The 72089-nt window shown below is 45.2% G+C and overlaps 1 protein-coding gene and 1 long non-coding RNA gene across 4 annotated transcripts; both read right to left on the bottom strand.

Annotated features, from left to right (window-relative positions):
• Positions 1 to 51137: 51137 nt before the first annotated feature.
• Positions 51138 to 54041, bottom strand: LOC108394319 (uncharacterized). Its single transcript, XR_001852415.3, has 3 exons — positions 53509 to 54041; positions 52619 to 52738; positions 51138 to 52513 (listed from the first exon to the last, which is right to left on the bottom strand). It is a non-coding gene; the product is annotated as an uncharacterized lncRNA (long non-coding RNA).
• Positions 54042 to 58921: 4880 nt separating this feature from the next.
• On the bottom strand, positions 58922 to 70780 carry RBX1 (ring-box 1). Of its 3 annotated transcripts, XM_017655799.3 has the most exons (5): positions 70419 to 70576; positions 68426 to 68504; positions 63874 to 63944; positions 60748 to 60833; positions 58922 to 59102 (listed from the first exon to the last, which is right to left on the bottom strand). In XM_017655799.3, the coding sequence occupies exons 1-5, from the start codon at positions 70494 to 70496 to the stop codon at positions 59090 to 59092; spliced, it is 327 nt and encodes a 108-aa protein (XP_017511288.1). In that variant the 5' UTR covers positions 70497 to 70576; the 3' UTR covers positions 58922 to 59089. The 3 variants fall into 3 exon arrangements, with proteins under 3 accessions (XP_017511288.1, XP_036862786.1, XP_017511289.1); XM_037006891.2 differs by lacking the exon at positions 63874 to 63944 and having other exon boundaries at positions 70419 to 70780; XM_017655800.3 differs by lacking the exon at positions 60748 to 60833 and having other exon boundaries at positions 70419 to 70593.
• Positions 70781 to 72089: the final 1309 nt, after the last annotated feature.

Here is a 72089-nt window from a genome sequence, read left to right as displayed (position 1 = left end):
CCTGGCAGTAGAATTACTTCCTGAGTGCACCTGTCTGAGGGCAGAGGAAAAAAATTTTTCTTTTCTGTTATCCACCATGGATGCAAGAGAGCTGACCCATTGGGTCTGCCCAGTTTTCAGTGCCTGCTTCTTGCTGGTGCAGGTTTCAGAGCCTGGGAATGGCTTCAAGGGTTGAGTAGTCACAGATTTTCACAGGCCAAACTGGTGGTTTCTTCGGTAATGTATTTCAAACACTTAGCAGGCTTCCAGACTATCTGCTTCACATGCAAATGACCACAGCCGTACCATTGTTAAGCCTGGATGCTTTGCTCTTCTGCAGATGAGTCCCTGTGCTGAGCCTGATGGCGGCCACCTTCAATCCCTCTGAAGCGCAGGAGGAAAGCAACCTCTTTAATCCAATTTTTTGCCTTCAGGCTCATGGTCTCTGGGGAAAAGCCAATCTTACCTCTTGCTACTGCTTCCCAGCCACTCCTTATAATTGCTTACGTTTGAAATACTGAAGCAGATGGCTTCTTTCAGCCTCAAAAATCTCCAAGAGAGCAATATGGATTGTGGACGACCAGCAGGGTGTATTCCTTTCATTCTCTGCTGAACACTGGGCGCTTCAGCCTGCACCCTGCTCTCCCAGGACACTGGAAAGCCACACCCAATACCCAACACACAGGAAGACTGAACTTTCCCTATCAGTTCTCCAATATTCCTGCCTTCGAAGGGCTGCTGACACTTGTAGAGTGTATTGTGGAGTCCAGTAGGTCACAGCCAAACTTTTTTTTTCTCAAATAGGGGTAAAATAGAAAATATCAGATGCATGCTGTCCGGGGCAGGAATAGAGGTTCTGTTCCACTAAATTCCCTGCGCAGGCTGCTTCCAGCAACCTGGCCCACACTCCATAGGTGGCCTTCACCCTCAAGCACCAAGACTGTATCTATAGCCCAGACAGAAGATTGGGGAAAGATGAAGGAGGGGGCAAAGGGTACATCAACAGTCTCTCATTTCTGTTCCTAGAAGCAACTATGCAACACTTTACAAATATCCCACCAGTAAGAGCATAGATACATGGCCACATCTAGTGCAAGGAGGGTGAGGGATGTACTTTTTATTCTGGGTAACAGTTTGCCCATCTAAAATTATATTACAGTGGGAAAAATGGAAAGAGGATGTTTATTATAAAGTAGTTAACATGATGTGTGTGTATGTTTGTGTGTGCATGCTTAAAATATCTCAAATTCAAGGCATCATGGGTGCTAACCAATTATTTCTTTCAAAACTCTCAGAGTTATTCTCAGGAAGGAGGAGACACTGTGTTCTTGGTCTACCTCCGACTCAGTAGTCTCTCCGGATTCCCACCTCTTTAACAACCCACCAGAGGTATTGCTTAATCTTAAAAGTGGAGTCAAGATTCCCAGGTTCCAATCCAGACAATTTACGAGACATGTGACTTTTGTTGGCAAGTTATTTTAACCTAGTCTCAGTTTCTTTGGCTGAAAAATGATGGACACCAGGAGTATATAGCAGAACATTTTTATGAGGATGAGGTAGGAATTTGCATGTAAGGAGGTACAAAGCCAGGAACATGATAAGCTCTTATTAAATGATAATTCTGTAGCTCCTTGCTACCCCAAAGCTCAACTTCCCAGTACATGAGACTCTTCTAGAATGTATCTGTGGTGCACCTTAGTCAGTCCCATTCTCCATCTCATGGTCCCTTGTTAATTTATCTTTTCAATAACATTGTTTCCAATTAAAAAGTAATAGAACCAACAATTCTACCTCTAGGAATCTGTCACAAAGCGAGACTCCAGTGGGAGCACAAAGAGGCACCTGTGTGCTGGCGCTGTTGGTAACAGTAACAAATGGGAAAACAACCATCAATAAGACATTTAAAACTCTGGAATCCCATGAAGCCATTTAAAAGAGCCAGACCGACTTTCTCTTGTGCCACCCTCCCCTGTCCCCATCTCCAGCCTGCCTGAAGGTCTCAAACAGTCCACTCCCGTTCCTATTCGGGGACCTCCAGAATAGGAGGTCCTGGTCTGTCAGCTTGGCACGTTCTGTCAGATTTCATTTAGATACGGCTTTCCATACCCCTTCCTCTCCCAAGCTAAAGGGGCCCTCAGCCCATCTCTAACACATCACCTTGTTTTATTTCTCAATATAGCACTTTCCTTTTATTTATTTATTTTCAGCCTCTCTGTCTGTCCATCTGTCTCCCACAATTGGAACATAAATGGGAGGAGAGTAGTGCCCGACTTTTGTTTATCATTCGGTCATTGACAAAAACCTCGCCTGCCATACAGTGAAGAACTCAACAAATATTCAATAAGTAAATAATATTAGCTACACTTGTGGAGTGTTTTCTAGTCTCTGGACATTGTTCTACATTCTTTATGTATATTAATATATAGAGAATCCTTACAACAATTCTGTGAGTGTTTACTTTATTCGAGGTTATCATCAATCATTTTACAGACAAGGCACTTGCCTAAGGCCAAGCAGCTAATAAGTAGCAGAGCTGAATTTCAACCCAGGGAGTGAGTTACAGAGGCTCTTAAATGTTAAGGACCAAAATGTGTAAAATGTAGCTAAGCCAGGCTCAGAGCAAAATCTACAACTGTAAATGCCTATTTTAAAAAAGAATGTTCTCAAGCCAATAACCTAGACTTCCACCTTAAGAAACTAAAACTTTAAAAAAAATAAAAAAAAGAGCAAGCTAAACCTAAAACAAGAAGGAATAAAATATAAGGGGTAGAGCAGAAATAAATTAACCAAAGAATAGAAAAACAATAGAGAATATCAACAGAACCGAAAGCTGGTTCTCTGAAAAGATCAACAAAAGCAATAAACTTTTAGTTATATTGACCAAGTAAAAAAGCGATTGAAATAACTAAAATGAGAAATAAAACAGGGGACAAACTTACAGAAATAAAAAAGATTGTAAGGGGACACTATACAGGGAGATGCTGGTTAAAAGGTACAAGCCTTCAGTTACAGGAAAATAAGCTCTGGAATCTTATGTACAGTAGGCTGAATAGTTAATACCATGTTGTGCACTTGAGATTTGTAAAAGACAATAGAACTTGTGAGTCCTCACCACACACACACACACACACAAGTCACTATCTGAGGTGACAGACGTGTTAATTAAGCTGAGTGTGGTAATCATTTCACAAAGTATACATATGTCAAATCATTATGTTGTACACCTTAAATATACACAATTTAACCTGTCAGTTATACCTCAATAAAGCTGAAGAAAAAAGCAGGATACTATGAATAACTGTATTCCAAAAAATTAGATAATTTAGATGAAATGGACAATTCTCAAAAAACAAAAATACCAAAACTTACTCAAGAAATTGAAAATGTGAATTAGGCCAATAGCAAGTAAAGACATCAAATTAATAATTTAAAACTTTCCACAAAGAAAAGTCCAGTCCTGGAAAACTTCACTGGTGAATTCTACTAAACATTCAAAGAAGAATTAAACCAATTGTGTTAGGCTGAATAATGGCTCCCCAGAGATAGCCATGTCTTATTTGGAAGAACCTATGAATGTCAATTTATATGGTAAAAGTGATTTTGCAGATGTGATTTAGTTAAGAATCTCCTGATGAGGTGATCATCCTGGATTAGGCCTGATGTAATTACAAAGGTCCTTATAAGAAGGATGATAGAAGAGTCCGAGTAGAATGCCAGCCAGCAAAGAAGGAAACAGAGGCAAGCAGAGGCTGAAAGAGAAGCTACCACTCATCTTGGCTTTGAGGTTGGAGCAAAAAGCCCAGAGCAGCTTCTAGAAGCTGGAAGAGGCAAAGAAGAGATTGTTGGGGCCTCCAGAACGAACCAGCCTCACTGTTACCAGCTGAATTTAGTCCTTTAGGTACATTTTGGATTTTCAATCTCCAGAATCACAAAAGAATAAATTTCTGGTAATTTGTCACAGTAGCAGTAGGAAACCAATACACCAATCTTCCACAAACCCTTCCAAAAAGCAGAGGAGGAAACAGTTACCAGTCATAGGCTGAGGCCAGTATTACTCTGATACCAAAACCACACAAAGACATCACAAGAAAACTACAGACCGATATCCCTTATAAATTTAGATATAAAAATGCTGACAAAAATACAATGAAACTGAATACAACCACATATCAAAAGGATTATACACCATGGTCAAGTGGGATTTATCCCAGGAATACATGGTTGGCTTCACATCTTGTGCAGAAAAGAGTTAACATGTCAAGCATGAGGCTGCTATCCTGAGAAACGCCTGCATGTGAGGTTGGCCTTTGGCTGGCATCTGGGAACATGGATTTCAGGACTGCTAAGAGTGGCTCACTGTGCCTAGACTGTTTGTGCAAACAATGCAGTTTATACTAAATACCTGCTTTCCTTCTGGAATTTTGATACATGCTAGGCAGAGGGTGCCTACATGACTAGCCCCTATTAAAGACCTGGTGTGCTGAGTCTCAAATGAGATTCTCTGGTAGACAACATTTTATACATGTTGTCACAACTTGTCGGAGAATTGGGCGTGTCCTACGTGACTCCAGGAGAGCACTCTGGAAGCTTGTGCCTCATTTCCTCTGGACTTTGCCCCAGGTACTGTTTCCCTTTGCTGATTTTGCTCTGTATTCCTTTGCTATAAAAAAACAGCTGTGAATACAACTACATGCCGAGTCCTGAGTCCTCCTGGTGAATCACTGATCAGGAAGGTGGTCCTGGGGCCCCCAAGATTTTTGTGCCTTTGAGTCAACACATTCACAAATCAATTAATGTAATACATCACATTAATAGAATAAAGGACAAAAACTGTATGATCATTTCAATGAGTGCAGAAAAAAAAATGTGACAAAAATCTAATACCCTTTCGTGATAAAAATACTCAACAGACTAAGAATAGAAGGGAACTTCTGCAACCTGATAAAGGGAATTTATAAAAAACCCATACCTAACATCAAACTTACTAGTCAAACACTGAATGACGTCCTCCTAAGATCAAGAACGAGACAAGGTTGTCCACTGTCATGACCTCTATGCAGCATTGTTTTGGAGGTTCTGGTTAGTGTAATCAGGCAACAAAAAGAAAAACAAAGGCATTCCATATTAGAATGGAGTATATAAATCTCTATTTAAGATAATATGAAAATTCTAAGGAACCTACCAAAAAACTATTAGTTATTAGAACTAATAAATGAGTTCAACAAGGTTGCAGGATATAAGATCAGTATATGAAAATTAATTATATTTCCATATGCTAGCAATGAACATTACAAAAAAAGAAAACAATTCAAGTTACAATAGCAAAAAAAAGAAGAAAATACTTAGCTACACATTGAACAAAAGATGTGTAAGACTTGTACAATGAAAAGTACAAAACACTGTTGAACGACATAAGATACAAATAAATGGAAAGACATTTTATGGTTATGGATCAGAGACTTAACATTTGAAGACTGCAATACACCCCAAATTGATCTACTGATTCAATATAATCTCTATCAAAACCCCAGCTGACTTTTCAAAAAGAAATAAGTAAACTGAGCTTAATGTTTAAATGAAAGTGCAAGGGACCCAGAATAGCCAAGATAATAAAAAAAAGAAGAGAATAGTTGGAGGACTCAAACTTGCTGATTTCAAAACTTGTAAGCATGGGCATAAAGATAATTGTAATCGAATTGATAGTTCAGAAATAAATGGAACCATTTAGCGTTAACTGATTTTCAACAAGCATGCCAAGACAATTCAGTGAGGGGAAGAAAAATCTTTTAAGAAATGGTGCTGGGGACAACTGGATATATACATGAAAAATATTGATGTTGGACCCCTACCTCATACTACACACAAAAATTAACTCAAAATGAATCAGAAACTTAAGTGTAAGAGCTAAAACTATAAAAACTCTCAGAAGAAAACAGTATTAAATCTTCATGATCTTGAGTTTGGAAACAGTTCTTAAATGTGACAACAAAAGTACAAGCAATCAAAGAAAAGTAGATAAAGTAGACCCCATCAAAATTTAAAACTTGAGTTTCAAAGGACACTATCAAGAAAGTGAAAAGATACCCCACAGAATGGAAGAAAATATTTGCAAATCATGTATCCAGAATATATAAAGAATACTTACAACTCCATAATAAAAAGACAACTCAATTTTAAAATGATCAAAGAATTTTCATAGATATTTCTCTAAAGAAGATGTACAAATTGACAATGAGCACACGAAGACATTCTCAACATCACTGCCATTAGGGAAATGCAAATCAAAGCCATGCTGAGGTACCACTTCACACCCACTAGGATGGCTACAATCAAATAGAGACAAACCAAGCATTGGTGAGGATGTGGAGAAACTAAAACCCTCATACACTGATGGTAGAAATGTAAAATGGTGTAGTGCTACAAAAGACTGTTGGTGGCCCTCTAAAAGTTAAGCATTGAGTTATCATATGACCCAGCGATTCCACTCCTTAGGTATATATCTAAGAGAAATGAAGACATCAGTCCCCACAAAAGCTCATACATGAATATTCATAGCAGTATTATTTATAATAGCTAAAAAGTGGAAACAACATGGCTGCCCATCAATGGATGAATGGATAAACAAAATGTGGTACAGCCATACAATGGAATTTTATTTGGCTGTGAAAAGGAATGAAGTACTGGTGCATGCTACAACATGGATGATCCTTGAACACATAATGCTAAATGAAAGAAGCCAGTCACAAACGGTGATGTACTGTTTGATCCCATTTATATGAAATGTCCAGAATAGGCAAATGCATAGACACAGAAATCAGATTAGTGGTTGCCAGGGCCTGGGGAAGTGGGGGGAAAGTGGGAAGTGATTGCTAATGGGTACAGGGTTTCTTTTAGAGATAACAAAATGTTCTAAAATTGATTGTGGTGATGGTTGCACAACTCTGAATATACTGAAAGCCATTTCATTGTACATTCTAAGTGGGTGAATTGTGTGCTGTGTGAATTACATCTCAATAAAGTTGTTCAAAATGTCAAGGGTCAGTGAAATAAGCCAGGCAGAGAAAGACAAGCATCAAATGATTTCACTCATCTGTGGAGCATAAGAACAAAGCAGAAACTGAAGGAACAGAACAGCAGCAGACTCACAGGACCCAAGAATGGACTAACAGTTACCAAGGGAAAGGGACTGGGGAGGATGGGTGGGAAGGGAGGGATAAGGGGGAAAAAGGGGCATTATGATTAGCACACATAATGTAGTTGTGGGGGGAACATGGGGAAGGCAGTATAACACAGAGAAGACAAGTAGTGACTCTATAACATCTTACTATGCTGATGGACAGTAACTGTAATGGGGTATGTGGTGGGGACTTGATAATAGGGGGAGTCTAGAAACCATATGTTGCTCATGTAATTGCACATTAATAATACAAAACAAACAAAACAAAACAAAAGAATGCTACTCCAAGTTTGTTGGCAACAAATTCTCTTAGTTCTCCTTGATTTGAAAATGCTTTTATTTCACTCTTAGGATATTTTTGCCAAATACAGAATTCTGGATTGACAAAACAAAACAAAACAAAAAAATGTCAAGGGGACAATTGGGTGCGCCCCCTTGTAGAGGAGAGGGTGGCACAGGAAAAGTAAGCTGGAAGGCATTGGGCCACAAAGGGGATGGTGAGAAATTACCAGAAAGATGAGAAGAAGGTTCAGAAGATTTGGGACCAAGTTCTGAGTCCCTTCCTCATTGGACGGTGGGAAAGGATGGGGAATCAGGAAAGGGGGCCAAATAGGAGCAGACAATGGGGTAGGAGGCCCCGTAATGTTCACAAGCTGAGGCTGAGAGGGGACAGTGTTTGGAAGGGGGATCACGTGTGTCAAAGACAGCGGAGTGGGCAGGAAGGCGCAGGCAAGAAAAGCCAACCCCAGGCTGTCTGAACCTTTGGATCTGATGAAACCGCCTGGAATCAGCAGGGGGTGTAGTGAGGTTGAAGGAGAAGGAAAAGGAGCATAGAGTTTGGTGTCCAGCACATCAGGGACAATCAGCTTTGCCGCTCATTGCCTAAGCGACCTTTGGAAAGATTCTGAGCCTGCTTCCTCAACTCCCAAATGGAGGAGCACTGCTGGCCTTCCAGGGTGGAGAAGGAGACTGGATACTGTAGCCTGTGCAATATTCTTGGTTGCCAGTCTAGTTATTAAAAGCTCTGGTTCCAGAGATAGGCAGCCAGCGGTGTGCTGGTCAGTTTCCTTAATCTCTGTGAACCTCTGGATGTTCAGGGGGAATATTAGTAAAAACCTCACCAGCTTGTTGCAAGAGTTAGATCAGAAAATGCAAGTAAATCATCTGGCATAGGGCCTGGGCACAGTGAGGGCTCCAGGGAGAGCTGGGTGTTCCCTTCTGCTCTCAGCCCCTGCCCTGGTGCATGCCCTTGCTGGGTGACAATTAGGTGGTAGCACAAGCAGTGGGGAGCAGCTCCCGCGAAGCAGTGTTTCTGTGGGGCTGGGCCAGGGCTCCTAAACAATCGCTCAGCTCAGCCAGCCTGGCATCAGCAGGCTACCAAGAGGATTCAGACTGAGAGGAGAGAGTTGGGCCATAGCTGGCGAGGGGAGTGCGTGTGGGAGGGGTGAGCCTGCCACCTCGCTTAGCTTGTATTGGTTCCCAGATTGGCAACATGATCACCCCCTTGACCCCGAGAGGGAACAACTGCACTGGGGCCATCCATGACGTGCATCCCTCATATAAGGCCCGCTTAACCTTGAGCAGCTGCCCGGTCCAGCCAACAGCTGGGCCTCACCGGTCATAAATCTCTGGGGACGCAAGTCAGTCAGCCCGGTTGGCCGCAGCTCCTGGCAGTGGGGGTGGGGCAGGGGAGCAGGCAGGGGCTCAGAAACACTCCTCCTTGTCCCCAAACCCCACCCATTCCATTCAAGCCAAGGGTGGCAGCTTTGTATCCTCGCTGGGCAAACTTTTCTTAAATAACCAGAGGGCTTTGGACACTACATAGCAGAAGCAATGTGGACTGACTGGGGCAGGCTACATGCATAAGCTGAGCTGGAAACCGGAAAGTCTGACATCAAAGTCACTGATTTACACATGGGGAGGGCCAGCAGGGACCAGCAAGCCCAAGTCTCCAGCCTGAGGCTCTGCAGGCATCTTGTCTCTCCCCTCCTGCTTAAACTGGAGTGAATAGGAAGCCAACTAATCCGACAGACTCCGTTAATGCGCGACACATGCTGGAGCTGCGCCCACGGCCACGGAAGGCGAGGGAGCCAGCACCCAGGAGACAAGGGCACACGCCTGCCTGCGGAATGTTAGTGCAGGACACCAGCAGGCAGCCTAGATTTTTCCCTTATCTGATGAGAGTGAATTCCAGCCAGTTCACCCACGTGTTTACTTTGCTTCCGTGTGATTTATCTAGAAATGTCTGTAATGGCATTTTTCTTTAAATATTGTAATAGATCCGAGAATAGTATTAATGATTATTTGCCATTTGATTTGTAAAGGCAGAGTTGGCAGGGGGTGGAGACAACTGTGGGTGTTAACTATATTATTGAAAAGGCCAATAGGTGTTTACATCTTGGAAAGAAATGTGCAGACATAAAAGCAGTTGTATTAGGGTGCTGGGGTGATTTGCTTGTAACTGTCCTTGTCAAAATGAACCTATGGGGTCAGGATAATGGTTGTCCTGGAGCATGATAGTGGCTGAGAAGTGCTTCTGGGGGTGTGGATCATTACATGGGTGTGTGCACTGTATTCACCAAGCTGTACACTTACGATTGGGGCACTTTTCTGTGTTATGCCTCAATAAAACATTTAATTTAGCAAATGTCTGTGAATGATATCTTTTTGGTAAACTACAAAATATTTTCAAAAGTACTCACAGGTATTAACCTAGGTATTAACCACAGGTAACCCTATGAATTCTCAGCCTAGAGTCCACTGAGAAAGGAAGCCTCAGAAAGAAACGGCTCCCTGTGGCCCACTGAGTCAGAGCGGCAGGACCAGAACTGACACCTCAAAGCCTCACTTCCATTCCACTGATCCACATGTCCCTGAAATGCTAACTTAAGAACCTTTACAGGGCCATGATTTTACTGATTTTTATAAGAAGAGTGATAACCTTTTTGCATCTTTTTAAATTAGAATGTTATTTTATTTAATTTTCGAATCTGTTATATGTGCAAAGCTGCAAAATTCAAAGGTACAAAAAAAGGTATACAATGCATCCTCCTTCTCATTGTTTCTTAAGGACCCCCATCTCCACTGCCCCCCACCTCCCAACCCTCCCACACCTACCTGGTACCATTGCAGAGACTTTTGTGCACCTTTCCAGAGATAGTTTGTGCATGATAAACATCTTTCTAATTCACACAAAGAGGAACATACTGAACACACCATTCTACACCTTGCTCCTATCGCCTAATAATACACATTGAACTCTCTTCATTTTAATATGCTTAGCTCCTATCCCCATCCTTTTGAAAAGCTATAGAATGTTCCTTCATATAGACTATTTAAACAAATCCCCTATTAGTGGACATCTCTCTTGTTTACAGTTATTTGGTATCATATCAACACTATACAGACTTTTTCATGTTATTTTGCATGAATGTAAGTAGGCTATAGGATCAGTTCCCAGAAGTAGAGTTAATAGATCAAGGCCATGTACATTTTAAAGTTTAGTAAATATTGTCAGATTGCTAGCCACAAATTGTACTATCTTACAGTCTCATAAGCAACTATGAGAGCACCTGTTTCTCTACACTTTTGCAATACAGTGTTATCAAACTCTGGACTTTGCCAAGCCAGTAGATTTAAAAGGATACGTCAGGCTAATCATGACGTACGTTTCTCTTTTTATGAGGGAGGCTGAACATTTTTTCACTTGTTTGACTCATTTATTTTTTCACTATGAGAAGAAACATATCCTCTATCAATTCTTCTATTCTATTTTTGTATTGGGTTGTTGGTTTTTGTCTTATCAACTTTTTATTTAGAGAATATAATATTTTTTTAAATAGAGTACAATTTATAGAGTGAAAAAAAATCCCACACTGTCAAGCACCAAAGTCAGTTATTTTTAGAGTGGTCTCTTGACAGTCTTTTCCACAGGGATACATATTTTTACATTGTTACTAGTTAATAATAATATCTATCACTTGTTGAATACTTCCTGGGTTCCAGGCATTGTGTTAAATAATTGTAAGTGAAATTTCTAGTTCTGCTTTTTCACATAACTGAAGCAGGAGTGGTTTTTCATGTTGCAACATTGTCTTCATGATTCTCATTTGTAATGGCTGCTGTCAAGATAGTGCATATACTACCAGGTAATTAGCTGTTTTCTAATTGTTAACTTTCGATTGCTTCTTTCTATTGCCTTACAATTGCTGATTAGTAGACTTTTCAAATTTATTTTAGAAATTAAATTCTTACATTTATGTTGTAAATTGTATCTCACTCTGATGTCTAATAAATATCCCTAAAATATCTGTAAACATTCAATCATTGTAATTAAAATGTTTGCCTTATGAAACAGTGAAATGAATGGCAAAATTAATTAGCTGTTATAAAGGACATACACATATGTGCATTGCACATATATTACCTATCATAGCTTCTTCTCCACTTAGTAGAAAACTTCTCCCATGATTTAAAATTATGGATGGAAAACTGTATCATTCTACTTGCTGCAAAAAGGTTTCATTTAATATAAATTTTATTTGTAAGAACGGTAAAAACGATATCAAGATGCATGCTTTTTGGTGTGGCTTGCTCCTTAATATCAATATAAAAGTAAGTGCAATCTCCCTTCACATAGCATAAAACTGAAATAAAAATAGTTACTTTTGCCCTATGCTACCTTTAAAAGTATGATAGTGAAACTGAAGTGGCCACCAGTACACATGCTTATTTATGTAAAAGCCTGTTTACAATGACAAAAAAGATGGTTTTATTTTTCTAAGTAAAATGCTTTTATGTAATGTCAGGTGAAAAAAAAACTAAAATCACACATCCTATATGATTGCAATCATATTTTTAAAATAAAATATGCCTAATAAGGTGTGGATAAAATGAGAGTTCCTGTGGCCAAGATTCTCACCTGCCCCTGGTTGACTAGCTCACTGCACACCTGTGGGCAATACATGGCTGTTGACTCTATAAAAAGAGCTCTGCCCAGTGCTCTGGGCGCAACATGGTGGCAGGGCTGCAAGGCTGCAGGAGGGCAGAGCAGAGGTGGGAGTGGTGGCAGTGCTAAGGACAGAGGCCCAGAGGATGGCTGTGCGGGACAGCTGTGCGGACAGAGAGGCCCAGAGGTAGAGACCGGCTTGCTGCACGCAGACTTGCTCTGAGTGAACGGGATTTTAGTGACTGACCTGTCACCTGGAAATAAAGTTGGGTATAACCCTTTCACCCCAAGAACGTTTTGCTGTCAATTTCTTTGGTCGCATTGAATCCATAGTGAACTTGCCCTGGCTGAAACCTACTGGCAAGACATAAGGGAAAAAAGGCTGTAAGGAAATACACACAAAAGTTTAGTTGTGTGTTACCAAGTTTTCTGTAAAGTCATATTAGTTTTACACTGAAAATGAAGACATAAAAGTAATAATTTTTCAGGAAAGAAATCATAAGAGCTACCGTGTAACAACCTGATTTATGAACCAGAACATTTAGGGAAGAATTTCTGGGGTCCAGATGTAGAGTGGTTCATCCCAAACCATGGAGCAGGAAGGGCCCTAATCGATTCTTCACCCGCAAACGGCCAATGTGAGAATTCAGCCTAGGTAGGATCTTTTCACTTGTAGTAAAACAGGGCAGAACTGGCCAGAAGTGGTCAGAAATCTCATAGGTGAGCTATGACAGAGCTAAGAGGAGCTTCCCACATTGGAAGGTAAGGTTCATCTGCTCCACGGACAGACATCAAAATTATGAGGAGCATGTAACCCAGCACCACAAAGAAGGGCATTGTAGTAAGTGGTTGTGATTATAGGTGATTCTCCACTCCCCTGTTATGGAGCATTATTTATTTAAAAAGTGGGCAAGTGAGGAGAGCTTGGGGAGAGACGAAAAGTCCCAGAGTATGAAACAGAGGGAGTAGAAATCTGAGGCAGAAAAATGCGGGGGAAAGCAAACATCAAAGAAGTGGAGATAGTTTTGGAGACTGATTGCCGCACAGCAGCCCACGAGGGCATGTGGCTTGATTTCAGTGTCCCCAGCTCTTGTCCACACAGCTCAGTGGGTTCAGCTGAGAACAGACAAAACCCTGTAGATTCCCAGTCTCCCAGCTGGAGGTGATCTGCCCCTCAGCAGGGGTCCACGCAGTCATGGGGGATTTCTTCACCGCACTGGTGAAGCACTGCCCTGCTAGAATCTGGGGTCCTCAGAGCAAAGAAAATCGCAGTTTCTTCCCAGAGCACCCCTCAAACACTGGGACTCTGCTTGGCTAGGAAAACCTATGGCCAAGTTGTAGGTTGCAGGTTGTAGCTTTCCCTCTGTTGTGGTTCTGAGTTTTTTTCACAAACAAATTGGTTGCCAAGGCAACCACATAGCAGTTTAGTCTTTTGACACCCATTCACCTAGGCTGACTTCAGTGGAGGGATTTGGGGGGTGTATCTGGTGTTTGTAAACTCTGTATCATTGAGACCCCTTCCCCTCAAAAGAGCACATAGAAATGACCATTCAGTGGCTGTCAAGGTTTATGTTTTCCCATCTAGGTCCTGTCTCCCTCCCAGCCTGCCAGGCAAATGTGGAGACCCGGAGGGAAGGGCTGTGTCCATGGAGAGATGCAGCCATGAGCGTAGGGGTGAACTTCCGATTTTTCGTTGTTCTTCACAGCTGTACAAAGCCCTCCCTTGCTGATGCCCAAGGTCACGCTGATCGGGTGGCAGAGAGAGACACAGCCAGTACTCTGATGGCCCATCCGTTTCCCCTTTCACTGCCCTGGCCAGGGAAGCTGGGGAATCACAGAGGAGGTGAGCTCAGCTACAGGGCACCCTGGGTGCCAGCATCCGGCCAGGCCTCCTCCAACCCAGTGAGAAATGCCAGGTGCCTGCCTGGTCCATAGTCCCAGAGCCCAGTACCTTCCCCATCACGTTGAAATGATCCATTATTTGTCTGCCTCCCTGCAACGAAGGCCTGCTTTCCTACACCTTTTTCCACTGGGAAACTGACCCCACCCCATCCTGTGGGAAGGTCACTCACAGGGCTTTGATCACCACCTAACTGGGACTGCTCCCTGTAGTCAAGGTCTGGACACTCATGGTGACTAGTCAAAGGGCCAATCAGTTCTTCCCAGCCCACCTTGCTGTACTGTAGGGATGCTGGGAGGAACAGCCTTCTTACAGGCTGTGACCTTTGCGGGGAGAGGCTGGGAGCCTCGAGCAGCGGCCTTTCCCACTAGGTGGAGAGTCTAGCTGTGGTCAGAGGGAATGAGACAGACATGCAGAGGGAAACAGGAGCAAGCAGAGGCAAGAAACGGCGAGTCCACCCACTCTGTGCCATCTGGCCCTGCCTCCACCCAATACCTCCCCTGGGCTTCACTGTTACCTGGACCAACAGACTATCACCCAATTTCTACACCAGTTCCCAATTACAGTTCAAGATGAAGGCCAGGTATAGCTCTTCTGGCTGGGTTCCAACGTTACCCATTATTATTTGGATACGTAAAATGCCCCAACATCTGTGAATAAGTAGAGAATAATGCTGAAGAGCATGGTTCTGAAGGTTTACATGGGTTTGTAAATTAGCTAGCAGTATAAATTTGGCTCTATTGCTTAACTTCCCCTAACTTCACTTGTCTTCTGGAAAATGGAGATGATAAAGATAATAACATTTATGTGCCATAAGTACTCAATAAATGTGGGTTATTATTATGTGATTAGTATTGTGAAACTGTACTAGGGCCTGACACCTATAGTGAAGCTTGACTCTCATAACCCTTATTTTATTAATTTTTATATTAATATTATTTTTATATTAATTATATGTATTTCATGATTACTATCGTTGGTGCCTACTATCATTTGTTACAATTAACATTTTTTGAAGGCTCACTGTGTGTCAGGCACAGTGCTAAGCCCTCTACATGGACGACCTTACCCCAAATTCATGTGCGGCAGCGAGAAGAAATGTCTACAAGGCCCTCCTCTCCTGGCTGCCTCCACGGTCAGGGAGGGTGCTCCCACCCATATGCCCACAAAGAACACTCCCAGCCTTTCTTTCTCCCCACTCCTTGCTCCTCCTTAAGGGAAGAGGGGCCAGTGTAAGAGAGCTTCACATTCCTTTCCTTGGTAGGTGGGGGTCACTAAAATGACTGACAGGTGCCCATTCCATCTCTTCTCTTCTCCCTGTGCTGAGAGCTGTGTGGGTCAAGGGCCTGATTCCACTCTCTTGCACCTTTTCTCTCAATACCTGCTGGAAAGTGAGTCAGGTTGCACTGTGGGCCCAGCTGTCTTCATTTCTGAAGAGAGAGGAGGAAGGCTGTTTGTAGGCCCAGGCCTAAGTCGAGTTCTCAGCACACTTAACCAAAACCCTGGATTATAGCTGCAGATTGCCCAGCTTGACAGAGTACTTTTATTATATGCTAAAGTAACTTGTGAAGAGTCTGGTATATGGACCTGGCATAGAGAAAAACTAATGATTTAAACAATGTGGGCCTTCTCAGTGAATCTGGTCCAGAGCAGGGAGAGAAAGGACTCAAATCTGTGCTTTCTCCTCCTCTCAGTCCCAGCATGCCCCCGAGAGGGGGAAAGTGTTCTAGGCCCCTAACCCCAGAAGTTACTTGTGCTCACAGAGGGTGAAGCATCCCACCCATGGGTGCACAGCTAAGTGGCAGAGTCTGGAATCAAACCCAGGTCCGCTTGGCAGCACAGCCTAGGTTCCTTAGCACTCACCTGCCTCCATGGCCTAATTTAGTAGTTTACTCCATCTTGCTCTGTGGCAGCACAAGCCATGGAAGCTGGAGGGAACAGGTAACCACCCAGCACAACTTTTCACCCAGTACAGCTCCCTTCTTTCCAGCATCTTCAGTGGCTGGTCAGCTCACTTCTGTTCAGACACCTTCTAGGAATGGCGACCTCATTACCTTACTCCTGGCCGCCCATCTCATTGTGAGCAATGCTTCCTTTAATAAATCAGGCTCTGACTGTAAGGTCCTACTCTGCCTTCTGGGCCCTGCCAAATCCACAAGACTATCTTTCACTTGCCTGCAGCCTGTGTCCCCCCAGAGGCTTCATTATGAACATCTGTTGTTCTTTTATGTGCCAAACGCAGAGACACAAAACACTGTCATTGCCGCCCCCCCCTCTGATGCTCACACACTAGAGGGGAAGCCAGCTGTGGACACAGAATCCAAGTCAGTGAGGGAAGAGAATTAGGGACCACTGCAGCCCCCGGGGCCCAGAGGAAGCTGGCAAGAGTATGTGGGCCCCTTACCTATCCATCCCAGCACCAAACGAGGCTCCTGAGAACAGCTGGTGTTCATCATTAACTTGAACAGACAAGCTGGTGATGCCAGGGAAGGGTTTCCCGGGAGGGGTAATCCAGCCCAGGCCAGGAGGAGACTCCTGGTTGTGTAAAATCTTCACTTACTTTCAACACTGAAAAATTGGGAGATTTCACATTAAAACCTGGATGTGTGGAAGATCTTGCGACCCAGGGCCCACAGTTCCTCCAGGTGCACATGTCTTTGAGCAGATTCTGCAGCGGCTCCTTCCGGACATCAGCAACATTCTCCTCCAATCAGCTTCTCCCACTTACTCCTTCCCACCTGGTCTTTGCAAGCTCTTGCGTTGAACCTGTCCCTTCAGTTTCCTCACTACTCTTCTTTCAAAAGCTTTTAACTCTGATTTTCAACTTGAAGGATAAAGGGAAGATAGCCTCTTCAGGATTTTCCCGACCATTCTTACATACTGGAAAGATCCTAACACAGTGCCCTCCTACTGTCCTCACGCACAACGCAAATCCCCGTCAGAAGCCCAGCCCTCACGCCTGCCCCAGGGCCGAGGCTCGTGTGGAAGGCCGCGCACGGTTTCCCTGATGCTGCAGGAGGTGTGCGGCTGCTTACTCTCGTCTCACGCACAGCAGTTCCACCCTCCTCTCTCTAATCATCACTGAGTTTGTCACCTAGCAACACAGCATCCTCGGGGTAGCAACCGCGCGCCCATTCATTCATCCCTTCAGCAGACATTGACTGAGCTGCTCCCACGCCTGGGATAGGCAGGGACTCAAAAAAGATTTGTTGTGTGAATGAATGAAGATACACGGATGAATGAGGCTCCAGAGGAGGTCATATTCTTTGGGCAGGAGAAAAACAGATTTGAAAAAAAGAGTTGTAAGACAGGCCATAATAGATGTGTGTACGCATATGTAAACTCCAAAGAGGAAGCCACAGCCCTGTATAGGGAAGAAAAAGAAGAGGGGCTCGTTCATAGGTCTTGGGGAGGAGCTGGAGTTTGTGCGGACAGAAAGCAGGAACAGGAGAAATCGTGCTCCAGGGCAGAGGAACATCACAGGAAAAGGCCCGGTGGCATGGAATGCCATGCCATGTGTGAGGCCACAGGGAAGTCCAGTATCAGTGAAGCAGAGGGCTTCCCAAGATTCCTAAAATCGATATCCACGGAGGTTCAAGCCAATCCCAAAGGGCAGAGAGCAACAAAGAGTATTTTTGAGGCAGTGCTCAGATATGCATCCCTACAATGACCCACTCTGGGCACAGGGTCTGCACTGCATAGCCCAGGTCTATAGAATGTTTGCAGCATAAAGTTGAAGATGGGACAGGGACAGGAAGGAAAAACAGAAACCATCCACGTGCCAGGCAACAGTGTCGGGAAACTGCTGGGAGGGGCGGGGCAGGGAGTTCCCACTCACTGGGTCCCTCCGGGTGGTCATGTGACCCGCAGGCCCTGCCCGCCTCATCACCCTCACTTTGCATGTTCTCCTTTTTTCTCATACTGGCCCATTTCTCTATTCATGAATTCCTTTATTCATTTCCAGGCAGGAAAACAGAAACCGAACTGGCTATTTTAGCAGGGAGAAATGAATGCAGAAAATTGGTTAACAGATATTGGAGGACTGGAAAGGCCGGACTGGACTACCGAGGTAACACAGAGCTGGTAACTGCAGGAAGTGGCTGCCTCCCTGAGGACAGGGGCACAGGGAGAGGGCTGGGCTCGTAGGGCCTGCGCTTCCGGAGGGGCCTGTGGTCCCAGGTGTCCGATGAAGCTGTGTGTGACAGCGCTGCCGTCTCCCTCTGGTTTCCTGGAAGCGCTCATGGTTCCTGTGCATCCCCAGGCCTCCTAGTAAACCTGAGACTCCCTGCCTGAAGGACTCTGTCTGCCACAGGAACATGCCCAGCAGAACGTAGGCAGTATGGAAGTGCCAGGAATGAACACACGCCCAAAGCAGTGCTCAAATGATGTGAGATGGAAGTAGTGGACGAATATGAACCTTCCTTACTCCTGCAGTAGAGCAATCTTGAGGCGTGCTCACGGGCCTGAAGACAGGCCTGGTTGCCCACAGTGGAAATGGCTCATCAGTGCACCAGTACATCAACCATACCCTGCACGTCAGCTTCCATACCTTCTCTGCTTTTTTTCCCATGACTCTACTGGGGCTGCTGGGATCATTTTCAAAATAAGTTACCTGCTCCCAAATCCTGGCCTAAGGACCTACATTTGATTGGCTTTCAAACAAGAGGTTACCAGAAGGGGTTCCAGGAAGTGAGCGCTCAGAATGGGATTTTGGAATTGGATCATCTGCCAGCCAGGTGGCAATGAAGATGCTGTTAGTGATGCTGAGCGGGATGGAGATACCCCCAAGCATGCTGCACCAGCCCAGTGACCAAGACTCTCTCCCTCAGCAGACTGGGATGGGGCACAGGGGGAAGGTGTGCTGGCATCTGTAACAATTCCCCCTCACTTGGTAAATATGTGAGTAATGGCTGTTTTAAGAATTGTGGAGCTGGTTGGCTGTTTTAATTGCCATAAGAGCCCAGAGGGAGAATATAATAGGCTCAAGTCAGTCAACTACCAAGAGCACAATGTGAAAGCCAGAAAATCTCCATGGTCGTATCTATAGAGAACCTCCTGTCCTGAAACCAGAGGACAGTACTGGATATTGGCCCAAGATTTTATTTACAAGTTAAAAAGGAGGCTGAATTCACAGCCCTAGCAAGTCTCCTCTGCTAGGGACTAGAAAGGGAAGAAGTGGGGCTCTGAGACTGGGATGTGACATCTGAGTGGATTCAGCTGGGAACCTTAAATAGCCAGATTCACCTTAACCGTCTGGGTCAGCACAACTGGCCCCACCTCTTCACTAAGGGGGCACAGCCTCCATTACATGGGGACCATGCAAACGCCTCAACAGAAGCAGATGTCCTACACAATGAGATCTACCCTCTCCTGCCCTCAAGGCTTTCAGACCAAAAACTAGGGTCAAGTCTTGCCAGACAGCTTCAGAGCCTGGATTAAGTAACAAGGAGAATGCCTGGGAATGGCCCCCGAGAGTGATGGGCTCTGCAGGTCGGACTATAGGACTGGAATGAGGAGAGTTTACTGCTATGAGGGAACCCTCTCATGATTCAGGATTTAATATTCTGGCAGGAACTCCTGGAACCAGTTCTACTACCCTCTGGAATGGCCCCTTAAAGCTTGTAAACAATGATATCCCACAGTAAATTAGGAGGAAACGCTGGATCTGCCTTGGCAGAGTATGGAGGAAAGGGTCAAAAAACTCAGGGAGGTGACCCTGTTAGAATGGACTTATTATGTAAAACCAGAGAACCTGCCAGCTGATCACGATCTCTAGAGGACCATGTCTTCACTAAAGCAGAATGAGTGCACTAAGGTCAACACCATTAAGAAAGTCAGTGGTAGCCAACCTCTATGGGCCAAGGTTTACATAAAAGATGCAGCTGTAGAACTGGGCTTCCTAGTGCCATTATAGATGATAGGAGTCTGAGCTAGCAGAGGCCAGGTGACAGCACTTAATCCTCAGAGGCAAGACAGACACAATGACCATAATGGGAACAAAACTGGAATGGCAATCGGGTGGCCTTTAACACAGAGATGTGGTGATTGATGGCTTTGGAGATGGCTGATGACAGCCATTAAACTGAAAAATTTACCTCTCTCATCTACTTGGCAGACTTGAGCTTGTTTTCACACCTAGAACCCATCAAATGAAGAGGAGGCTCGGTCCCTTTGAGGAGGGACCCTGCAAGACCACAAATACACACAGTAGAGTTCTTCAAAGCAACTTTGAGTCATTTACTGGAGTAAATGTTCAGAAGAGAGAATACTTAGACTCTTGAGGGGTGTTAGATAAGGGTCTGCGTAGACACTGATACCAGGAGACCAAATACCACCGTGGTCTCCTTGTTAGAATGGGGGTGTATGGAAACTGGTAATACACGGAGTCATAGCCCTCCAGTCATTTCCCAAATCCTGAGTGAGCAATCAGAATGGATGCACTTATCAGCCAGCAGAGCCCACATGTTTATTCCTTGACTTAGAGTGGAAGGACTGTTATGTTTGGAAAGGCCGCATAGAACTCCCTGAAACTGAGTCCTTCCCTCAGCCAAATAGTAAATCAGAAGCACTCCTACATCCTAGATGGAATGGTAGAGAGATTAGTATGCGTCTAGCCTTTGCACAAACCAGGTGGATCACGATAGATGCCAGTGGTCAACCATTACTTATCCAAATGGTCCTAGTCACAGCTTTGTGCCAGATGTCGCATTTTTACTGCAACAGAGCAGCACAGCCTCTGGCACTCGTGTGCAGCTAATTGATCTGGCAGATGCAGTCTTTTCAGTGGCTACCAGGAAGGAGGCACAAAGCAGATTGCATTCATCGCTGAGCAACAGCAGGGCACATTCACAGTGTTACCCCAGGGCTAAGTTAACTCTCCTGCTTTCTCTCACAATATGAGCTGAAAGAATCTTGATACCGATCCTACCACATACCACATCACCTTGAAGCTGCAGGCCTGACAGAATGTTAGAATGATCTCTACAAGTCACAGCTGCCCTGCCTAGCTGCTACAGCCCTCCGTATCAGGTCTGGAACTGCTCACAAAGTGTGGCTAATATTTATTAATTCCTTTTTCCACTACCCACTCTGTTTCTTTTGCCCTTAGCCAGGACTCAGCAAGTTAGGATTCTTTACCTGGTGGACTGCATCAAAACTTCATTTCTAGAGGGTCTGAATTCTCAATGGTCCTACTTTACTGAGATTACTTTAATTTCCCATTAACTTTTACGACTGGACATGGAAGTGATAAGAGGTGCCACACAGAATCCTCTAGGTTCCAGACATAGTTTTGCTGCCCCCATATGATTTGGTACTTGAGATGAATCACCCCAGCCAGTAGGGTAAACTCTTTCTTCACCATTTGAGACATGCAAAATGTCCAAATTCCAACTCAATGTAATCATAGCTGTGTCCCCTAATAATAGATTTCCTCCCTTGGGAACTAAGACCTCCATCAAGCTGAAAGTTGTGGGAGCAGGGATATAAAGTAGACATAATAATGAAAGGAGCTATTTCTCTTTCAGATCACTGCACAGCACCGTATATTGACCACTGGTTCAAAGCACTGTACAAGACACCACCCTTTCAGGATAATTTTCTCACCTGGTGCCGAACAGAATTTTCAAAAGGTCATTCTGCCATTCTTGCAGGCCAGCTGCTTCTGGGTGATGGGATACATAGGAATATTAGTGAATTCTGTGCACACATGCTCACAGCTGCAATTCTTTTGCTAGGAAACTATTCCTTTGATCAGGAGCATTGTTGTGCATAGTGTCACGAAAGAGTACGAGGCATTCAAAAGTCCAAGGATGGTGGCACTGGCAGAAATACTGCAGACAGGGAAGGCAAATTCTATCCAGAAGGTGTGTTTATTCTAGTGAGGGAAAACTGCTACCTTCATGACGAAAGGGGTACCCTGTAATCAACCTATGAACAGGTGGCTGGCTGGTCCTTCTGGGGTATTATGGCATACTGGGGGAGTCAGTGTTGGTCTCTGGAAGGTTAAATACTCAGGAATGGCAGTAGCCATGTCAGCTGTATGAGATGTCATGATTGTTTGATCCATCCATATCCTCCATTCCTGCCACATGGACCCACAGAACAATCACTAGGGTGGTTGGGGAAACAGGCTGACTGACATCCACAGAATGCATCATTTTGTCTACTTGATTATTGAGATCTTTCTCTGCAGTAGATGTCTCTGCATTCAGATGGGACACAGATGTGTCCATACAGTGCCCATTCCAAGGAGTCTGTCCACATATATCTGCCCCAGATTTTGTTACCTATCTTCTGGTCCTGTTCCATCAAATGCCATTGTGTACATAAGTCCGATTTTAGGTCATCTCTATGTCTAGAGCATGTGAACAATGAAATATTCTCCAAGTTCTTCCCTTAGGGAGGATTTCTCTTCACCACTGTTTCTCAAGAATACTCTTGATTGGGGTTGCAATGCTGATGAGGTGACAGGTGAAAGCGGGAAGGATCCGATTGAAAAACCTGATCAGTCACAGAGAGACAACCAGACTTTATGTGATGCCATGGAAATTCATAGCACCATCATAAGGATGTCAAAACCCAGAATGTGGGAGATTCTGAAGGATAAATTATCTGGTTTCTTAAAAAAAAATTTTTAAGAGGTAGAGGAAATATTATATTTTAAAAGAGGCTTAAGAGACATACTGACCAAATGTGATATATGGGCCTATTTGGATTCTGATGGCTATGAACCAATTATAAAATGAAATCATTTGTGGGACAGTCAGAAAACTGTGAACACTTGTGACTAGATATTAGATGATATTAAGGAACTACTGTTAATTATTTTAGGTGTGATAATTATATTGTGGTTATGTTAAAAAACAAATTCTTTTGACTATTAAAGATTGAATCATGTTAGAGATACATATGAAAGTCTGTTTATGATTGAGATAGAATGAATTGAGATTTGCTTTAAGATAACCAGGCAAGATTAGATGAAACAAAATTGGCTGTATGTTGATAACATTGAGGCTGGATGATGGGTGTGATCCAATATATTATTCTCTCTGCTTTTGTGTAAGCTTTACGTTTTCTGTATTAAAGGTTGTTTTGTTTTGTTTTGATATATACTTTGACCTTTTGATCTTTTAGGCCTCATTTTTCTAGTTTCCTTTCATATCAAAATTTCTTCAAAGATTAATCCAGCACTCCCTCCCTCCTGTTCTCACCTCCTCTCTGGTTTGGCGTTCAGTTCTGTTCAGTCCTTTGAAATTGCTCTTGTCAAGGAGGCCAAGGGCATCCCTGTACTAAGTCCGATCGTCGCTTTTTTGTCCCCCCTCTTCCTTGACATCTCAGTGGCATTTCACACTGTTGAACTCTCCCTCTTTCTTGGAACACTTTCTTCCCTTGACTTTTGAGAGACTACGCTCTCCTAGTTTCCCTCCAACTGCATGGCCACTATCTACACCGACTTCAGTCCCATGATTTTGAACACACTACATGCTCTCAACTCCACTTTCCTCTCTTGAGAATTCTCTTTCAGCACCTCCCTTTGTAATATCTCCACATGGATCTTTAAATGGCAGCTCAGATGGAACCCGGCCAAAGCCTATTTGATTTTCCCTGTTCCCCCACAGCTGCTCCCCATGGCCGCTTTAAAGCACTACCAGCAGCCACCCAGCATCCCATCCTTGAAACCTCACTTACCTCAAGCCTCCTGCCCAATCCATGAGCAAACTGGTCACTTCCAGCTTCCGTGAGTGTCCCGAATACCTGCTCTTCTGACCAGGTCACGGGCTCCTCTGCTCAGCCAGCTCGCCCTGGCACTGCCAGAGCCTTCATCCACCATTCCAGTCTTTCCAGGCCTTTCCCTGTATTTATCCCTTTAGCTCCATCCCCACTCCTCAAAAATTTAATCTACTCAGCTTTATAAAATGTTTTCTAAACAAACGGTGGGCTTTTCACCGAAACCCAATGTTTGTTGCAGGGGGCACAAGTGAATTCAGACCTAACGCCAAAGGTTTGCGTCGCAGTGATAGGGAGGGGCCTGGGTGTGGGGTGTGGGGTGCACAAAACCAGGCTGTCCTGAGTCGGTAATCGTATCTGGGTGGTGCGCATCTGGGGGCTCACTTTACCTCGTGCCTCTCGTTTATGTTAAAAACCCTTCACAATAAAATGACACAGAAAACCGAGATTGCCAACTCCTCTGCCCTGCCTTTCGGGACAGGAACCCCCAGCGGGCCCCAGGGTCAGGCCCGCTACGGGGATCTGCGGCGGCGCGGATGTGGCGAGGGCTGGCGGGGCTGAGCAACGGCAGTGCGGCCGCGACAGCTAATCGCTCGCGAGCTCCGCGCCCGGCTCGCTGCCGCCCTGGCCGGCGCCCGCACGCGGTGCAGGAAGCGCGGCGCGGCGGGCTGAGCTCCGCCCGCGGCAGGGGCCCCGCACGTGCCCCCGGCCCCCGGGCCCCCGCCCTACCCTGGCCCGGGCCGGTTAGGGCTGCGGCCTGGTCGGCGAGCAGGACCCGCGGAGGCGCAGGGTTTGGGTCCGCGGGGACCTGAGAGGAGCCCGAGGGCGAGGTGCCCCCCCACCTGCGGCCCGGTCGCTGCCCCGCGACCCGGATCTACGAGGGGCTGGGCCCGGTGTGCGGCCGGGGCGGGGAGGGCGCGCGGCGGGCAGGCCCCCGGAGCTCCGGGTGGGCGCCCCTGGGCCCCAGCGCCGCGGGCGCGGAACCCCTTCGACTTTGTGTTCCCGTCGGAGTTCCCCTTTCCCGCCGCCCTCTCCGCTCCGCTGCAGCCGGGCCCCCGGCGTGCGGAAGCCCTGCGAGTCCGAGGAGAGCCGCGTCTCCTGTCCGCGCCGCCTCCAGAAATGGCGCGGGTGCCCCTTCTCCGGCCAGGACGGCAGGGGACATGTGTGACTTCGGGGCCCGACTGTAAAGCAGAGGGGCCCGGAGTGGGGGGTGGGGGAGGCGGCCGCGAGGCGCTGGCGGCGTGTGGCTGGGGGCTCGCAGGCGGAGGCCGGCCGCGGGGAGGGCTGGCCGCTGCAGGGGGGCCCAGTGAAGCCCAACGCCTGCGGGAGGCCGGGGCTGGACGGCGGAAGCATTCGTTCCCTCCCTCCACAGCTGACAAGCCTCCCTCTCCCCTTCAGCACGGGGCAGGGCTTGGGGGTCGGGGTGAAGGCACAGGGACAGTAGGACACTGCTTTAGGGGCAGGCAGCGATTGCATACAAAATCTCCGTGACTCCAGCAAGTCGCACCTCTGTGCCTTGGCTTCCTGGTCTGTATAATTAGGGAACAGGCAGTTCAAAATAGACTTTGTGCAAATGTGTGGCGTCTTAACTACACTGATGGACAGTGACTGCAATGGGGTGTGGGGGGGACTGGATAATGTGGGTGAATGTAGTAACCACATTGTTTCTCATGTGAAACCTTCGTAAGAGTGTATATCAATAATATCTTAATAAAAAAATTTTTTAATTAAAAAAAATTACTACAGCAACAAAAACAGCCTTTGTGCTTGGCCCCAGCAGTGCTCAGCAAAATGCCCTTTCATCTCCTCGCTCCTGAGGAGGGAGAAACATCACACAAACCTAGCAGGCTGCAATATGGGACAAACCCGGTCCCGCTGGCTTTCATTCCTCGTCCCACGAAGTATTCTGGGGCTTCTGGCACTAGGCCTGTGCTGGGCGGTGGCTGCAGTGATGAAGGCAGCAGGCTGGGCCTGGAGAAGCCAATAAAAGCCACCTCTTAATCTCCAGCCAGGAAGTGGGCCCTGGAAGATGCCAGAAGCCAGCCTGCCTGGGGCCCTGTTCTGCCCCGGCTCCTTCTGTGTGTTGTCTCCAGGTAGCGCCCTGCACTTGGATTACTTGCTCTGGGACGTGCTTTTAGAAAGGCCAGATGGCCCGAACAGTGTTGGGACTCCTCCCAAATGATGGTGAGACTCAGCGCAGACTCTGAGAAGCCAGACCCTGACCCCTCAATAGGGTCAACACGATGGCTTAGTTGTCCTGTCCAGAGCCCCACCCAGGCTGTTCAGTAAGTGAATATTGAGTGAATGGAGGAAGTCTCTTGTCTCCCCCTGACTGTTCCCCACAGTCGTAACAAATTAAAAATCGCAGCTACCATTTACGGTGTGTGTGCTGTGTCAGGTTCTATGCCAAGGGCAAAGTTCATGTTCTCATATAAGAAGGGACATAGATCACTCAAGCAGTGCACCAAGCTCAGGCTGGACCCTGGTGTTGGAGGTAACTGGCCTCCCACCCTGCCCTGCCAGGCTTGCACAACTCCAGTGGCAGCTGAGTAGCACAAGGGGTGGAGTCAGCACAGGAGCCTGCACAGGAGTCATTCTGGAAGCTTGCAGGCCAAACCCGGGGCCAGGTCCTACTGACTCTGCCCTCACATGTGCCTCCAGTCCATCCAGGTCTCGCCATTTGTCCCTAGATCGCCACCCAGAGCACCACTTCCCCTTCCCCCCAACTGCCAGTTCTCCCTTTTTAATCAATCCCTACCCTGCACCTTCTGAAAAAACAAATTCCACTCCTAAAAATCCCACGGAGTGGGCCCTTGGCCTTCTGAATAAAATCCACATCCTTCAGGTGGTTTACAAGGCTCTAGGCCACATTTTTAGCCTGTTCTCCAGCCACCGCACTGCAGCCTTCAAAATGCAGCAGGACCCCACAGCTCACTTCTGTGTCTAGCGGCAACTGGGCTTTCCACCTGAGGTGGCCCCAGTCTACCTGCCTTCCCAGCAGGAGCTGCCGGGTCCTAGTTGCCATTTGCTCTTCTGGTTCCTTGGCAAGGACTGTGAGCTTCTCGAGGGCAGGACTGTCTCATTATGCGTGGACTCCCTACCTCCTAGCCCAGCTTGAAGGAATAAATGAATGAAGGGATGCAGGTTGAACCAGCTTGTCCCTGTGGGCTACAATTTCCAAGATAACACCTCTGGCAAAGGACCATAATCTGGCTGCATGCCCACCCAACATCAGCAGAGAAGACCAATGGCATGTCCAGGGTGGGAGCTGTGCCAGCCACTGGGCATCCGGGAAGCCCCTGGCCTTGCCACAGGAGCTGCTGAAGACTGTTCCCCTCCCCCATCTCAGGCTGGCTCTGTTGACTGCCCGGAAAAACTGTCCTGCACCTCAACAGGCGTCACCGTGTAAGGACAGCTCTGGGTTTCCTGTCAGACTTCTGCCGAGGACAGCGGACAAGGCTGAGGTGATTTAAGATTAGCTAACCTTTACCACATGCCAGGTATATGGTAAAGGCTTCCCATGTTCATCTCATTTAATCCTTACATTCCTGTTTACCATTGAGGAAAATGAGACACAGAGAAGTCAGTAACTGGTGAGGACAATGTGTCAGAGCCAGGATTAGAACACAGTTGTCACTCTTCTCTATGACTTGAATTTAGGATACATAGGCAGGCCTTTTCCTGGCTCACTGACTTACAGGGGCCATGGGGCACCTGGTGATAAGCTGGCCTTCCTTCCCTCTCAGTGTAGTTTAGAAGCAGAGTCTGTAAAAGCAACCTTGTTACTATGGCAACAGCCCTGTCGTTGCAACTGTGATTTTTGCAGGCTGAATATCAGCCATACCTGCACATGCTTGGGCCTGAGAGGCGTGGGCGTCTCCAAAGTGGCCTCACCTGCTGGGATTCTGGGGCAGTAGGTAGAGTCAGCCAGAGTGGGCAGGCCCAGGGGGCCTCCAGACTGCTGACTCCAGACCAGGCCCAGGCCACTATTACTTTCAGACTGAGGCAACATCCTAAACACAAAATGTGCAGAACAATGCCCATCACGGAGCAATCTCAAAAACCTGTGGCTCCAAGTAATCTGCCACACTCGTGAGTTACCTCTTTGCAACAAAGAGAATGGGACCCTGCCATGGTATCTTTTTCCCCCCCACTAAAAGCAAGCATCTAAATTCTATCTCTGCAAATCCTCTTCCATCTGGGCTCATTTCTCTCTCCCACCTCCCACCACTGACCCAGCACAGACCTACTTTAATTTTCACCTTGACTCCTGTAATAACTTCATTATCCTCTCACTACAAACATTCATTTGCTCAACAAGTATTTATTTAACCTCTGTGCTTAACTGGAGGCTGTGCCAGAAGCTGGGGACTCAGCAAGGAGCAAAGCAGACCTGGCTCCTGGCTCCTGGATCCTGTGGTCCAGTAGGAAATGCACAGGAAACGAGCCGTTGTCAAGCCCAGTTATGCTGAGTGTAAAGATGTGGGGAACTCAGGTGTCTCAAAAAGGCCCAGAAGGACAAAGGTGAGCCAGGGAGGCGTCCAGTGGAGCACGGAGAGATGAGAGGAGAGTCTTGAAGGCTGGACAGGGCAGGAGCCTGCATGCAGGCCATGAAGGCAGTGCCCACTGAGGGCAGCAGGAGGCTAAAAACCTGTCCAAGTTCCAATCTGGCTGCACCGCCACGGGCTGAGCAGGAGAGCCCTGCGACCCAGTAGCACAATCCAGCCTTGGTCTCCTTTGTAAAAAGGGAGGGCTGGATGTCTTTATAGTATTTATAGTCTCTGCACAATTTTAAGCCCTGAAGAAAGGTCAGATTTACAGCAAAGAACACTTTTCTCAGGCTGGTGAGAGGTCTCTCTCCTTTGCTGCTTCTCCCTGACCCATCCCGGGCACCTGAGGTTCCAGGAAGGGTCTCCCACCTCCTCCCTGATTACTTGGGAAGTTGGACTTTTTATTTTTTCAAAGTAAATTGGATGATTAATATATAATGGAATAGAGCTTTAAAATGTTAAATCACTAAAACACTGGGGATAATTTAATAGAAGGTAGAGAGCAGAAAAATATGTGGTCCTACATTGGAACATTACAACCAAGTGAAAAATGGAGGAGCTACATCCATATATAACCACCAGAAACAATCTCCAAAACATAGTTGAGTAAAAGAAGGTTTCAGGATGGCCTGTGGAGCATGATCCCAACCCCATACATTTAAGGTCTCAGGGTTTTTTTCGTCTTTAGAATGAGGATAAAAAACAGTGCAACCTCACATTTAGGTTTAAATTTAAGGTTTAAATGAGTTCATGGAATTCGACATTCACTCGTTTACTGCGGCATCATCTCCAGGGACTGTGTGTTTTGTTTGCCCGTCCCCTCCCTCTGAGTGGCTCCAGTGTCTGAGTGGCCTGGTACCCAGGGGACACGGGACAGACACTGGTCAAGGTGCTGAGGTAATTCCATGTCCCGGTCTTGAGTGACCTGCTTTCTCTCCTGTTTCCTAAAAAGCTCTCTCCCTAACAGGCCTCCATTCACCTCATTAATATCTAAATAACCTGTAGCTCTGGATTAAAGGTCACCCCTTCTGAGAGACCCTCCCTGACCACTCCTCGGGGGTTTTACACTGTGCTGTGGTTGGTCCCCTCCAATTGTCACACAGTGCACCTCTGCATCTCCTGGGGCTTAGATTCCAGTGAAAGGAGAGAGAAAATGAAAACAAAACAAATATGAAAATATACATAATGCTGAGGAGAGGGAAAGAAGAGGGCAGTGTACGAGGGGAGGTAGCAGTTTGGGGTAGGGTGGTCAGGGGATTCTTGTGGAGAAGGGTCACATTCAAGACCTGAAGAGTCACATGGACATCCAGGGGAGGAGTGGTCCAGACCGGTGCAAAGACCCTCGCCTCCACCAAGCGGAGCAGGCGTGATGGGAGCGAGCTAGTGAGGGGCAGAGGGGAGGAGAGAGCAGAGGGGAGGGAGAGGTGCCCCAGATGTGTAGATCCTGAAACCCTTCTAATGCCTGCGGCCTTTACTCTGAGTGAGATGGGAAGACTTTGCAGGGATGTGGGCACAGGAGGGACCGAATCTGACTCAAAACCAGCATTCACTGTCCCTGCCCTGGGCAGGCCGCGTCCTAAGGGCAGACAGATGCCAGACTCTGAAAAGCCCTCCAGGGGCTTCCAAGCCAGTGGGGTGCCCCCCAGTAAATCAGGTTGCAACATAGAAAAGCCAAAACCACCACACCTGGCTGGAATGGAATTCTTTACCTGACCTGTAGAGTGTGTTCCGATAAAGATTTTTTCAGTATAAATGAATAAGAGAGACAAGTTCACTTCCATTTTCTTCTTCCTCCTCTCTTTTCTCCTTCACTGCTTGCCTCCCTTTCTTCCAGAAACACTTATTCAAAGCCTATTATGTTAGCAGCAGTACTGGATTATAACCCATAGAATAAAATACCTACACATCATATTGATATAAATGAATAACTGAATAATTATAAATAAATGGGAAGGGGGAAGAAAAAGCTCTTTTTTCCAGTAGGATTCCAATTAATAAATGCAGAGGGAATGAGGGAAATAGAAACTCACCATTAGAACAGCACAATAATACTCATTGCAGGCAAGATCCAGAGATGGATGTGAAAATTAGTGGCCAAATTTTGAGGAAAAACAGAGTATTTGCATAGTCTAAAAATATCTCCTCCTAGATATTTATTAACGACAAAGGGAAAATAATTGGACAATAGAGAAACCTGGCAGACACCATCTTAGTCAAATGATTAACAGCCCAGGAATAAGACGTCAGCATCATCTACCCCTGGTACACAGAGGCTTACTTCTGTGTTATTCTTCCCCAGAAAGCATAACCTCGATCCAATCGTTAGTAAACCCAAAGTGAAGGACATTCTACACAGCATTGGATAGTACTCTTCACAAGAATGAAGATCATGGAAGATAAGGGACGACTGAAGAATGTTATGGATTACAGGACACTAAGGAGAGATGAGCAGTAAGTTCAGTGTGGGATCATGGATTATTCTAGAAAAGGGAAAAAAGAGAAAGGACATTAATGGAAAAATCGGTGCAATCTGAATAAAGTCTGTAGTTTAGTTAGTAGTATTGTGCCAATGTTATTTTCTTGGTTTTGATTATTGTGCTACGGTTTTGTAAGACGTTAGGCTGAGAGGAAGCTGGGCAAGAGGATATATGGGAACTCTGTGCTAATTTTTGCAACTTTTCTGTAAGTCTGAAATTGCTTGAAAATAAAGAGTAAAAAAAGAAAAAAAATGTAAGAAGCCTCTCATACCCCTAGCACTCAGTGTGTGATCTCTCAATACCATCTTCTTCAAAAGGAACCAAGGCTACTTACAGAACGACTGATTCCAGGTCCAGAGCACAGGACTCCGGAATGTCCTGAAGCAGCAGCTGCCAGAGGTGCTACCCCGACCTGCAGGGACCTAAGGCCTGGGGAGCCAGTGTGAAGAGGTAGCGAGACTGGAGACTGAATAACGTCAACGCCAGCAAGAATAGCTGCGATGGCCTAAGGCACATGAAAGGTTTGAATCCATGAGTTTACAACAACACTAAGAATAATTTTTTAAATTCTTAATTTGCCACGTGTGGTGGGTGCTGGAGAGGCAGCTCATTGTTTTGAAGATCAGTAAATAAAGGGCAAGAATGGAGCATTTGTCCTGCTCCTCTTTTATGCCTGCGCCTCAGAGGAACCAAGCGGGTGATGAGGGGAAGTTTCTCTTCACAGAAGTGTTGTAGTGCAAGAGAGAGTGAGCGGACTCGTAGATGAGAGGTTTTCATCTTGTATCCCTTCACGACCTAAGGGGCCTAAGCATTCAAGAGCGATGGCTGCTTATGTCAGCCTCCTCATAAAATCACACACCTCCTATGAACTAATCTTGCCCAAACACTCCAATCTGAATCTAATCAGGCTATAGATTAAACTACCAATTTATAAGAAATACAAAGGACGTGAGAAGACAAGTAGTGATTTTACAGCATCTTACTATGTTGATGGACAGTGACTGTGAACGGGGATGTGGGGGGGGACTTGGTGAAGGGGGAAGCCTAGTAAACATAATGTCCTTCATGTAATTGTAGATTAATGATACCAAAATAAAATTTAAAAAATATAATAAAATAAAATAAAATAAAATAAAAATACAAAGGACAGAGAAACTTGTTGAATGAATTATACCGATGTGATCAGCAAACTCCAAACTGTGGCAGGTGGTAGGACAAGTGATGTGTTCGCAAAGAAAATAGAAACTGGGGATAAAAGAGATCTAAATCACATATCAACTAATTGCACAGTGCAATCCTTACTTTTATTCTGATTTTTTTAAAATTATAAAATGGAAAACATCTCTGTCCATTTATGAGACTACTGGAAACTTGAACACTGGATATTTGATACTGAGGAATAGTTGTGTCTTTTTAGTTGTAATAATATTGTGGCTGTGTATATAAATTATCAAAGGTCTTATTTTGAGGGAGATACACTGAAATATTTACAGAAGAAATGACATGATGTGTGGATTTACTTCCATAGAATATGTCATGGAGGTGTGGGTGTGGATGGCCAGGCATGGGTTGATGGTTATTAGGCTGATGAAAGTCCATTTTCCTATTCTATTTTTCAGTGTATGTCTGATATATTCTACATAATAAAGTCTTTAAAAACATTTGCAATCTACAGTTTAGGGATAACAACTATTAACATTTCATAGTGTACCAGAGTTAAGTCTTTTAAAAAACATGTGTATGTGCCTGTATATTCTATAAAATTTGGATCATACAACATACATCCTTTTAGCAACATGTTTCTAGAATACATTGCCCCTTACAGTAAAGATCCTACCACTGGGTAATTTGAAGTCTTTTAGGTCCTGGATGGTGCGGATGCCATGTTGAGCCCAATTTGCTGCCTTCAAGGCAGCCTGTGATCTAGGGGGTGAGCAAATCACACCTCTGTGACTCATTTTGCTCATCTGTATAATGGGAGTGCACTTTCTAACTCCCAGCTGAACAGTTTCAAGGGCAGAATATTTACTCTGCTGCCCAGGCTTCCCTTCCAAGGGAGACCTAGACTTGATTCTAGGCAGTAGCCTCCACACCTCTGAACGACAGTGTCCCACGTATCACAGGCACTTACTAAACTAAGTTCTATTAATGAGCTCCACTTCAGAGCCTGGGACTCATTTGATTGTCATTACATATTGACACTCACATCTTCCTCTGGGCCATGTCCCTGCCTTCCAGGCGGCATCAGAGACCTCTCGGGACCCCAGAGCCCCACCTCTCCCACAGCTGCACAGTGGTTTCTGGCCGCCTGTCTAGCTTCCCCTGCAGACCCCAGGCTCCTCGGGCCCCCAGCACCTGGCAGGCAATCTGGCACAGAGGACGCTCTCATAAATGTGTATTGACTAAATGAAACAGGAAAGAAAAGCCATCCAGAGCGCATGGCCAAGGGGCGTGTGCTAACCCAACCCCAAACCCACGTCCAAACTCCTTGGAGACTTTTTAAAAAATGGAGCACCAAGGCAGTTGCGGATTAGTTGGCCTCCCTTTCCTGGGGACACAGAGGGGCCAGGGTGAGTGGGTGAAGCGCAGCGGGGAAGCCGGGACAAGGGGCAGTGTGTTTGGCTCAGGGCCAGGAGAGGAAAGCAAGCAGTGCGAGAGGCCCCTTCATCCCCCACTGGCTGTGCTCAGTGAGTCCCTGGGGTTGAGAGGAGCCTGTCTGGGGCTGGCATCCTCCCCATTTGGCAATCATGATTGCTCCAGACGAGCATTCCCCTCCGCCCACACTTCCTCCTCATCTTCCCGCCTCTCAGCCTGGCCCTGGTCTGGTTGGCCCCAGGCCACGCCCACACCTCCAGCCTCCCTCCCTGGGGCTTGTTTACCTGGTGAGGTACAGGATGCTGTGGGGTGAGCGAGCACCTTTGACCTCGCTCAGTCTGATGGCCACAGGTGATGGCATGGGAGCTATTTTTCTTTCTGCTATAAATGACAGACACTGGTTCAGATGAGGAGGTGCTGGGCAGACGGAGGCCCCTTGGTTAGTTTACAAAGCCCCTGAGGACACATGTTGCTCAGGCTGTGGAAGCTGAGCCCTTCCCGGCAGGATCCGTGACCCATCTATCTGAGGGTCCCAAGTCTGCGGTATGGGGCCTGGCATTTTGGTTGGAGAGAGACAGAAGAGGCTTGGGAAATATTTACTGAATTAATGAATGAATGAGTGAACCATGTTAAATACAGTTGCAGTCACCACAGAACAAGGAAGGAAAGAGCCCAAGGGTTCCAAAGTCAAGCAGACAATCTTGGGTTCAAATCCTTTCCCTGCCATGTTCTGTGTGACTCAGGGCAAGTCACCTAAATGTTCTGAGTCTCAGGTTCTTCAACTGTAAAATGGAAGCAAAGACATCTATCTTGCTTATGAGATTTTCATGTTTGTAAAGCATATGGCACATGATAGGCTTAATAAATGGTCATTACTGTTGTTAATATGGTTTACGATTTTAATAGATACCACCAAGGACCTACTATGTGCCAGGTACTTTCTAGGCACTTGCACCAGATCATGAACAAAACACACCAAGACCCCGTGCCTCATGAGGTTTGCATTCAGGCAGAGGAGACAATAAACAACAGATAAATAAATGAAGTAGCGTGCTGGGAGGTGATAAATGCCATGGGGACAAAAAGCAGAGAAGGATGGGGTGAGGAGTTCATCTGGGTGGGTTGGATTGTCATTTTAAAGAGGGTGCAGAGTAGGCTTCATGAAGAAGGTGGCACTGAGCAAAGACTGGAAGTGAGGGAGACAGACGGGCCAGTATTCCAGAAGGCACTGGGATAGGCACAGGCTCCACCGCTCCGCAGGCACACATGCCTGGCAGCCGAGGGGAATGTGCCGCTGGGCTTTGCCCGCCCTTGTGAACCTGGCTTTTACCCAAGAGGAGAGGGGCTAGTGCCGGGCTTTGAGCAGAAGAGCGGCAGGATCCGACCTACATGTTAGGGTGCCTGCATTACCGGGGCGAGCGCAGACGGAAAGGGGCAAGTGAGAGGCGGAAGAACACGTGCAGAGGCCCCAGAGCTGTGAGTGGGGGCGGCGGCGAGGGGTAGTCAGATTCTGGATGTGCTGACAATGCACTGAATGTGCACTAAATACCATAGAATTGTACACTTTAAAATAGTCAACTTTATGATATATGGACTTTACCTCAGTTTAAAAAAGCCCTCTGTGAACACCTCAGTGCCAGGCCCCGGGGCCCCCTGCGCGCGCGGTGACTTCCATTGCTGTTCTCCGTGAAGCCCAGCCGTCTGTGGCTTGTGCAGGACGCTGACGGGCTCTCTGTCCCACTTCCAGCAGAGTATAGCCCAGAATAGCGAACGGATGTGTCCCCCGCAAGGTCAGGTCAGTTGAGGGCAACTGGATTTTCCAAACCCTAAACCGGGAAATCTGGTCTGACAAGCATGGGATTCGCATCTGAAATCAGCCCTGCCCTGGAAAACCTGTGGCTGGGGGTTGCTCTCTTCAGAGGGAACCAGAGTGCTTCTGGGTTTGTTCTGCTTGGGGAGGAGGAAACAGGAGCAGCCTCCCTGGCTTCTCAGAGCTCCATATTCAGCCCTTCAGGTAGGGTCCAAGGCTGCCAGAGACAGAGGGGAGTTTGGAGATCATCTATGAGGAAATGCGAGCTGCAAGACAAAAAGCTTCTCCCAAGTCACACAGCCAGTAAACGGCTGAGCTGGGACTAGGAGGAAGCGAACCAGCATTTATATAGCACCTACTCTGTGTCCAGGAGCCTCACGGACACCATCTCAATTGAAAGTAGGTGTTTGTAGCTCCATTCTGCAGATGAGATTCAGAGAGGCTGAGTAACCAGGCCAATATTGCACAGCTCTCAAGAGGCAGACCTAGCAGTTGAATAGAGGCCTACCACACTCTTAGAATCCGTAATTATTACTGGGCCTTTATCTGTCTGGTTCACAAGTGTATCCTCAGTGCCAAGAGAATGAATGGATGAGTCAAACCAAGCTCTTTCCACTCTCCCACACTTCCACCCAGATTCACCCTGTCCAAAGTTAACAGACCTCTGGGGCTCTCATATAGTTGTCATGGTAACAGAACTTTTAGAACTTCTGGTAATTGCAGCTGCAGGCATTCCAGGACAAAACCAGTGAACCCTTCTCTGCCAAACCAGTTAAGGCTTTTCTGTCCAAGCTGACAAGGGTTGACACAAAGCAGCAAAGAGCTAGCAGGAGAACTTTCCTAATGTACCTTTATTGTTATTGATCATCATATTGACCAAGCACCTTTTGTTTGTTAACCCCAGCGCTGTCACCTTCACCACAGATCCATGGTTTAAAAAATGATATCTATTGAGGACATCTGCCTTCTGATGGACATCCACCACCAGAGCTTTGGATCAGCAGAGATAACCACCATTACCCCAGTGGGTTGAGCGCATTTTAACCCAAAGCAGGGTGCGTGACAGTTTTGCTAAGTAATACAAGTCTGTAGGGTTTGGACTTCTTGAAATATTGAAAATAACTCTTAGGACTATTCCAAACAAAATAAGAAATGAGAATGAGGAAATAACCATAGCTATAAAAAACTATTTTTTTAAATAAAAAGAGAATTTTATATAAGAAAGAATTGTCATCAAAAAGACAGATGCACCCCTATGTTTATCACAGCTCTATTTACAATAGCCAAGAAATGGAAGCAACCTAAGTGTCCATCAGTAGATGAATGGATAAAGAAGATGTGGTATGTATACACAATGGAATATTATTCAGCCATAAGAAGAAAACAAATCCTACCATCTGCAACAACATGGATGGAGCTAGAGGGTATTATGCTATATAAGCCAAGTGTAGAAAGACAAGCACCAAATGATTCATCTGTGGAGCATAAAAACAAAGCAAAAACTGAAGAAACAAAACAAAGGCAGACTCACAGAACCCAAGAATGGACTAACAGTTACCAAAGAGAAAGGGACTGGAGAGGGTGGGTGGGAAGGGAGGGATAAGGGGATTAAGGGGCATTACAATTAGCACACATAACATAGTGGGGGGGGCACGGGAAAGGCAGCATAGCACAGAGAAGACAAGTATTGACTCATAGCATCTTACTACGCTGATGGACAGTGACTGTAATAGGGTATGTGGGGGGGACTTGATAATGGGGGGAATCTAGTAACCACAATGTTGCCCATGTGATTTTACATTAATGATACCAAAATTAAAAAAAAACCTTATTACCAAAAAATATATCATGGAAAATCTAAAACAAAACAAAACAAAAGAAAAAAAGAAAGAATTGTCATGATTATTCAAATATATGAGAATGCCTGAACTCACTGGACAATTTTCTAGGAAACCATAAATAACTCAAGTTGATCCTAAAGACAAGGAAATTATTTTTTTCTTTTTTAAAAAATTCAAATGTCATTGATATACAAGCTTATATTAGTTTCAAGTATACAACACAGTGGTTCAGCAGTTCCCCGTATTATTAAATCCTTACCCCGTCTAGTGTGGTTACTATCTGTCAACATAGGAAGATGTTACAGAATCACTGGCTATGTTCTCCATGCTGTACTACTGTCCCTGTGCCAACTTATACTATGATTGAGAATTTTTGTGCCGCTTTATCCCCACCACCCTCCCCACCCACCCACCCTAATACCACCCCCATGGTAACCACCAGTCACTTCTCAGAAGATAAGGAAATTCTAAACGGACCAAATATCATGTAAGACAGTGTCATCAAAGAGTTACTCTCCCACCCACAAGGGGAGAAAAAGCAGCAGCACAGGTCCAGACAAGTCCTCGGGTGCATTCAATCAACACTTTAAGGAGTGATGAATAAAAATGCCATTCCAATGGTTCAAGATGGTAGAAATAACAACCACCACAACAATAATAATAAAACCCTGCATTTACTCAGTCCCTATGTGGCAGATGCAATTCTAAGTGTTCATTTAACTCACACAATAGTCCTGTGTAATTATTGTCCCCATTTTAGAAATGAAAAAAACTCAGGCAGTTAGATAACTTGTCCAGGGCCACACAACCAGGAAGGGGCAGATCCAAATTGGAGCCTGGTGAGTTTAGTTCCCGAATTCACTCTCCTAACCACTATGCCATGTCAATTCTTCCAAATTCCTTTTATGAATATTGATAAATATCAATTTTATGAATATCAATACTCAAATCTGTCAAGGAAGCACAAAAGAGGAACACTACAGACTGGTCTCATTATGAATATAACAGCAAAATGTAAACCAAATATTAGCAAATAAAATCCAGCAGCACATAAAAAGCATTATAGACCACAACCAGGTAGGGCCATACAGGGAATATGGGATGGTTCAGTATTAGGAATACCATTAATATTATTTACCATATTGATAAACCATTGGAGATAATTGCATGACTATTACATAATGCTGAAAAAGTATTTGATGAGATTTAAAAGCCATGCCTGATTAAAAAAAAATTCCCCAACAATAGGAAGGGAAGAATGTGTCCTTAAAATACAATTATACACACATGCACACACACACACCTCAAACTAAAAAGCTAATTTGTAAGCCTAAAATGCTAGAATACTGATAGCATTCTCAGTAAAGTCAGGACAAAACATGGTATCTCCTCCCATCACTTTAATTTAAAATTGTTCCAGAGGCACTTACCAATGTAATTAAACAAATGAACAACAAAAAAAAGGAATAAACATTGAAAAAGAGGAGATAAAATTATTCACAGCTGCTTTGATACAATTATATCTTAGGAAACCTAAGAAACTTAACTTAAAAACTGTAGCACTACAGAGAGTTCAGTAAGTAGCGTAAGTACAAATTTAATACGCAAAAATCAATAGCCTTACTAAATATAAAAAAGATTAGTTTGAAAATGTAGTGGAAGATTTACATTTTGACCCAGAAATCTCAGTTCTTGGGGATTTATCTTACCAATATACTTAATATTCATTCACTCATTCATTCATCTAGCCATTCATTCATTCAGCAGTTATTGACTGAAGGTTTGCTCATTCAGTATCAGATAGCTTTCTGGGTCTGAAGAATACAAATGAATAAACAAATTGGACAAAACCAAACCAAAACCAAAACCTTAAAAAAAAAACCTTATGATCTGGTCGTAGGAAACAGACAATAAACATAACTTTAAAGTAAGTATGTTAGAAGGTGATGACTGCTGTCAGAAAAATACTGAGCAGAATAGGGATATTGGGAACACTGGTGGTTAGCATGGGCCACCAAGAGAAGGAAGGGGGTAAGGGGGTAAGCCATGTGAATATGGGGTGAAGTTGTTCCTGCCCCCACAAAGTCCCTCAGGTGGAGTGGTGTGTGCACACAAAATGAATCATGTCTATCGTGCGAAAAGATTCCAAAGATAAGTTTTCATCTATCGGGGACCAATGAAGCCCACTGACACTTACCAACGGAGTATTAGGTAGCTATACAAAAGAACAAGGAATCTCTATGAAGTGGAACAGAAAGATTTCCAGGACATGTTGTTTCATAAAAAAAATAGCAAGGACAGAAAAGATCATACAGTATGCTAGCGCTGTGTAAGAAAAGAAATAAAATCAATATTAGAAAGATGTCAATTCTTTCTCAATTAATTTATAAATTTAATATGGGCTCACCAAAAGAAACAGAAAAGTTTGGTTTTTAAGAAAATTCTTAAAAAAGAAGAGTAAGAAGGGGGTCTAGCCCAACCAACTATTAAACATAATGTAAAACTAAGGCAATTGAAACACTTTCTGTTTGCATGAATAGGCAGATCAATAGAATAGAATAGAAAGTCTAGAAACAGACCCCAAAGCACACAGGAAATAGTAGATGATGTAGAAACGTGTTCTGGGAATATTGAGTAGCCATCTGGAAACAAATGCATTTGTATCTTTCCTGCATTACTTATACTATAATAAGCTTCAAATGGCTCAGAGATATAAATCTTAAAATATGAAACCATAAAAGTACCAGATTAAAGACTTTCTCATCTTGCAGTGAGATGGGTCTACTTAAGTATAACTCAAAACTCAGAAGTCATCAACTTTGACCACAATAAATTTTTAAAAATTTTCCACCAAAAAAAATAACAAAGTCAAAAGACAATAAGTAGAACAATAATATATGCAGCACATATGAGATGCAACTTTCCATAGCATCAAAAGGACTCCTGTGAATCAAAGTGCAAAAGACTAAAATCCCATAAAAAAGCAGTCATGGGATATGAACAAAGGACTCACAGACAAGGAAATTAACATGGCTTTTATGTCTGTTAAAAAATGCTTAACCTCACTTAAATTAAAACCATGCTGAGATACCGTTGATTGGCAATGGTATTTGGTCTTGGCAATTGAGATAACAATGACTAGCAAAGGTAAAAACAGTTTGATAATGTATATGGCTCATAATCTATCTTTATTGGACAGTGGTAATCTAGATTGAGGCAAACTCCCCCTTGAGCCACTGGGTCACCAGGACGCTACGGCAGCTGCCTGGCTCTCTGCCCAGAGGCCCAGGCAAGGATGCCCATCCTGCCATACCTACTGTCCGTGGCCACTGCCCAAAGTATCAGCTCCCTTGGTCATCTCTTTTCTCTGCGCTGTTCTGTATGTAATTCCTCTTGTCCCCTCTGCTCTCCACCTTCCCAAACCTTTTTTACTTGGCTTTTGGAAAATTGGTTCTTGGTCAACAAAATCACCTCCACTGTTACCCTTCTTACTACAGAGTCCGGGGTGTCCTCTGGGGCCTGGCAGGTAAGGAAAATGCTTGAAGTGTGAAGGGCTGGTGGCAAGGGGGTAAATGCTTGTGCCCACAGTATGCACGGTGACAACCTGGTGACTGGAGAACCCACGTGCCCTGATCCAGCTCCACGTGGGAATGTGGGCGTAGTATGGCCAGATCTTCAGTTGTTTCAAGAGAGACAAGAAACCCTCACACACTGCTGGGGGCAATGTAAATGGTGCAGTGCTGTGGGAAGAGACTGGAGGTTCCTGGGAAAGTGAGACGTGTAGAGCTAGCGGAGGACCCAGCAATCCCACTCCCAGGTATATATCGGAGAGACTTGAAAACAGTTCACACAAAAACTTGTACATGAATGTTCACTGCAGCAATACTCATGACATCCAAAAAGTGGAGACGACCTGAAAGCCGTCGATGGGTGAGTGTATGAGCCACATGACGGCCATGCAATGGAATATTATTCAGCTGTAAAAAGGGATAAGGTACTGCTACATGCTGCAACTTGGATGGGCCTTGGAAACATGCTCAGGGAACGAAGCCAAACAGGGAAGGCCACTTAATGACTGATTTCCTTCTTACGAGAGGCTCAGAAGAGGTAAGCCCCTAGAAGCAGAAAATGGCTTAGTGGTTGCTGGGGCTAGGGGGTAAGGGAAGGTGGGGAATGATTGCTAATGGGTGCAGGCTTTCGTTTGAGGATGATGAAGACGTTCTTGAACGTTCAGCTTTGATGATAGTTGTACAGCTTTACAAATGTGCTAGAAACCACTGAATTGTACACATTAAAATGGTGAATTTTATGGTATGGGAATTATATCTTAGAAACAAACAAACAAATATAAGAGGCCATCTGGCTCTCTGTGAGAAGCTTCCCAATGTTTTTCACAGTGACTTAATTTCTGAGCAAGTAACTGCAAACTAGGGTTTGGCGTGTAGGTCACTGGTCTGGAACCTCTGAACAAAATCACGCTCCCCTCAGAGGTCACCCCTCCCCAGCACCTCCCTTTTCCTCCTTCCCTGCCACTCCTGGGCACCTGCCCCTTGGCTCCTTCCTCACCAGTGTCCTCACCGGCTGGTGGAGACCCTGTCTTCTCTGACATCCCTCCTCTCGGCTACATTCACTCCCCGACCCCTCGCCCTGCCGTCCTGTCCCCGTGGGTGCACGCGCCAGAGAGCCTGACTGCTGGGCTCCACGCCCTCCTTCTCCCGTCATTTCACTAGCCTGCGTCCCCAGGCCTGGGGCTCTATGTCCTGCCAGCCCTTTCTCTCACCGTGGCCTCTGTTTTCCAGCTGCCTGTTCCTGGCTCCCACTTCCTGCGCTCTCACCTCAGGACGGTCTCTGCGGCCCCTCTACCTGTCTTGGCTTCCTTCTGCCTCCCGCGCAGGTCCCTCAAGTCCCCACCTGGACCACTCTCTGGACAACATCCTGGCTTCTCCTGACCTCCCTGCTGCACCTGCCTGGAAACCCGAACCCGGGCCAGCCTGACTGTCCTTCCTCTCCTTGGGCACACCTGGGCCCTGAGCTCCGCTGGAGAAAGCCGGGTCTCCACAGAGTCCACTGCCGTTAGTCCACGGACGTCAACCATAGCAGAGCCCTCCACAACTGCCCCAGCTGCCTGGCCTTCCTCATCAGCTCCCCCTGCCACCCTCCACAGTGGCTGTTCAAAACCCTCTCTGCTACCCCCCAAGCCTCAACTTCACCTTCTATCACACACAGAAACTGAAGTGTTCAAACGGGAACCCTCGCCTCATCCTGCGTCCAGGTGCCACCTGAGGGCACCCACCTCCGGCCTCCAGAAGGGAAGATGAGTCCTTTTCCCATCTGCTTTGGTCTGAATGTTTATACCACCAAAATTCATATGTGTGAAGTCCTAACTCCCAATGGGACGGTATTAGGAGGTGAGGTCTTTGAGGGGTGATTAGGTCACGAGGGCAGAGCCCTCAGGAATGGGATTAGTGCTCTTATAAAGAGGCTCAGAGGGACACAAGTGAGCCGGGTGCTACTCGGACAAGGGCCCTCCAGCCACCAGAACTGTGAGAAGTAAATGTTTGTTGCTTAAAAACTCCTCAGTTAGTGGTACTTTGTTGCAGCAGCCAGAATGGATGGACACACCTCCGCAGGCTGGTCCTCCCGCTGTGCTGGGTCCCCTACCCGGGCTTCCACCTTTGGCTTTCAGATGCTCTCCAGTCTCCTGTGATCTCTCTCTACTGATCCCTTTGCCAAAAAAGCCAAGGAACTGCTGGTGGGAATGTAAATTAGTTCAACCATTGTGGAAAGCAGTATGGAGATTCCTCAAAAAACTAAAAATAGAAATACCATTTGACCCATGAATTCCACTCCTAGGAATTTACCCTAAGAATGCAGGATCCCAGATTCAAAAAAGATATATGCACCCCTATGTTTATCACAACACTATTTACAATAGCCAAGAAATGGAGGCAACCTAAGTGTCCATCAGTAGATGAATGGATAAAGAAGATGTGGTACATATACACAATGGAATATTATTAAGCCATAAGAAGAAAACAAATCTTCCCATTTGCAGCAACATGGATGGAGCTAGAGGGTATTATGCTCAGTGAAATAAGCCAGGTGAAGAAACACAAGTACCAAATGATTTCACTCATCTGTGGAGCATAAGAACAAAGCAAAAACTGAAGGAACAAAACAGCAGCAGACTCACAGAACCCAAGAATGGACTAACAGTTACCAAAGGGAAAGGGAGTGGGGGTGGGGGAGGGGAAGGGAGGGAGAAGGGGAAAAGAGGGCATTATGATTAGCACACGTAATGTGGTGGTGGGGCACGGGGAGGGCAGTATAGCACAGAGAAGACAAGTATTGACTCTGTAGCATCTTACTATGCTGATGGACAGTGACTGCAATGGGGTATGTGGTGGGGACTTGATAATGGGGGCAATCTAGTAACTACTAATGTTGCTCATGTAATTATATATCAATGATACCTTAAAAAAACACAAAAAAAACCCTAAGAACTCTTATGTGTCTACCTCCTTCCACCTTGTATCCTTTCCTAGCAACAAGACTCTGCCCTTCCAAAGCCAAAGCACTTTTTGAAAGCACTGTCTACACTGGCTGCCTCAGTTTACCCATACACCACTTGCTCCCCAAAGCAACCTGGCTTCTGCTCCCACTTCTACTAAGACTTTTCTTGCAGGTCATCATAGTCTCCTTATTGCCCAACCTAACCATCGCTGCTAAGTCATTAGCTCAGTTGGCTTCTCTGAGGCAGCTAATTTCCTGGGCACCTGCCTTGTGGCAGGTGGTGTCATAGAAGAGTCTGAGGAAACTCATAGCAGACACATCAGATCTCCCCTGGGGGAGGGTCCGAGTGTGCTCCCTGGAAGAGGCAACCCCAGGGCAGGTCCTGCAAGGATGTGTATGAGCTGGCCAAGCAGAGAAGTAGAGCAAGAGCATTTTATAAGGTGGGGAGAATCCCAGAGTTTGTGAAACTGCCAGCAATTCAATGTTCCTGAAATCAAACTGCGAGACAGATTATGAAGGACTCTGAAGGTCTTGTTAAAGACTTTGCAGTCTGGATTTTATTCAGGAGGCAATGGGGATATACGTGTGGCCTAAAGGAGAGGGTGGCCAATTTCTGTAAAGCATCCCATGGTACGTGCCGTAGGCCATTGCAATTTCCCGACTCTGCCATTGTAGCAAAGGAAGAAGCCACAGAGAAAACATAAACAAGTGAGTGTGGCTGCGTTCCAGTACAGCTTTATTTATGGACACTGAAGTTCGGATTTCAGATAATTTTCCATATGTTATGGTTTATCATTCTTCTTTTGAATTTTTTCCAACGACTTATAAATGTAAAAACCATTCTTAGCTCGTAGGCTGCACAAAAGCTGGCAGCAGGCTGGATTTGGTCCGCAGGCTGAAGTTTGCCAATCCTGATAAAAGCAGAGGAGCCACATAACTAGAACTGGGTTTGAGAATGATGGATCGGAGTGGGAGCGACGAAGCCAGCCAGAGAGGCTGGTGAGCAAGCCGTGGCGGCAGCGTGGGAGAGAGGATGGGCACCTCGGTCAGGGCAGTGAGGCTGCAGCTAAGTGGGCAGATGCGGCAGATACCGTGGGCAGCGAGGGTACGCTGTCCCTGCTACATCCCACTTCGGGAAAGAATTAAATAGCCTGGTGTCTTTCTTCCCTATAGTTCTAGCTAGGGTACCGGGGACAGGTTTCCCCACTGTCTCCACAAAGGGGAATATTCCCAAGCTAGTTCTGGATAGATCTCCCAGGAGCAAATACTGGGGGCTTTCCACCACCACCAGGTGTCCAGACAACCTCCCTGTTTGGGGAGGGCTTGTGTCTGTAATGGGCTGTTGAGGAGGTGGTTGTTCACCTGGAATACTTTGGACGGCCTGAATGAGGCTTGAGGGAGAAAGACACCCCCAGCTGGGCCGCCAGTGGGGGATATGCAGGCCACCTGCCGGGACGCAGTGCTCATTCAGCTGGGGGGCGTCTCATGGTCCCAAGGGTTGGTTCAGTTCCCCCGCGGAGGACAGGCACCCAGGTAGGAGTCTATCTCCTTTTCTTCCCCTGGGTCGGGGAGGCCCCACCAAACTCCTCCAGACATTTTTTCTCCACCTGTGTTCCAGATACAATCTCCTCCTCCCACCCCAGGGGAAGCCTAACCCTTTATCTCCTCTTTCTAAGCTACTGTTGATGCCTAGATACCGCGTCCTTCCCTGTTCAGGGGCCAGCCCTCTAGCCTCACCTCTTCCCACAGAAGGATGGGTAGAGCCCCCAGCTCTCCTGGCCCCCGACACCCTACCCACTTCACCCAGACAGCTAGTGTCTAAGCAACCAGGGCCAAGAAGGAGACTGAGCACATTGCTGTTCATTTCTCTATCTCTGGGAGAGAAGCTGGAGCAGCATTTTGGGGGGCAGTGGGGCTGCTCAGCAGCCCTGTGGCCCTGCCTGAGATTTCTGCGATGACGTCAGAGAGCATTCAGGGAGGCTGTTTCTCCGCAGCCGCATCCAGCCGCTCAGTAAGGAAGGGATGGGAACAGCGGACTGCGGATCTAATCTGGGGGAGGGGACATGAGAATAGGAACGGAGATGATGACCAGACAAAAGATGGAGGGCCAACGGCTAGGGGGCCCCAAACACGAAGAACTGCCAAGTCAGGAGACTAAAAGGAAGGAGCTAGAAGTATAGTTGGGGGTGGAGGTCCAGCACTGGGGTGTTTGGCGTGGAAGTTCTGGAAGTGGTGCCATTCTTGCTAATGACAAGGTCCAGGGTATGACAAGGGCAGATTAGGGGATGTTCAGAGCCATATGCAGTTGGGGGTCCAGGTGATGCAGGGTGACTGGGGAGATGTGGGCTTTGGGCAGCGTGGGACATAAGGGACTCCTGTCCTCTACATGAGAAAATCCTCACCACAACTGCTGGTTGGAGTGGGATTTAGTGACACCTATTTGGAGGGCAGTTTGGCAGTACACCATCAAATAAAAATGAAAAAGACCTGTGACCTAGAACTTGGCAATTCCTATCTATCATGGAGAAATACGTGTGTTCACAGAAAACTTGCATATAAGAATGCTCTTTAAAATACTTTTGTATTGTCAAAAAACTGACAAATCTATCCTGTCCATTGATAGAGAATCACTACATAAACTGGCTTGTCTCTTCTCGATGGGGATTCACTGGGAAGTTACTTACACTCAGGCTTCAGGACCCTTCACTACACCAGCATCTTTGAGTGCCCGGGGGTGTGGGGGGGCTCAAGCAATTTCTCAATGTAGGTTGGTATTTTTTTTTTTAACAAATTCCCTCCAAATGTATATACTTCAGGCCCCATAAAACTTGCATCTGCACCTGTCATACTATACAACACAGGATGACAGTTAAAAAAAGAAATGGGCTGTTCAGTGGAGTGGTGGGAAGAAATGGCAGACTGCTGGGAGGGATGATGACAGAGAATGGGGACAGTCCTTTCAAGAAACCTGACTGCAAAGGGGGACAGGCCGCAGGAAGAAGGCTCACGAGGGAGAGTGTTTCGAGGAGGAAAAGGCTTGAGCCACCGTTGTGAGGAAAGAGAGCCAGGTCATGTCCAGCGCTGGGGTCGAGAAACAGCAGTTGTGAAAATATTTGTCATTTGAAAAATCTGTCCAGCCTCCAAACACGCTTCCAGCTGGGGGCATGATCCCAGCCCCCACCTCCCATTACAAAAGCAGAAATGGATCAGACATCCCCCTAGCAGCCACCAGGGCATCTGGCATGGGCACATGACCCAGGCTGGGCCTGTCTGAGCCTCCCAAGTTGAGGGTGGCATTCAGCAACGGGTGTCTGAGTGGCAATGGGTATCCAGGAGTGGCGGTGCCAGCCGGCCATTCCTGTGGTTTGCTCTTGGCTGCCCTTTGCCCCGCTTGGTTCCAGCCCATTTTCTATGCCGCTTCTCTGGCCTTCCTGCCATTCTGTGAGCCATCTGATATTCTACCAATAAATTCCTTTCCTGCACAAGCTAGCCAGTTTGTTTCTGCCGTTTGCCACCAGGATCTTGACTGGAACAGGCAGATTTCCCCAGTTCTTGGGGATATTGATAAGGGACAGCATGCTCTATCTTATGCTTTTCTCCCAGTTTTTTTTCTGAAATCTTTGATGTCTGGTCACATCAAGTAGAATTTCATAACAAGTGCTATTGGATCTGGCACAAAAGGTATGGGCTTATTCATTCTAGGTTTTATACTGACTTTGATCTTTGCTGTGCCCCCCAGGACCCAGAGTCCTTGAAGTACGAGGATCACTGGGCAGATCCCTTCCAACCATGAACCAACCCACCAAATAGGAAGGAGATTCCTGTAACCGTAACACTTTGAGGTTTTGTTCTCTGCATAAGAGGTAAAATAAGTGAGCAGAGAGAGCGTGAGATTTGGAGTCAGGAGATGGCTGTCAAGTCCGAGCTTGCCCTTAACTGTGTGCCCCCAGGCAAGTCTCTTAACCTCTCTGAGCCCCACTTCCCTCCTTTGTAAGGGGGAATAGTGATCCAAGAGGCCCTGGGTGCTGGCACAAGGCAGCCTCCATTGAAGGAAGAGTCTGAAATGGCTCCTGCAAACAAGTTGTTACACTTTATTCCTTGGACCTCAGAAATGAGGCAGGGGCAGCTGGCTTCCGAGGCCAGTGCCTGATGAGCAGACTAGCGTAAGACACCTGACCAATCAAGGCGGCATCCTGACCAAGCTTCTCTCCAGGACAGGTTAAATGCACGACTTTCGTGACACTTGGGCAGCAGAGTGACATGGAAACCCAGAGATACATAGAAATTAAAGCCAGAAGTTGAGGCAGTGGAAGCCCTGAGCATGCAGGAGTCTTGAAGTAGGAAGTGTGGAGGCTGTGGGTGCCTCGCCTCCATCCCCGGGTTCCCTGAAGTCCATCTGCAGGTGCTGGAGGTGGCTCGCTGCCAGCACTTTACAGTACCTTCATGGCTCTGCTTCTTAGCCTGAGGGTTTTTTCTGGAGCTGTGGTGCTCAGACCTTTGTGCAGGGCAGCCCAGAGGGGCCAGAGTTCAAGCCTCCAGGGCTGCAGGAATCCGTGGATAAATCCCCAGGAACACTGTGTGGCGGTGTGCTCTGTGCAGTCCAAGGCTGCCCCGTGGGACTGGGCCCCAGTGGCCCACAGAGACAACCTTCTGCAATTCTGGTCTCATTTTCCCCCTCCTCCCTCACTGTGCTTCCAGCAATCTCCTCCAAAGTAAACCACCAAGTTCTTGTCTCAGAGGCTTCTTTGGGGAATCTGAATTTAGACAGTAGCACTAGAAGAGATAAGCAAACACAGAAAATGTGCTTCAGGTGCTGAGAAGCAGGGGATACTTGCTCAAGTACAACCAGTTGCCTCATGAGTGACATTCCAGCCTCCCCAGGCCAGTTGTGCAGATGGGGATGATTTCTCAGTGTGTCTGAGGGATCCTGTGTGAGTCTCTGGTCCTTTCTACCTGAAGGCACCTAACCAGCCTTCTCGTAAGCATAGCTGCCATTTGTTAAGCACCAACTGTGTGCCAAGCTCTGTACCAGGCACTTCATTTGCATTATCTCTCATTCTCATGACAACTTGCAAGTGAGGTAATATCCTCTTCCAACAAACAAAGCAGTGTGATCCAGGCATAAAGGCAGACATTAAAATAGAGAGCCCAGAAAGTAGAATAGAATTATATAGAATAGAGCTCAGAAAGAAACCTTCACAAGCATATCAATTTGTTTTTGACAAGGGTCAAAATAAGGCCATGACCACACAACGAGGGAAAGGACAGTCTCTTCAGCAAATGGTGTTGGGAAATCTGGACATCCACATGCAGGAGAATAACGGTGTACCTTCACTTGGTACCATATACAAAAATTAACTCAGAATAGATCAAAGAACTAAATCTAAGAGCTAAAAATATAAAACTCTTAGAAGAAAACAAAGGGGCAGATATACATGATCTTGGATTGGGCAGTGGTTCCTTAAATATGACATCAAAAGCATAGGCAACAAAAGAAAAAAAACAAATTGGACTTCATTGAAATTGAAAACTTTTCTTCATCAAGGGACAATATCAAAAGAGTGAAAAGGCTACCCAGACAATGGGAACAAATTTTTGGAAATCATATATCTGATAAGCATTTAAATATCCAGATTATATTAAGAACTCCTGCAGTTTATCACCAAACAACCCAATTAAAAAATGGGCAAAAGACTTGAATAGACAGTTAACCAAAGAAGATATACAAATAGCCAGTAACCACATGCAAAGATGCTAAATGTCATTAGTCATTAGGGAAATGTAAGTCAAAACCACAGTGGGACATCACTTCACATCCCTTAGAATGGTTATTATTATTTTTTTAATGGGTAATAAATGCTTTGGCAAAGATGTTCCTATGGATTGAATTGTGTTGCCCCCCAATCCCGAAATTCATATGTTGAAGCCCTAGCTCACAATGTGACCGTATTTGGATATAGGCTCTTCAGGAATTAATTAAGGTTAAATGAGGTTGCAAGGATGGGGCCCTAATGCCATAGTATTGGTGTCTTTCTAAGAAGAGAAAGAGAGGCCTGAATTCTCTCTCTTTCTTTCCAAGCTTAATAACAAGGAAAGGCCATGTGAGGATATAGCCAAAAGGTGGCCATCTATAAGCAAGGAAGAGAGCTCTCACCAGAAATAAAATTTGCCAGCACCATGATCTTAGATTTCCCAGCATCCAAAATGGTGGAAAATAAATTTCTGTTGTTTAAACCACCCAGTCTGTGGTATTTTGTTATAGCAGCCAGAGATGACTAATATGGATGTAGAAGAAACTAGTACTTCACTAGTAAGGAATGTAAAATAGTATCTCCCCTGTGGGAGACAACTTGGCAATTCTTCAAAAAGGTAAACATAGAATTTACCATATGACCCACTGACTCCACTTGTAGGTATATGCCCAGAGGGATCGAAAGCAAGGTCTCAAAGAGATTTATGTACATATGTTCATTGCAGCAATATTCCCAATAGCCAAAAGGCAAGAAAAAATCCAGGTACCCATGGACAGATGAATGCACAAACAAAGTGTGGTATATACATACAATGGAATACCATTCTGCTTAAAAAGGAAGAAAAGTCTGGTAGATGCTACAATATGGATGAACCTTTAATACCTGTGTTCAGTGATGTAAGTGAGACACAAGAGGACAAACATCATATGATTCCACTTGTATGAGGCACCTGGAACGGGCAAACTCAGAGACAGAGAGCAGAAGAGAGGTCACCAGGGGCTGGGGGAGGGAGAATGGAGTGTTACTGTCTAAAGCGGAGAGAGTTTCTGTTTGGGATGATGAAAAAGTTGCGGAAAGAGTTGGTGACACTCGGACAACACTTTGAATGTACTTAACACCTCTCAATTGTACTTCAAAATGGTACATTTTATGTTATGTGTATTTTATCACAATTTTTTTTAATTTGCAAAAAACAAAAACAAAATGAACCACAACAAATACAAGACACTTAAAACTCAGACAACAACCCAAATGTCCTTCAACAGGCGAATGGCTAAAGCAAACTGGTGCAGCCCTATGATGGCATGGATAAAACAGGGCATGCTCTTCACGCACAGGACAACTTGGATTTTAATCACAAAGGCATCATGTGGAGTGAAAGAAGCCAGTTTTAAAAGGTAATACTCTGCTATCTGGCATTCTCGAAAAGACAACACAGTTGGGAGGGAGAAGCCTCAGTGGTCACCAGTGGTTAGAGGTGGTGGTGGTAAAGAGATGGCATGAGGGAGGTGTTCTAGAGATGGGACTGCTCTGTGCTCTGATTGTGGTAGGGCTTACACTGATCTGTACATATGTTAGAATTTGTAGATCTATCCAGCAAGGTGTTTTTATTTATTTATTTATTTATTTATTTATTTATTTATTTATTGTTATCATTAATCCACAATTACATGAAGAACATTGTTTACTAGTCTCCCCCCTTCACCAAGTCCCCACCCCACACCCCATTACAGTCACTGTCCATCAGCGTAGTAAGATGCTGTAGACTCACTACTTGTCTTGTCTGTGTTGCGCAGCCCTCCCCGTGCTCCCCCCACACTATACATGCTAATCGTAATGCCCCCTTTCTTTTTCCCCCCTTATCCCTCCCTTCCCAGCCATCCTCCCCAGTCCCTTTCCCTTTGGTAACTATTAGTCCATTCTTGGGTTCTGTGATTCTGCTGCTGTTTTGTTCGTTCAGTTTTTCTTTATTCTTATACTCCACATATGAGTGAAATCATTTGATACTTGTCTTTCTCCGTCTGGCTTATTTCACTGAGCATAATACCCTCTAGCTCCATCCATGTTGTTGCAAATGGTAGGTTTTGTTTTCTTCTTATGGCTGAATAATATTCCATTGTGTATATGTACCACATCTTCTTTATCCATTCATCTACTGATGGACACTTAGGTTGCTTCCATTTCTTGGCTATTGTAAATAGTGCTGCGATAAACATAGGGGTGCATCTGTCTTTTTCAAACTGGGCTCCTGCATTCTTAGGGTAAATTTCTAGAAGTGGAATTCCTGGGTCAAATGGTATGTCTATTTGAGCTTTTTGAGGAACCTCCATACTGCTTTCCACAATGGTTGAACTAATTTACATTCCCACCAGCAGTGTATGAGGGTTCCCCTTTCTCTACAACCTCACCAACATTTGTTGTTGTTTATCTTTTGGATGGTGGCCATCCTTACTGGTGTGAAGTGATATCTCATTGTGGTTTTGATTTGCATTTCTCTGATGACTAGTGATGTGGAGCATCTTTTCATATGTCTCTTGGCCATCTGAATTTCTTCTTTGGAGAACTGTCTGTTCAGCTCCTCTGCCCATTTTTTAATTGGATTATTTGCTTTTTGTTTGTTGAGGTGCATGAGCTCTTTATATATTTTGGATGTCAACCCTTTATCGGATCTGTCATTTATGAATATATTCTCCCATACTGTAGGGTACCTTTTTGTTCTATTGATTGCGTCCTTTGCTGTACAGAAGCTTTTCAGCTTGATATAGTCCCACTTGTTCATTTTTGCTTTTGTTTCCCTTGTCCTGGGAGGTATGTTCATGAAGAAGTCACTCATGTTTATGTCCAAGAGATTTTTGCCTATGTTTTTTTCTAAGAGTTCTATGGTTTCATGACTTATATTCAGGTCTTTGATCCATTTCTAATTTACTTTTGTGTATGGGGTTAGACAGTGATCCAGTTTCATTCTCTTACATGTAGCTGTTCAGTTTTGCCAGCACCATCTGTTGAAGAGACTGTCACTTCCCCATTGTATGTCCATAGCTCCTTTATCGTATATTAATTGACCATATATGTTTGGGTTCATCAAGGTGTTTTTAAAGGTGAGGTTCATTGTATGATAACTTACAAAAGAAGTAAGCGAAGCTATAGCTCATATTGCAAAATCGTTGGTGACAGATGGCAACTACACATCATAGTGAGCATTTAATACTGTATCTAATTGATGAATCACAAATTCGTTCATCTGAAACCAATAAAATATTGTATATAAGCTATATTTCAATTAAAAATGTTTAAAATAAATAAATAAATACTAAAATAAGGAAGGAAAAAAAAAAGAAATAGGTACTCAGATCAAGTGATCTGCCCAAGGTCACACGGCTCCTCAGTGGTGGACTGCGAGGTGGACCCATATTCATCTCCTTCCAAGACTGCCTCCTCTCCACAAGCCCAAGTTGTTCTCAGAAGACTAGAGTGAGAGAAAATGAGAACGGAGTGGAAGCCCTTGATAAAAAGTTATAGCCTCATTAATCAAGGAACCCGGCTATTCCCCTAAACCCCAATTAATGAACATCGTTATTACTATTGATGCATCCATTCAACTCTGATCTTCACTGTGTTAAGAACTGGGGCTCTAAAAACCAAAACAAAGCCAACAAACAAAAAGCAACAGGTAGTAATTTCACACCTTCCCTAAGGGTCGTGTCTTCCACAGCTTAAAATAACAAGGTTGTCTGCTCTGGATCCTGGATGACAGCCCTGCAGGGTAGGCAGGTGTCTGCAAGGGGTGGGGCGACATGGAACCCTCACTACGACAGACCAGGAAAATGCGAGCCAATCCCCTGGGTGGGGGTGCGGACAGGGCTCCGGTCAACTGTGGGCCCAGGGAGAAGCACACTAGCTTTGGAGTCCAACCAGCCCTGATTCAAATTCTGCCTCTCCCACTCCTTACAATGAGGACTTACACAGTCACTTAAGCTTTCTGCACCTCAGTTTCCTGATCTATAACATGGGTAACAGCATTCATCTCAGAGATTCAATTTTTTATGAAGATCAAGTGGATGGCAAAGTTCCCATTACAATAGCTGACACATCACCGACAACCAGTGAATAAGAAATAATGATGACAATAACCATCAACAATCATTACTAGGCTCTCAGACTTCATATACAAAAGATAACACAAAAATAATTTCAAAGTGAACCACAGCTATTACAGGGATTAGAGGAAATACTCACATCTTCTCTCTAGTAGTTTAATATTTTTTCCCAGTGGACCACCAAGTAAGTCTTGATCAGACAGCTGGCTCGGTAGGCATGAACCAAATAAAAGCAAGGGCCTTCCTTCCTTCCTTCTTTCTTTTACTTGTTCACCCAGTGAAGGCGCCATTCTGGAGATTCAGGGGCAGACTGGACAGGCGAGCTTTGCTCTCCTGGAGCTTCAGAACTGGAAGGGCAGGCAGGCTGTAAACACGTAATCACATAGGCCACTAAGACAATTTAGATACACTGTGGGTAGATGTGAGTGAGTTGGGTGGTCATTTCCACAGGGCGGCAGGGAAGTCCTCCTTGGGGTGGTGACAGCTAGGTGCGTTCTGAGACCTGAAGAAGCCAGCCTCGTGGAGATGTGGGGGAGTCCCGGGCCAAAGCCATGGGGCAACTGCTGATTCCCTGCAGGGTTGTGGGCGCTTTGCCAACACCTGAGGAAACGACATTCTTAGATGAGTTCAGGAAGGCAGGCAGGGACCAACTCACCAGGAGATGAGATGGTCCCGAATGAAAAGTTTCAATTGTAAGTGCAATGGGAAGCTTGGAGCAGGTTCTTTAAAGTTAGTTAGATGACACAAATATTTAAAGTTATCAGGCTAAGATCAAATTGAGGCTAGCTTTGCCACTGGGCTGTTAATAAGCAAAGTCCGTTGGCCAAGGCTGTCCCCTCTGCAGAGGGCATGGGTGGGCAATGCCTGCCTTTGCCTCATGAGTCTCCAGTTTGGAGTTTCCAAGATTAATTCTCTTTAGAAATCAACATACTATTTGTTTGTATTTATTAACACTCCCAATCCCTTTAAAGCCCATTCCTGCTTGCTTGGGACCCACATTTCCTCTGCCTGCCCATCTGAAATCCCAGCTCTGATCTGTTCCATGTTCATTTCAGCAGGCAATCTAATTTTCCTTATTTCTTGCTTTTCATGGTACCCCTAGGTATACCATTTTTGTTTTTACCCCTACTTTTTCAGATAAGGAACCCAAGCTCAGGACCTTGTGCAGAGTCCTCGTGTGTTGGTAGCAGAGCCAGGGTTTTCACCTAAGCTCATCTGACCCCTCACCCTGAGGGGCCCGGGGGATCAAGACGGGCTTTGGGAGAAATCTGAGTAGGAGTGTGAAAATGCACAGGTAATGCTGGTCACTCAGGAGAACAGCGGATATAAAGAAGCCAGACGTAACAATAGCAGAGGAGGCACTTGGAAACTCAGATAGAAGCCAGACGTAACAGCAGCAGAGGAGGCACTTGGAAACTCAGATAAAGCAAGGAGAGAGAAAAAGGCATGAGAGCCTTCCAGTTTCTGCCATCTTTATTACAATCCACGGCGGGCAGGTAATGAAGAGAGGGAGGTTGAGGGTGTGACTCAAGCAGCTAAAAGTGTCAGGTGTCTCTGAGATGAACTGGGGTGGGAGGGGAAACAAGGAACATAGCAACCGACTTTGCTCAAAAGCAAAGATGTTAGAAGGAGCGATTAGGCAGATAAAGGGAGACTGTGTATATGGGGGCCTTATGGAAGTAGTAAATTGGGAGGATAAAGCTGCAGCAGGTCCAGCAACTGATCTTGGTAGGTGGAAGCTTCTGGAAACTGTAGACACTTTAGCTTCTTAGGGGGATTATTTCTTCGTTATTTTAAATGCAAGAGAAAACATAGCAAGAATAAAGGAAAAATGGTTCTAAATGACTCGTAATTTAATATGCCTTTCTACTTTTTGCATGTCGTATATTTTTTTTGTATTGTTGCAATCACAATGCCCATGATAATTTTATTTCCTCTTGGCATCATAGAGTAGTAAATCCTTTTTTTGTGTGTTTCACGATTTTGAAAAATAATATTCCACCCTATTGAGGTCTCATCATCTAATTATTATACTATTTGACTAGTGTTAGATAATTTCTGTATCTTTATACCTTTCAGGCAATTGTATTCTTAAGAAGTTCTAAAATTCAGTGATATTTTAAACAACCCAGGTGATGATAAAGGCCTAAATAGTGGCAGTAGAGGGGACAGTGGATTTAAATGATGTAAAATTCACAGGATAGGACATGGAGACCACAGGGACATTGGGAATGAGGGGAAGTTGGCATTAAAGATGACTATAAGGGCATGGAGAAGACAAGTAATGACTCTATAGCATCTTATTATGCTCACAGACAGTGACTGCTCAGCTGGAGCAAAAGGTCCATAGAAAATTTAGTTCTAATGGTAGGTCAAAAATTGGTCCAACTAGGAAGAAGGGAAGGGGTATCTATGGAAAATGATGTCACTACACAGGGAATCGACTCTGCAGTGAGTTCTGATTCTAAAAGAACCCAATCAAAACATGGGACAAAAACAAGGAATAGGAAAAATAGGCAAAGGACGCTTAGAAGGGTGCTTTGTCAGCTGAGGAAATGAATGAAAAATGTCAGATGACATTACAAATAAGATGAGGGACTTCTCAGGAATGTTTGCAGAATGAATAAAAAAGAGGTGTGGACCCACGGGAGAGGACCATGACCAGGGCAGAAAACCAAAAAGCCGGCCGACTGTCACAGCAGAGTGGCCCCTGAGGGATGTTGGAGAGCACATGGCACCACCAGGGATGACGGGCGGGCGGGCTCAGTGAACAGGCAGCAACCGGGCCCAACGCCAACATTACGCCACAAAACCAGTCTGGGGAGGTGTTGGCTGTGGAGGCTGTTCAGCAGTGGATGTCATCACCCATCTTGCCACCTGCACACGGCCTCGGGAGCTGCCAGGGCTGCTGCCCACGGCCCCGCTGGATGGCAGGGGCAGTGCCTCTCCTGGAGGGAAGTTAGGTAACCTACCTCGCTCCAGCTCCATGGAAGGTGGAGGAGCCCGGATCAGTTCAAAGTCTGTGATGGGAAATGAACTCTGCTTCCATAAGGGTGGAGAATTTCTCAACTGGTGGAATGGGCGACAGACCAAACTCAGTAGAATGAAAAGGGTTTAATGGTGAATTAGATACAGAGGCGAAGGAGAGGGGAGTGCCTATGATGCCTTTTGAATGCCTGTGGCTACAGCAATCAGATGAGTGGCAATGTCATTAACCAGGCTAGGTCATCCAGGAGGGGAATGAAAATGACAGGTTAGTCATTTTTGACATGCTGCCTTGAAGGGTCTAAGAGATACACAGCCAGGGATTGACAAATGGACAGCATTTTCCTGAAGTGGTGTGCTGGTAAATGACTAACAACAGGCTCTCCAAGAAAAAGCAGCTCTGATCTACAGCATTTCCAATTTCTGTGGTGCAAATACACACGCCATGGCCAAGTTCAAGGTACTAACATGAGGTTACCAAGGTGGGTTTGGAGATGTGCACAGCCAGCCCCTGCATGGCCCAGCATGCTGTGACTGCTGGTGAGGCTGAGGTCTCCCACAGAGCAGAAGCCGAGAACACAATCTTCAGGGGCAGTCTCAAGAGGAGCTCCTACAGGCACAGGAGCTGTCAGAAGGAAACCAAGAGAGGATGGGCACCAAGATCAAGCCCAGATCTGGGCCGTCAAGCTCTTCAGAATAAGTACCGATAATTCGTTTGTTTTCTTAGTGATCTCCTACTAGACTGTGAGCTATTTGAGGGAAGAAACTAATTCAGCTGTGTTCTCTAGGTACACAGTAGGGATCTAGCAAATTCCACTAATTATCTCACAGAAGACTTATGTCCACCAGTTTCAGGAAGCAGCAGCAGACTAACTGGATTTCCATGTTCGAAGGATGCCTCTCGGCTCCTAGCAAGTCTTCAAGCAGACACTTCTGGTTCTCTGTCCCACATCACTCCTGTTCTCCTGGCAACTATTACCCTACATTCCAACTCTGAGGTTCTCAAGGCAGTCACTATTTTTCCATGACTCTACCAATTAGTCCAGGTATGCGCACTGACCCAGGTGGGGTTTTTGGAATCAGAACGCTGGCTGGGGGAGGAGGTGGCAGAGGAAATGTCAGCATCCAGTTTTCCTGCTGAATGTACGTAGCTCGTCCCTGTGGAACAGCAGCAGCGAGAGTCCTGCAGCAACATCCCAGCTCCATCCATCTATCCTTAGGTCCAGTTGTACCCCCACCCTTTCTTCTGTTACACTCCATAGCCCCCCAACTCTCCAATAATTTTCCTTTCATCTAAGTGGAAGCCAGATTTCTGTACTCCGCCACCAAAAGTCCTGATTAATATCCAAGCAAGTCTCCAAATACATAATGTCTGTGCAAGAATGTGCCCTTTGATGCTGATGCAGTCTGAATGACCATTAAAAAGGGGTTTAAAAGAGGGGATTTCTGCCAGCAATGGCAGCCCTAAAGTAACGGTGATAGTGGTAGTTACCTTCCTGTGAGTGTGTTCATGCTGGCTAAATCGGGGAGCTGGGCTGGATCCAGGATTGTTAAGACTTCAAAGTTCTTAATTACTAAACTAGAGGTTCTCAAAATTTTTGTCTCAGAATCCCTTTTAAAATCTTAGAAACTGAAGACCTCAAAGTTTTTGTGTGGGTTACATCTATAGATATTTACGAGAATGGAGATAAAAACCGAGAAATTTTAAAGATTTCAAAAAGAACAAAAACCTATCACGTTAACATAAATATTTTTATTAAAAACAACTATTTTTCATATGAAAAAAATTAGTAGTGTGGCACAGCTTTACATTTTGCAAGTCTTTTATATCTGACTTAATAGAAGACAGCTGGATTCTCATGGCTGCTGCTTCATTCCACACATTGCTTTGAAGTATATAAGAAAAAGCTGGCCTCACACAGGCATGCAGTTGGAAAACTTCTTGAAGCTTGGGAAAGGGTTTCAGGTACCGCCAACAGTCCTCAGACCATACTTTGAGAACCCCTGCAGGAAACTACACTGCTTCTCAAATAAAGACTCTACGTCACCACTGAATCGTATCAGACGTGACAATTCCTTCTATGGCGTAGGTGTTTTAAACAAATTGCAAAGGTAGTGGTGAAGGAAACCTGAATTCTCTTGCTAACTTTAAGTGACAACAATTTTCAGCTTGAGTTCATAAATTATTCTTTTGCCAATAAGATTATATACTGAGAGTTTTTCAAGCTTGCTTTTCTAAAGTAAGACAAGAACGCAACATGTCACTCACAAAGTTAATGTTTGTATAGTGGTTTTACAGCTTTACAAAGCCTCTTTCTGAGCCCTTATGATGCCACTTAGTCCTTAAAAGCCATTTATGAAGGAGGATTGTTTGGAGCAGAGAGAACTTGCCCAAGTAGCCATCGGTAACCAGCTGCAGACCAACCAGGCTTCCTCCTGACCAAGCAACTTGCTTGCAGAGTGACTCTGCTCTAGCTCTACTGGACAAACTTCCAAAAGCCGCTTTCCCACCATGGAAGAGGGGACCCTTCATTTACTTTGTTCACATACGTAAGAGACAGCATCTGTTCTAGAATCCAACTGGATTTTATTTGACACAAAATACAATATGGCTGCAGGAAAAGCAAAATGAAAAGACAAAGCAGAAAAGACACGGTTCTATCTAATTAATAATTAGAAGGCAAGTCATTAAATGAATTAACAAAATAGTTGAGCTTGAGGGAAGGTTTCTTTTTCTAGTGGCCATACCTGAAAGACAAAGTAAATTATTTTATTAATTCCTTAATAATTTCCTGCTTGAAATTATAAAGACCACTTAAATGTATGCACAAATTGATTAAAGCTTTGAAATGACGTAAATGGCCACAAGTGTGCTCCAAGTTTGGGCTGTAACACTCGTCTCTGCCCCTTTCATCTTATCCTTCATAACATCTTATCTACGAGCCCCTTTTCAGGGACAGCACCTCCCTGGGACTCTACCATAACCCTCCGACTCTCCTTCCAGTTACTGGACAGGCCCCAGGCAGTATCAGGGAGGTGAGGGGAAAGCCAGCACTGGGGGCTGTAAAAGGGAATCCTGCCTGTCAGCTCCAGTTGACGGCTAAGACCCAGGTTCAGCTCTAGACCTCCCCGACTCGGGCCGCCGATTCCCCCCCTCCACTCCATCACACAGGCAGTGTGGATGAGGCAAACACAGAGTGGTAACTGAGTGGCCTTCAATTTCAAAATCTATTACCAGTTCCAGTTACAGCCCTGATTACATTCGGCACTACAGAAACAACTGTGGAGAAACTAGTTACAGATTTCAGGTGGTTTCTGGTGTCCCCAGAAGCTAAAATTTGGTTCCAACAAGATTATAAAAATAAACAAGGCCAGGAAATTTCTTCCACATATAAATGGATTTCTTCAACACAAAATCCTTCATTATTACCATACGCAGTCTTGTCCTGGTTCTTTTTGGGCAGTTAGCTTCTGATAAAAATACTTCGTTAGATGGATGCAAACAGGGCACTAGAACTTTGGGTCACCGCTTCAATTATCTGAAGGACTATCAGGTCCTTTAAGTACTTGTCATAAGAAATCCACTTGAATATCATCTAAGAAAAGTTGCTGTGCCGAATTCCATGAAAGGCAGAGCTCCAGTGTTTGCTAGTGGGCTGGAGAACAACCCAGAGGCCACCTATTGGATTGAAGAGTGGTGTCACTTGTTCCTTGCGAGTCTGTTTTCCCAATGCACTGATGGCCACTGCCGGGCAAAGTCACTGGGGGGATGAAAGGCAGTGCCAAAGCCCAACACGGGGAATTTCCCAGAGCCCCCACTTCTTAGGTGTAGCACCGGGCATACTTAATAGGCAACACCAGACATTTGTTTGGGTTCAGAACGGAACCCTGAGCCTGCTATAGGGCAGAGCCAGTTAAAAGGCCTGTTTAAGACTTAGAAAAGTGCCTCTGCCCTGACATGGGTTACTGTCTTGGCTCCACTCAGAACGCAAGCTCCCTAAGGACAGAGAAGGGCAGTCTTACACATTTTAACATCTTACACCTACACTCTGTTGAATGGAGCACAATGGTGTGAGTTAGATACTGAGTATCTGGCAGGTTTCTTAACAAATGAACATACATTTGATTAAGATTTTCAAAATTCTTTACCAAAATAAACACCAAGTCTGAAAGCAAAATAACTACTCTGGGCAGCAAACATCTCATGTTGGACATGCATCTGTGCATTTGGCCACATACATTTGTTTAATTTACCAAAAGCTAGTTTATAAAACAAAGCAAGTTCCATGTCCTCATCCTCTATGGCTATGCGCCCTCCAGCATGAGGTGAGTCACAGAAGGGCACTGACCACAAAGCCCAGTCTTACAACATCAAAAATCCAGGGACACCTACTTTTGGAATTCCCACTCTCTGTTGTCCAATGGACACACCTGCCGTGTTTTGAGCCAGCGAGAGATACAGTGGAAGTGAAAAGCATGCTGGAAGAAAAGATACATTTTATTAAAAATAAGTCTGTGCAGGCTCAGCCATTCTCTGACAATATGTCTCAAGGGCAGTGGGGTAGTTACACACGGGGAGCTGGAGAAGAAAAATGGGAGACAATGCAAGGCAAAAGGTCACCACTCAGTTAGGTGTAAGGATACTTGCAATGAAACAGAGACGTCATTTCCACTACAGGCAAAAATGATTTAGAAAGCATGCTAGATGCCCTGGCAGTGAGTTCCCTCCCTTCCTCTTAAGGGAGGATGGAGTATGGCTCTCGTTGTGGTCCTGTGTGGCCTGTTAAGGGGTGCTTCTACTTTCCTTGGACACAAGCGAGGAGGCCTGTTCACACCAGATTTCAGACTTCCCCATTCTTGGTCCCCAGCTGCACCCCCAGCACCCTGGAGAATGGCAGTCCCAGGAGTAGAGGCTTCCCCTCCGCCCTAGCTAGCATACTGCCATCGCCACCTACCCAGAGCTGAGATGGGCACTTCCACGACCTTCCCATACCCAGCTCAACTTTGCTCAAGGGGCTGTATTTCCAGATTTGCTCGGTTATACTGATATTACAAGAGCTCAATATCAATAAGCCCTTGCTGGAGGAGGGATTTTTGTGTTAAAAAGGAATGAGAAAAAAATTAGGGTAAAGGGGACTGCTATGATGGGCAAACTGCAAACAGCAACTGCAAGAGCATCAAGGCAGAAGTAAAAAGGCAAGAGCACCAGGAATACTGGGAAGCGATGGGGAGCTGTGAGCCGGCTCTCAGATCTGGGGAAAAGGAAAACCCACGTGCAGTTTCTCAGCGGGAGCTCGTCACATGCAGACGCTAGTCAAACCTCTCTGCAATGGATTCTCCTCCCCAGATCATACGAGTACGAAGGCAGAAGCGGCAAGTGTGCCCCCTCCTCTAATCCACGACGGGCTGGCTGAAGTGGGGACCAGGGAGAAATGCTGACACCCCAACAAAATGACGAACACTTTTACAAGCTTGGTTAATGACGGCCTTGAAATCTAGTCAGTATGTCTTCCAAAACATGCATGGAACTTAAAGAAGAATCATAGTGCAGACTATCATCTTGTGACTTGTCTTTTGACAAAGACAGAAAGAGAATTCAGTAATTCGGAGTGGAATCCACAGCTAGTAAACTCTGCACATCCAACAGGACAAATATCTCCCAGAGGGCCTTTCCCACTGACCCTCATACGGCTCGTTGTGGAAAAGAGAAGAAACACAATTTCCAAAGGCAGAAAGCTAAGGCACCTTTCGCAACCACCAGGTGGGGACAGGCTCACAAGGGTATTCAAGACACCTCTCTCCACCCCCCACTTCCCCACTGCACTGTGCAGCCGTACAGGGTCTACCCCAGAAGACAGGGAAAGGGGGACAGCACGTTGGACCACAGGGCAGGTGGCAGCATCCATCAATGACCCTGATCCAACTCCCCTCCTGATAACGAGCTGAGATAATATTAATAGATGTACTTACTCATCTCAGAGTACACTGACTCGTGCTCTACAGTTTGCAGACGACGCTGACATGCCTCACTAGTACTATCAGTGACATACCTCACTGGAGCCGCACAGGCAAGCGTGACAGGTATTATCTTCATTTCACAGACAGGAACTGAAACTCAGGCAAGTGACGAGACTTGCCTAATTCACGGGCTGGTTGGTAGAAGACCCAGAACCAGACCCCAGGAGAGCCCAGAGGCTTCTGCCACACCACGCCAGCTCTTCGTTAAGGCAGGCTCTCTGAACAAGTCTCTCCTTAATCAAATCAAATTCCCTTCACAGTTCCTAGTATATGTCTGAATGCCAAGGAGAGCAAAGGACCTGATATATCTTCCTTTTTATCCCCATAAAAGAGCAAAGCTGTTTGTTGGACAATTCAGGCTGCTGTGAAACTGCTTGAAGGCCCTGACAGAATGAAGGGCACCGACCACGAGGGCATGGGCAGGGAAGAGGGCCTCCACCAAAGGAAAAGGACTGCACTACCACCTCCTCAGCAGCCAGCACCACCCCAAATTCGTATTTATTTATATTTAACAAACACTTATGTCTGTTATGTGCCTGGAGGTGTTCTAAGCACTTTTTAACATCAAGTAATTTCATCCTGATCACGACTCCACGCAGCCTACATGAGGGAACGCAGGCTTAGAGATGTCAGACATCTCGCCTGCAGTCACTGTGCAAGTAAAGGAGAGAGACAGGGAACAGTGGTCTGGCTCTAGAGCCCCACAGTCCTGTGCCATGCTAGGAGCTGTGGGTCTTCTGTCCCCTTGGCACAGGAGGCCCAGACAGGACAATTTTAGCTCATGTGACCAGGACAGTATGGTTATATGGATGAATTTTTAACACATCCTAGAAATAACACATTTGATGTTTGTTATCCTACACAGCTGTCACACCCTGGAAGGCTGTACATTCAGTCCAGCGATGCTGCACAAAACATTTCTGGCATAAGCCATGTTAAAAATATAAAAATCCTAACTCAGTACATCTGCCACACTTAAAACCCATATATACGTGCACTTGAACACTAAGTTTATTCACCAAACAGTTCCACAAGACATCTCATCTTAAACAAGAAGTCTGTTAACTGATAATAGGGGGAATGTAGTAACCATAATGTTGCTCATATGAAACCTTCACAAGACTGTATATCAACAATACCTTAATAAAAAAAAGTCTGTTAAGAAGGTAAAGATTTCCTCCAGCAGAATAATATTCTAAAGACTGTACCATAGGCTTTGAAGGATTTTCACATAGATGAATCCCCAAAATGTTGTGAATCCCAACAAAAGTGGGTCCACTTTATAGTTAAAACAAAGAAGTGCCTCTGTAATAACTAATAATTTTTACCCTGTAACAGCTGAACAGTACACAGATTTAAACTCTTTTTTACTACTGGTATACCTTATGGGAGAAAGGTGGGCTAGTCATTTTTTTTTTCCTAGTTATTCTTAAGACTGGCAAAGCAGGAAAAGTGGTAATATGTTTACAAGCCATGCTGACAGGGAAAGATGTTTCCTTACGTTACAGACTCCCCACGCAACCGTGCACTCTTCTGAAGTAGCAGACGCCTGGTTAGCTTGACATTCTATGCCTGCGGGAACAAGGGCAACAAGATGACTGGACCTGAGCAGCAACAGCCTTACAGTCTATACCAGCTCTACCTGCACAATTACACAAGGACACGACTGGGGCACGAGTGGGGCTGGGGGAGGGGGTTGCAAATCTGAACAAAATCTCAAGTGGTTAGGTAGTTGTAATTGTTTTTTAGTCAATGTGAAAAGGGGTGAAGAGTAGAGAAAGCAGGTATGTGACTTAACAGTATGCTTTGCAATGATTTTCTATCCGTGTTCAAAATCACAGGAATGAAGGAAAAGGCACTTTTTACTTCTGAACATAACCTGACTTGTCCCAACAAAATTGATTCTAATTTGGTAAATGCAGTACATTCTCAAAGCCACCTCCTAACTTTTACTGTTCTGAGCACTGACATCTTGTCCCTGTACTTGGTGAATGCTTCCCTTAGGCTTTTAGGACACCCAGGCCTGCCCACATGCAGGCCTAGCTGGATGACAAGCGCCAGTCCCTAAAGGAGTCAGGCAGACACATGTGAACTGGGGAAGAAGCAAAATAAAAGGGGGTGGAGGCCTGTGGGAAGCCGTAGCATATCGTCTGTGAAGGCAGCAAAACTCAAACATCTTTAAAACACTGTCAAACAAAGCAAATCTGTTAGGCCAATGGATTAGCGATCTGGGGCCCAACACTTTTGTGATGTTTATTGCCCCTCAAGTGATTCTGTTTGGGAAACAGAGCCAATCACTGCAAATGTATCCAAATATTGAATTTCATAGAAGAGGGAGAGAGGGGAACTTAAACAGAATAGAAATGAGACCGAGAACTGATGAATAAAGCTCTACTGGGAATAAATACTTAAGGAACACGAATTACTAATGTGTAATTTGTTTTGTCTGAAGGTGGTAACTAAATGGAGTCTCCCTTTTGGAGAATAAAAAGCTTCAGGAAAGATTATTTAACCAGAGACAATTCCTTCAAACTTCCATAGGTGGAAAATAGTTAAACTGTATGAAAACACTGCTGAGATGTTACTGGGTATATTTGGTCTTAGGGGAAGAGATATACCATAAGGCTTTTTTCCCCACCCTTCAAAAATATGAAAGACAAAGGATCTGAATTCACATAACCTGCTTTTGCTACCTGTATTCATACTACAGAGAATAACTGGGTTTTCTTTCTGAAAGAGCAGAGAATCTGGTGTCTGTGCAGTATACTCAAGAATTTATTGGGGCTGTGAATACATTGCCATATTCAAAAGGATGGCAGGGATCCTCAACTTAGATGAGGACTATGGATTATGAAATTAGCTAAGAGGCACAATTATTATTACTTAAGTAAACAAAACTGTTTCAAGGTATGCTATCATGTTCAAATCATTCTAAGTCTAGGTAGTTTTAAGGGACTCTTTCTATGCAAAGTAGGCTCTCAATACTAGAATAGGAAAAAAAACCACTTTTATTAACAGTGAATGGGGGCCAAATATGTATCTACTGTTTACCAGAAAATTCCTAACAAAGAACAAAAGTATACAGGAGGGATAGGATTGCACTATGAATGCCAGATAAGAAAGGATATGGCATGAAAAATTATTAAATATGAGTATTAAATGTTCTTAAATATAAATGTTTTCAAGCTTTTGGTGCAATGAGTACAGGGGTCAAGCCATTCATTTTAACAGGGAAAGAAGCCGTTCACCGTCAACCTCGAGTGGACAAACAAGCAACACACAGCAGGTCCCTGCCACGCCCCTGCCACAGCAGAAGCTCATGTCACATCACGTTTAAGGCTTGGGAACCTTTAAACTTCAATACTAGACCATTACTATCAAAGGACAGCTAAGGAAACAATGGCTTCATCTCAGAAGTGGGCAGATTTCACTCTTCCAAAACACTGATGGACCTATGGTTTGGGGAAGAGACTAACTTCTTACAGGCAAAGAATGGGCCTAAGCCTTCTGGATGCCCTCTTAACCTGGAACAAGATTACTCAAGATGAAGGAGAAAATAACTCCTAGAAGACTCTATTTCAGCAACTCTTTAAAACCACCAAGACATAGGCAATGTAAAAATAAATAGGAAGCTATAGTAGGGTGTATAGTATCAGTCTGGACTCAAAAGAGGAAGTTTTCAGACAAAGAAGGCTTTGTAGGAGAGTCCAACTGGGGCATAGCTGTAATCACTCTTATTTATTTACAGCTATGCATATAGCCGTTCATTTAATGCCAGACCAGAATTTACTAGAAAATGGCCATTGCCAAATCAAGATCATTTTCATCTTTAACAAAAAGTCTTTTTAAAAGAATCATAATCCATTTATTTTTGAAAAGAAGATAAGCCCAGTGTGGCAACCAGACTTTTCTTTAGTGTCTACAGTAAACAAAAGGGTATGTTCCTTGAGATAAAAATTTAATCTCAGTCCTTGCTATATCCTGGTGCCTAGCAAAATGCCCAGGATATAAATATTCACTGAATGACTGAAAGACATGACTTCAAAATACTTGCATAATTTTTTGTTACAGGAGCTCAATATTCTACAACTTTATCTGACATTTAAAATGTATGATAAAGCAGGTGCCTCACTGAAAGCCTACATCGATCCCTCAAGTATTTGACTCTAAGACACAGTAACAATGGCTTTTGTCTGTTGTCGTCCTCCAAGAAGAGACAATGACTTAGATATAGGGTTAAAAAAATAATAGGGTGATATAAAATCATTAACTATTTACAGACAAGCCCCAAGAAAGTTAAAATTTTCTCTGGGCACAACTCCCCATGAAAATGCATGGCAAAGAAATTGGCAAGCATGTAATCAAAGATCCCACCCAAACACATTTAAAACTGTGCATGTGTTTTTCTGTGATGGGTTCCTTCTATCTATAGTAAACATCATGGTAGCTGCTGATCTGCTTTGACTCGTGTGAAAAAGTAAACAGGGTCAAAACTAAAAGACACCAAAGGCAATAAGCTACCAACACGTACCATGATTGCTTTTCAAAACAATGTACTTGATTTGTGTTTTCCGAGTTGCAATGATCACTGACTCTTCTAGTTGTGTTTTAGTTATTTATCGCTTACATATTTAGTGAGAACCTATCATGTACTGGACACTATGCTAGATGCTGGAAATACAGTAAATAACACGGACATGATAGAGAACGAATTAAATTAAGTGACTGCTACAAAGGAAACCACAGATGTCGTGGGAATATCTGACACAACTGTCATGGCCTGTGTTTGCATCCATCTAAGTATGGTCAGGGAAAACAGCTTTGAGTAGTTCAAGTGAGACCTGCAGACCAACTATGGGTTAATTCTGCACTGCCCAATAAAGTAGCCAGGAGCCATGTGTGGGTACTGAGCACTTATAATGTGGCTAGTCTGAGCTGAGATGGGCTATAAGTGTTAAAATACACCTCCAAGACTTAGTACCAGAAAAATAATGTAAAATACTTCACTTTAAAATGTTCATTACATTTTTGAAATGAAAATATTCTGGATATAGTAGGATAAATACACATCAAGTGTTTCTTTTTACTTTGTTGATGTGGGTACAAGAAGACTTTAAATTATGTATGAATTTGCATTCATGGCTCACATTTAGACTGGAGAGCGCTGGCTATACAAAGTTAGTGGGAGAGAAGTGAAGAGTATTTCAGGCAAAGAGAACAAGATATGTAAGGGCTCTAAAAAAGATCGTGGACACTTCAAGCATGGAAGGAAAGCCAGAGGAGCTACCAAAGCGGGCAGGGGAGTGGCTCAAGATGAAGTTGAGAGGCAAGTGAGTGATTTAAAAAATAAGTGCCTACAATTTCAATTCTATAAAGTCAGAATTTCTTTGCCCCATTTGTTTTCAATAACAAACCATTTTAGTACCTGGATGAAAAAGTAACCTCAAGTTCCTGGTATGATCAACATTCTTACCACTATTACTATAAGGATACTAAGTCAGTCTATCAACAGCTATCATCAAATCCACCATGGGTTGATCACAATGTGTGATGGAATATGTGGGTACTCAAATGAAATTTCTTTAGCACAATTAACTGCCTATTTAGATGTTGGCAGTGATGTCCTCTTAAGTATGTTTGGGGGTATTATTGCACATCCTTACTTCTTAGGCTTCCTTTCTTGCCCAGCAAAAATTAGCTCTGATAGGATATTTTAGCTCAAAGTTATTTTCTTCCTTTCATTATTTTTACCTTTGAGTCTGGGTATGAAATTGGAACTATAAAGGAATAATCAACAGCACATCTGTGTCCACAATCATTCTAAACGTGGCCTTGCCATCTTTAGATCGAGTAGATTTATTCTAAGAGATGGGTATGCCTCCAGGCATCATTAAAAACTACTCTATTTCAAACATATCAATGGACTAGATGCAGAAGACCCTGAGTATTCTATGGATTGCATCTCCTTATGAAGATGAAAATTCTATCACATCGGGAGAGCCACAATCTCTGTAACCTTCTCAATTTCCTCCCATCTTCCTCCAATTACTTACAAAGATCCATAATGTGGTTCCTGCAGATGGCACAGTTATCAACCACAATATCCCAGGCCCAGAGGGCTACTGCATTCCACTGCAAAGAGAGAAAGGGGGAACAATGCACTCTCCTTCTAACACACACACACACACACACACACACACGCACGCGCGCGCGGATTTCATGCTGCAGCTGCAGTTATCATCTCTTTGGCCACACGGGCCACCAAACAAAGAGTTTTTGAATATTACATTACTCTTATTTATTATATCAGAGGGCAAGAGTAGGCTACACATATGCTCACCCATTCTTCCAACAGTTGAGTATATGAACACAGAAATTAATGAGTCACCTTAATTTTTTTCCTACAGCTGAAAATAATTTAGTCAACCATATCAATGTAAGCAAACCAGGAATAATTTGTAAGTACCTGCTTAAGGTTTAATAAGCACAAACTTGAATTACTGTGCAGGCTCCCTGGCAGTTGCAAAAGAGCTCAATTTCTGCATAAATAAATATCTGCTCTTTAAGGCAGCTTTGGACACATAGGGAGCTGAGAGCTAGGAACAGAATGCACTAAGATGATTGGATCATAAAGTGGGTAATCGTGGGATAAGCTGGGTAACTAAACCCAGTTGTGTGTCCACAGAACAAGGTCATAACTTACATCCTGCAAGATTATTTTATAACAAACTCCAGGATTCACTAGGGTTTTGTTTAGTTCCTGTTCAAAAATAAACCGATGTTCTCAACTTTCACATACTCAAGACTCATCTTTAGTTAAGATAATGGCAGTAAGAGTTCATCTAAAAGTGGTATTTAAGTAATTCAACCTTCTCGCTTCTTCAATTATAAATATTTTCAAACTAACTTTTCATCCACTAATTTGGTGCCCCTTCCCAAACATTCATCTCTTTCAAGCCCAACCTCAGTATTTGGTAACTTCTTCAGCACTTTTCATCCAACAGCTTCAACTTGGAGGAAAAAAAACCCTACTTCTATTCTTCAATATGGCTGCTGGCTGTTAACAGCACGCAGTGCCCACAATGAAATACCAAAAAAGCACTAGGAGCGGGGATATTGTCAGTGTTTAGACAGATGTTCCAGGAATAACATCTCCTCTATTTCAGAGTCTTCATTTTAAACAGATTTATTTTATATTAAGTGGGAATCGGCACTTTTCTTACAACAGTTGGCAAACCACTGTAAGGCATTTCATGCAAAAAGACACGTTCCACATTTTTGCTCTCCCACCTACCAGGTGGCTCCCAGCTAGTACCCTTCCTAAATGACACAAGATTTGGGGTCGCAATTTTTTTTTAACAAAATTCATCATGCTTCCTTTTTTGCACAGGGGCATTCGGGGAATGAGCACAAGACTGAGGCGGCTGAGTGACAAACCAAGCGACCTCTCAAAGAGCCAAGAGTTACACTTGAGACACTTTAACTCGGCGGGGTCGAGGGCTAGAGACGGGGCTAACGGAAGCCTCGGTCAACGAGGACCGGGGTCGGGGTCCCTCAATGTCAGAGGGACCCCAAGCTTCGGAAAGGGGCGGAGAAAAATCACCATCCCGGCTCCTCACAGGCTTCCAATGCAGTAGGACCTCAGGTTCCTGGCTGTCGCCGCACTGCCCCATCCTCCACCCAGCGCATCGCCCCAGCTCCCCCTTCCACCCACCCCACCCTCTCCGTCCCCACCCCTCCACCACTCACTCCAGTGACAGCTCAGGCGCTTGGCTCCCGCAGCCAAGTCGCAACCCCACGTATCTCAATAAGCACCTACGTGATTGGCCCCTCAGTCTCCCTAGAGAAACTAATACCAGCACTGATACTGGGCCGCAGTCCCGCCGATCAATCCTAAGACCAACCCCCCGGCTTCCTCTCGTGGTACCCAGTCCCAAGAACGCCCTGAAATGAAACCCTTTCCTCTGCGCCTCAATCGTCCTCGAACTTGCCAGCCAGATCCGCGCCTCTCTAGCTTCCCTGAGGAAGGCGCTGGCGAGACCCAACCTTTTTCACTTCAAAGCGCTTCTTGCCCGCGCCGCTGTTGGTGCCGCTCGGGGTATCCACATCCATCGCTGCAGCCATTTTGGAAACACAAGGTCCGTCGTCCGGCCACTGCGCCTGCGCCCCGGTGCACGCCTTGTTTCCCCCGCCCGCGCCGGCACCTCATCGGGTACCCCGCCTCTCATGGCGCGCGGGGAGGCAGGTAGGGGCGGAGCACGTGGCCGCGCCTCTTAAAGGCGCGGGCGCGGGTCCCCCGCCCTTCGTCGGCTGGAGAGGAGGGGGTGGCCCGAACTGCTGGGGCGGGGCCGGGAGGGGCCGAGCCGACGTGAGCGAGCCGGGTGGAAATGTTCAAAAAGATTCGCTCTCGTCGCCCTCCCCCGGGAAGCCCCCGGCCACACTCCCTCATCTGGGCGGTGGCTGCTTCCTCCGCCTCCGCCGCGACCTGCCGCCCCGGCCCCGCCCCGCCTTCCCGGCCGCAGCGCGGCTCCCAGGCAGGCGGGTCTCCCGCCGCGCTCCGCGAGGGGGAAAGAGGAGCGTTGGGTACCTTGCAGACGGCTGCAGAAACCCGAACCCCCAAACTGGCTTTGCACACGTTCTGACCCGCTTCCAATCCAGGTCCAGGCGCCGTCTGGCTTCCTCATTCCAATTAGGGAAATGCCCCGGATTCGACGGGGAGATTGGAGCTCTCGAATGTCCTCTCCTGGGCCCAACAGCAGGCATTCTCTAGACCTGCCTTCACCTGCCCACCTGATACAGGTGGAGGAGGCCTAGGAATCGAGGAGCTGCCACCTCAGAGCCCTTCCGAAATCCCAGTATGTCTTAGAATGGCTTTTGGTTAAGGTCCTCGACTTCCACTTCACATTGTTGAGCACACGCTTCCCATCCCTCAAAATTGGTCATCTAACTGGGGTCTCTTCTCCCTACTTCTCGGTCCTCTTTCCGCTGTTGCTGACCTTGACTTTGTGTGAGGCATTCTCCCATTTATTCTTACTGGTCCTGCCCAGCCAAGCATCTGGGCTTTATGTCACCCTCTCATTTCTAGACTAGGCCCCCCTTCTGCATCTCTAATCTTGCAGCGGTATGACTCAGATCATTCTTACATTTTATATAGGCTTATTGGAATCTCATATTTTCTCTTCAAAGAAAACTGGAGAATAATGGAGTGTGTTGACTTTGTTGCTAAACCAGAAGAACGGCGACTTGTTTCCCTGTCTTAATCATAAACAGAAACAAAAAAATCCGTGAGAACACCACTATAGCTTCAACCAGACTTGGAAAGAGAAAAATTGAGACTTTAAAGCATTATGGGAACCCTACAAAATTTTTCTAGCCCAAGTTTTGTTAAATTAGTAATTCCACGTTAAGATTTCTGTCATCTAAGCTATTGTGTTCCTACAGGCCCCTAAAGGAGCACTAAAAGCCATAGAAGATGAAACCCATACTGACTAGGTACGGAGTCAAAGACCTAGCAGGGAAATAATACACAAGTCAACAAATAAATAAGTCAGAAAATCTCAGGTGTCAGTAATTGCTATGAAGAAGAAAAAACAAAGTCATGAAATTGAGGGTCAGATGGTGGCAACATCAAATTGGGTGATTAGGTGAGGCCCCCATGACCCAGTGACATTTCAGCTGAAGTCCTCAGGAGGGCCTAAAAGGCCCTGCGTGATCTGT

This window comes from Manis javanica, chromosome 10 (genome assembly GCF_040802235.1).
Source record: "Manis javanica isolate MJ-LG chromosome 10, MJ_LKY, whole genome shotgun sequence".
Lineage (NCBI taxonomy): Eukaryota > Metazoa > Chordata > Mammalia > Pholidota > Manidae > Manis > Manis javanica.
The sequence above is the reverse complement of the archived record's forward strand: the minus strand, read 5'-3'. Positions and strand labels throughout refer to the sequence as shown.

What these genes read in the sequence shown, in the direction of transcription:
- RBX1 (XM_017655799.3), bottom strand. Translation starts at nt 70,496, where the DNA reads ATGGCTGCAGCGATGGATGTGGATACCCCGAGCGGCACCAACAGCGGC. An exon ending in AGCGCTTTGAAGTGAAAAAG is followed by an intron (nt 68,505 to 70,418) that starts GTTGGGTCTCGC and finishes CTCTCTTTGCAG; the next exon opens with TGGAATGCAGTAGCCCTCTG. An exon ending in GAACCACATTATGGATCTTT is followed by an intron (nt 63,945 to 68,425) that starts GTAAGTAATTGG and finishes TTGTTCCCGCAG; the next exon opens with GCATAGAATGTCAAGCTAAC.